The sequence below is a fragment of the Malania oleifera genome, chromosome 7 (assembly GCF_029873635.1).
Source record: "Malania oleifera isolate guangnan ecotype guangnan chromosome 7, ASM2987363v1, whole genome shotgun sequence".
Lineage (NCBI taxonomy): Eukaryota > Viridiplantae > Streptophyta > Magnoliopsida > Santalales > Ximeniaceae > Malania > Malania oleifera.
In genome coordinates, this window is record NC_080423.1 from 32,587,402 (window position 1) to 32,659,490 (window position 72,089).

The following is a 72,089-nucleotide window of genomic DNA, read 5'->3' on the forward strand; positions in this document are numbered from 1 at the left end:
TGATTTGGGTGTTTTGGTATGTATATGATTTTACGTTTCCCACTACTTAGGTTTCCATGTTGTAATTTTGATGTATCCTTGGTACCAACGAGTCCAGGTTGATCATGATTTGCTAGGTTTATCATATCTATTTTTATTATCATGGAAAAAAATGGCAAAATAAGCAGGTCGTTGCATATTCGGTCAACAACATCTACCACTATGCAACCCATCCTGTCACTGTGGGCTTTTCGAACACATACTTGAACAGGTCCATTTTAGAAATTAGCCAGGTTGAGTAATACAAGGTGTATTGTCTCAGCCTACTGACCACCCATACCAAAGCGCAACATGTTTTCTCCAAGTCCAAGTACTTAGACTCATACTCTGTGAACTTTTTTCTTAGGTAACAAATGACCCTTTCTTTCCTTCTTGACTCATCATGCTGGCCCAATACACAACCCATGGAATTCTCCGATATTGTTAGGCATAGAATCAATGGCCTTCCAGGCATCAGGGGTACTAATAACAGGGGGTTTAGGAGGTATTCCTTTATTTTCTCAAAAGCCTCTTGGTAGTCTTCATTCCAATTTTCTAGGTTATTCTTTCTTAACAACTTGAAGATAGGCTTACAGGTGGCAGTTAGTTGGGATATGAATCGAGCTGTGTAATTGAGCCTGCCCAGGAAACTCTGTACCTCCTTTTCAGTCTTAGGGTTAGGCATTTCTTGAATGGATTTGATTTTTTTGGGATCGACCTCAATCCCTTTCTCATTCACTATAAACCCCAATAATTTTCCTACAGTGGCACCAAAATACACTTTTCCGGGTTCAGGTTTAGCTGGCATATCTAGAGTAATTTCAATAGCTTCTCCAAGTTTACTGCATGGTTATCTCCAATATGTGACTTGAAGATCATGTCATCTACATACACCTCGATCTATTTGTGCATTAAGTCATGGAATAGAGTCACCATAGCTCTTTGGTAAGTAGCCCCAGCATTCTTTAGACCAAATGGCATGACGTTGTAACAAAAGTTCCCCTATAATGTGACAAAAGTGGTCTTTTCCTTGTCCTTTGGGGCCATCTTAATTTGGTTGTATTCCGAAAAACCATCCATGAACGAAAATAAAGCATGCCTTGCTGTATTGTCCACCAGCACATCAATGTGCGAAAGTGGGAAATTATCCTTAGGGCTAGCTTTATTTAAGTGCCAGTAGTCCACACAAACTCGTACTTTGCCATTCTTTTTCATTATCGGGACAACATTAGCCATCCATTTTGGATATTGGACTATCTCCAGAAACTCGGCCTCAAATTGTTTCTGCACCTTCTCTTTTATCTTAAGCAACATTTCTAGCTACATTCTCCTTAACTTTTTCTTCACCGGCTTAGAATCTAGGTAGAGGGGAATTTGGTGGGTTACCAAATCTGTGTCAAGACCCAGCATATCCTAATATCACCAAGAGAACACATCCCGATATTCTTTTAACAGCTCAATTATTTTACTCCTTTCCTCACCCCTCAACAACGCTCTAATTTTCACCTGTTTGGGTTCTTCCTCAGTTCCTAGGTTGATTACGATAGTGGGGTCACTACTGGTTAGTGTTGGCTTTTCATCGGACTTCAACATTCTCTCCATTTCAAGGGATAAATTCACCTCACCTTCTTCGGTTTCGATTTCATGAATTATGTTTTCAAAATTAATTTCAATTTCTTGGCCAAGGGCACTGGTGTCATTATATCCCCTATTCCTGCCTAAAGTCATAGCAAACAAATTTTGACAACTGAGCTCGGGATGCAAACAAACGTCAAGAAATGCATAATCCTTTTTTATTAAGTGACAAAATACTTGGGACTATAGTGTCCTCGGATTACAAAACAATAAAACTTTTAAAGGGAAAAACAAAATAAAAATCATTACATGAAGACACAAGGATAGTCAAAAGAACTCTAGTTCTGTAATTTCGCTCCTGGTTGAAGACGGCGAACCCACTTTTCTAAGGTTTCTAGGGAAGCCTCTGAGTCCATAACATATATACTCAGTTGCCTTATTTTTTTCTTGAGATCAGCTTGACTAATCTTCGTGAAGGTCTGATCTATGGGTGGGATGCTTGATCCCCACTCAATGTTGGCCTCGCCGGTGAGTCTCTCCCTTCTCTATGCCTCTTTCTCTACCTTCTTCTTTTTTCTATCTGCACAAGTGGGCCTATAACCCAAACCATATTTTTCCTTCACCTGTGGAACCATCAGCGGCCTTGGAATTCCTTGCAAGCACCTTCTTAGCCCCTGACCCGGATGATACCCCAGCCTCATCAGCTTCATAGCAACCATACGAGCTATAAAGGAAACCTGGGGTTATGGAATTGGAGATCTTTCAGTCATAGTTGCTACATTGATTATCTCAAAAGCCCAAAATGAATCTTCCAAGGCCTCCTCAGCTGCTTCAACATAGGGGGTGGAAGTGGGTTTGGTTACCATCAAGTCTATTTCCCCGTAGACATAAACCAATTTACCGTCCACAACAAATTTAACCCGCTGGTGCAAAGATGACAGAACTGCCCCAGTGTTATGCATCCACAGCCTTCCCAATAAACAACTATAAGATGGGGTGATGGCCATAACTTGAAATGTGATGTCAAAGGTGACGGGCCTAATCTATATAGGGATTTTAATGGATCACACTTATTCTCTACGAGTGCCATCAAAAGCTCGTACGGTCAGGTTGTTTTGTCTCATATAAGCAAGGTCAACAGGAAGCCTTTGCAGGGTCGTCATGGGCATGACATTCAAGGATGACTCGTTATCAATTAATACTCTTGTAATCATGTGGTCCCGAAATTTAGCCGAAACGTGCAGCGCTTGGTTATGTCCTGGTCCTTCTACTGGGATCTCCTCATCAGCGAATGTGATGTAATTGGTAGTTGTAAGACCACCAATCACATGATTGAATTTGTCAACGCTAATTTCTTGGGGACTATAGGCCTGGTTGAGGGCCTTTAACAGAGCTTCCCGGTGAGCTTCCAAGCTCAACAACAGCAATAAGATGGAGATATGTGTAGGCATCTTTTTAAGCTGGTCAACGATGCTATATTCGCTATGCTTGATTATTTTCAGGAATTCTTCTGCTTCCTAAGGTGGAACCATTTTCTTTATACTCCTATTCTATTCTTCTGACTTTCCAAACTACACTTTCTCTATGACCTCAGGCGTGTAGACCTTTCCACTCCTAGTAATCCCCCTTGTTTCTACTACTCTGCTAGTTTCGCCTTTAGCGCACATCTCACAACTATACCTCCACGGTATTGCTGCGGTACTGCGGTATAAAAAAGGTTGAGGGATAGAGATTACTATTTGAGAGGTGCCTTTGGGACCAGTGGAGCTCCTATGGTGGGGATAAATGGTCTGTTTGTGAATTTGGGATGGTTAGATTCCCCAATAGCTGAAACCTCATTTGTCTTGTGAACACAACCAACTTCAACTTGTTTTCTGTCAATCAAGCTGCTTAAGAAAGTCTGGAAAGTCCCACATTGCTGTATAGATCTGTTTACTAAATTTTGGCACACCCAGGGGGTGCCTTTAGGAAAAATGGCCTTTAGTCCTACAAGGCCTGCTGTTGTTAACTTGCCATACACTCAGTCCAGTTTCATTCGTTCCCATTCTATTTTTGACTTCCCCTAGCTCCTTCTTTAACCATTCCCACATTATCTCTTCTGTGATCCAGCAAGGGGTTTTCTTGAATCCTCGGTTGCTTTTCGTCTAATGCCAACCAACCAGTATCCCTCAGATCTTGCACTTTGTGCTTGAAGGCCCAACATTGGTCAATAGCATATCCCAAAGAATTAGCGTGGTATGCATAGCGTGCTTTGAGATTATACCAGTGCGGGGGAGGGTTGGTAGTAGGAATCCCGAGAACGATAGATATCATCCTTCTCTCCAACAGCTGAGGGAATAATTGGGCGTAAGGCAAGGGGATTGAATCCACCCTCCGAAAATTCCTTGGCGTATTCCTCGCATGTGTCTGCAGGTTCAGGCGCGCCAGTATGTTTGGTTGGACTGGCGTGGGCGACGGAGCCACAAACTGGGGCCTAACACTGGTATATGATGCTTGGTTTACTAGTTTCTTCGACTAGGTTGTCCTGTCATTTGGGTTTCTTCCTCTTTTTTATTATTGGTCCACTTCCTGCTTGGACAAGTCTCCGAGTTACTGTCTTTGACACATCCTGCTTTGATATCAGCCTCGATCCTTCCTCCAGTAGCCACTATATCCATAAATTCATGGGGAGTTGCTCCTCAAAGATGTCCCCAGTAGGGGTCTTTCAATGTACTTACGAATAGGGAAATAGCTTCCTGGTCACTTATCAGGGGGTCGACTTGAACTGCCACATCTCTCCATCAATAGGCGTATTCCCTAAAAGTCTTCGTAGACTTTTTTCTCCATTTCCAATAGGGCCATCCGATCAGGCGCCATCTCTATGTCGTGATGATACTAAGCTACAAAGGCGGTAGCCAAATCTCCCTATGTGCGGATCCGTGTTCTATCTTTATGGATATACCACCTGGCCACCGTGCCAGTTAAACTGCTCTAAAAATAGTGCATCATTAGCATGTGGCCATTGCCTGGAAGTACAACCGCAGGTGGGTTTGAGAACATTGGGTCTCGTTGAACTTTTCAAACTTGGGCAGATTGAACTTAGGTGGAAGCACCCACCTTGGGCACCAAGCATAGATCTGCAGGGTTGACAGAGTTGGACACATAAGTCCCTTCGATAGCTCTTAACTGCTCCTCGAGCTTGTCATAGCGGTAATCAGCTGCGAACTTGCCTACGCCCATACCTGTCATCATTACCGGAGGCATCCCAACTCCTGGTATTGGCGCTGCAAGGATAAAGGCGGCCATATTCGGCGATGGGCCCTCTAGGATAATGGGTGGTGGTTGAGATGACTACCCACGAACTAGTGTGAAGCCCAGAGGACGGATGGGATTTGTGTCTACTTCATTGTCCTACTCTTGAACTATTTTTTCCTTGTTCAGTAGCAAGTCCAGTATCCTTTTCAATTGGCCGCTCAACTCCTCCTGTCCTTGCTCTATACCCAGGACACGGCTATCCAACTTTTCTACTATAACTTTTGCCTTTCTTCGGGTGTTGTACGAATGGGTAGGCACCTCAATCTTGCCAATTCACAATCACTTCTCTTTTACCCCTAAACATGAAACCCACTCCTTTTAGGACAATGTGTGTATGAGTATGCAATGAATGTTTATGCAAGCAGGTAGCTAGAGTATGAACTAGTAAATGTAATTATGCATGTAACCTATGTGCTTTGACCAAGGTTCAAGAAAAAATCATCATCATTTCATTACAATATTTCATACAATTTTTGGTAAAAAATACAGGGAATTTTTGAATGGTCTAAACGGATGCCGGATTCTGATTCCTATACTTGCTCCTATTGACGCGACTCAAGCCTTCTCGAGCTAGCTCTGACCTTCCGGGTGTTGAACCATCTACTCTCTGTTTCAGTGCCCTATAGTACTTGGCCTGTTCTATAAACGATTCTGCCTTATCTAGAACCTAGCTAAAGGTCCTCCTCTGCCCATCCCACTGGTTGTCTAGCTTTGGTATGTGGAGGGTTTTTTCTTCAATCTCAGTCCTGGTACCTTCCAACATTTTATTCTTTCAGTCGAATGCAACTCAGAGCATCCATTTCTCCTTTCTCAGGGTCACTACCTCCTTTTTTGATAGCACGAGTTGAGTTTTCTCCCGTTTCAATTTGTTACAATAGAAAGTAACTAACACTCTCTCTTTTTCCTGACCGGCTGCCCTTCTGCTACTATGCTCATGGCTTATGACGGCTGCCTTTCTCCTTTTGACTATTCATTCGCTACTAGAACTTCAGTTTGAGTTGCAAAGGCTTCTAGTGCTTGCTTGACTTTTGGATTCACCCTATTGGCCAACCATGATTTGTAATTTTCTCGTGCGCCCGAGCTTGGGCTATTTGATTCCACCACGTGCACATGCTTCCATGCCATCGTGAATTCATGGACTTTCTTTTGACTATTGTCTGCTTCATATGTGAATTGAGCGCTTGCCAGTCCATGAGTCATACGCATGAACTGAGCTGCTCCCATTTTCCTTCGAACCATCAAGGGGGCGTACGCAACTCCTCCCCACGGGCTGAGTAGTGGGACCCACGATAGGCTTTCACATCGATATACCATGCTAGAACCATCCATCCATGGCACCTACCAAACTAATCCTGAGTCTGCTAACTCGAGCAACTTCTTATTCCATTTTGGCTTGCTACATTGTCCTTTCCATTGAGTTTCTTCAAATTCGACCAAAGGGATCCTGATTGTCGAGAAAATATTATGAAATCCTCCTAGATTAGGTGAAAGGTGGCTTACGATCCAAACGTACAACTGTGGTACACAACATCTTAACCGTTCTTGTCTCCTTGTTCTGCAATAGTTAAGGTATTGAAAGGTTTCCACCAAGATACCATGTACTGGATTGATCCCATCTCGTATCTGTACACCAAATGAGATGGTAGTCTAGTCGATCATGCCTAGCTTTCTCGAAAACACAATCAAACCATAGATGGCTAGAGCCATTGTATGTATATGAACTTCCTTCCCATTCTTCTCCCGCCATTATTTCTTTCAACGGACCCCAGGAGATGCTTCTGATTTCCACTCCTTCCCTTGAGAATGTCTTTTGAATTTTGATTTAGGTGGCAACAAACAATTCCTTGAAGAAGGATACGCTAGTATCTGGTATGTAAGTTTTGTACGTCATTGGCTACTTAACCAGATATAAAAGGGAAGCATATTCTTCGATGGTTGGTGTTAGGTCGATTCCATTCATCGTGAAGCAACAATATGGTGGATTCCAAAACTTGACCAATGCTTTGATAGTCTGGATATTCACTAATACATCTAACAAGAAATCGATATGCTCGTATATCTGGGAGAACTTTAAACAACAAGTGGGCAGCCATTCCTTCCAAATGATTTTTAGTTCATGGATCAAATTGTACCTTGTGCAGATGTTAACCCGGGTTGGTAACGCGATGAGGGACCCTTGATTTAGGCTGTCCCCCCACTTGATCTACTGATTTTCAGAATATAGTTGTACCGTGGATTCGGTCTCCTAATGTATTTCTATATTGTCCATGAAAAGCTCGGATCTCTTCTGGAACCTTGGTCAAACAGGGTGTATGCCTATATGCATGCAATATGTCAAAGATGTCATTAATCATTCAAAATCAATCATGTTCAAACAAAAATTCAAGCAAAGAAGGATGGAGCTCTTGTCTCGTCCCGTGGTAGGTATATACAGGGTTTTCTGAGGCTCTTTCCTAGGTAGGGGATTTCAGATGATTATGTGTGGTTAATCTTTATTCCCTAGAGACAAAAGTTCCCTAGATTGAAACTCCATCTTCCCTCACAGAGGTTCGGATGAAGCTCGCACTGAGGGGAATGGTTCGCGGGTCCCATCAAGCTCTACCATGAAACGACTGCTGTTATTACACTCCTATCTAATCCTAAAAGGGAAATCCCGGGTATAGAGCTATCAAAGTGTATGAGTTTATAAATTTCAGCCTACACCCTCTACCCCACATTCATCCATCCATTATTCATAATTAAACACATGCTTTATTCAAATAAATCATGGAAATAAGTAGTCACATGCTTATCATCTCATGCTTAATTAAGGCTTTCAAAATTAATCACATGCTTATTTGGTTAATAAAGCAATCACACGCCAACCCTAGCTTTTATTCACTTATACTTACTGTGATTATTCATGAGGTACCTGCAAATTATGAACAACATGTACGAAACAGGGAAGGAGTAATTAAGAAGGCTTGTTAGATTTGGATTTTGGGATAATCATCAACTTGACTCTCAAGTATCCCCAGTGGAGTCGCCAAGTTGTCATAACGTCCAAGACCTGCCAAACATGCACTGGTGGGTGCGGCTGCGAACTAGGAAAAATGGTGAATTTTGAAAATGATATTTTCATGGAAAATAATGTGTAATGGAGTCACTACTAACCTTTTTAAGTGTGATTAGAACACTTGATTACAACCCAATTAAAGGTAGAATTGGTCTGCGCTACTAGAGTCGGGCTCTGGAGTTCGGTTACATGAGGGGAAGGTGTTAGCACCCCTTACACGCTCGTTCTTACGAATGGAACCAGATTAATAAAAAATTATCCCTTAAACTAAACTTAGTAAGCCTTTGAGATTACTCCTTTCCAAAAATCGAAAAAATAATAAAAATACCATATAGGTATTCCCTCAGAATCAGGGCATATCACACTTCAAAGAGTTCATGCCTCCCTTTGAAATCATCGATATCAAAAAATTGAGAAAATAGGATACAAAATACACTCCCAGCTTTTTGAAATTTTGTAGGATTTTTTGAATATGAAAAGTAATACTCCGGGAGGTTTTTTGGACTCATTTTGGGATTTGAGTCCTCCAAAATATTTTTTACGGCCTTTTCTAAATTTTTTGTGATTGTAAAAACATTTTTATGATTTTTTTAATATTTTTCCCACTTATTTAAATAACATAAAGACAATTAAAGCAAAAAAATCATGAAAATATGTGTGAAAGTATTTTCAAAAAATTTTCCAAGTTTTTTGAATGATTTTTTTTTTTTTTGAAATTTTTTGTGATGTTTGTGGACTTTGTGAATTTATTTAATTAAAATATGAAACGAACCAAAAGACTAAATCAGTCCCATGCCAGTCAAAGGACCCAACCGGTTCAGTAAAGAACCGATCTAAGAGGGGTCGACCAGTTTTAGGCCCAGTCAAGGCCAACGAAGCAACACATGTTGCTTTCCATGTGGGTAAGAACCGGTCCAAAAGCGATCGAATAGTTTTAGGCCCAATCAAGGCCAACAAAGCAAAACATGTTGCCTTCCACGAGGGTGGTGTGTGTATGGAATGAGTGGATTCGTGTGTGTTAGTGTGTATTTTGTGCGTGCATGAGTGCGTGTTTTGATGTGTATTGTGTACGTGTATGAGTGTGTGTGCATGTGCATGGGTGGTGTGTGTGTGTGTGTGTGTGCATGTGAGTGGGTACGTGCATAAGTGGGTGTGTACACTAAGTGTGACCTTTAGTGTGTTAGTGGTGTGCAGGTGGGTGTGTGGGTTAGTGTGAACTTTATTGTGTGCAATAGTGTGTGCAGGTGGGAGTATCAGTGTGTGTGCAGGTGTGTGTCAGTGAGTGTAAATTAGTGTGTGTCAGTGGAGTACCCATTAATCACTACAAAAAGTGATCAATGAATAGTGTGTAATAGTGTAATAGTGTGTGTAATAATGTGTAATAGTGTGTAATAGTATAATAGTGTATCAAGGCAAGTAATAGTGTAATTGTGTGTAGTAGTGTGTGTGCAGGTGGGTGTGTAGCTTGTGCAGTGATGTGTTGTGGTGTGTCATTTAGTGTGTGTGCAGGTGTGTGTGCAGGTGTAAGAATAAATGTGATAGAATTATTATTAAACGACTTAAAATATTTTTGGGAATTTTTTCTAAAATTGTTTTGGTATTTTCCTGAATTTTTGAAGTTTTTTTTTATGGATTATTCGAGGTCTAAAAGAATTTATTCAAAATAAAAATAAAATAAAAGAAAATCCAGACAAAACTAGTTTGGGGAGGGGATAGGACTAGTCAAATGTTGATCGGTCCAAAAGGGACTAATTTAAGACCGGTCAAGGCCAACCGGCTCACGGTCGGGCCACGTGTCAATCCTTAGATGGTAGACCGTGGAGACCATGGATAAGCCACGTGGCGTGATCGTGATCGTGGGTATGGAGTCTTGATCAGAGGATCCTCGAATGGCCATGCTAGGCCGGGCGTATACGGAGAGGATGGACACCACTTGTTGCTTCTTGTGTGGTGGGCCAAGAGTCCATCATGACACCTGACATGGCCGATCCTGACCATTGATGGAGGTTGAGATCCAATGGTGATGGTGGGGTTTGTTAGCCACATGTCGAAGGACGATTAAGGTGAACAGGTGATGGGCATATTTGGGTCATGGCCGAATCTCGGCCTTCCATCGAAGGGTGATCAAATGGCTGATGAGGCAGGACTGATGGGCATTAATGAGAGAGTGGACAAAAACGCAACGCGTCAACCCGCACTGGTAGAAGGACAGACACGCATTCTAGCCATAGTTAATGCCTTTGACACCACTAAATTGCCAATGTTGATGGTGCGCAGAGATCAATCGACTGCAAGGGCGTGTCAGAGCCGATGACAAGGACAAATCTCGACCACCCTATGGGTCCAGATCGAATGACAATAGCTGAATGTGTCCAGATTGCTGACGTGGCCGCATGTGAGGTGTAGATGGGAGCATGTATCCAACGGTGGGCACAATAACACGTGTCTTAATCTTGTGGTTCCAGGGTTTTAGATACTTAAACCCAAATTTTGAGTTTGGTTTTTAGATACTTCCCTTTTCTCTCACTCTTCCCGTTCTCTCATTCTCCCTATTCTTTCCCCTCTCTACAACCCTCTCTGTTTTCTTTTCTCTGCAACTCTCTACTCTCTTCTCTTCGTTCCTCTCTGCTCTCTTCTCTCTCACCCTCTCTGTTTTCTTCTCTCTCACCCTCTCTATTTTCCCCTCTCAGATTGGTGAAGCCCCCATCCTCACCATTCCTTGGTTGTCAATGGGCCACTGAACACACAAGTGTGCACGAGGCTTACAGAGTTCGCTTGGATGATGACGAACGATTGGTGGGCCAAAGGTGTATTTGGGAAGATCCAGAAATCCAAAAAGCTAAGTCCCCTTATTCTCCCTTTTTTATTTTCTTGTCAATTTTTTACCTTTTGAAATCTAGTATGTGTGTGATTCAGATGGGGGGTGCGTGTGATGTCTATGATGATTTGAATTCTTTTTTTTTCAAATTTGGGTGTTTGTATGAGGACCTATTTGGATTAAGGTTTCAGGTGGGTTGGTGAGGTAGAAGATGAGTCAACTCGTCTTTGACTTGATAAGTGAGTGTCAAGGTTGACTCGCACCAGTCAACCCAGTAAGTGTGTGACTCAAACTAGGGTTGACTCATAGGAGTCAACCCAAGTGAGTTGAGTGAACTCGGGGGACCCCGAGTGAGCCACATGGGCTCTGTCACATGTCTAGGTCACGTGTGAACCCTAGGACTTATGGGAATGAGCTCGAGTGACTTGGGTTTGAGTTTGATTTCGAAGAATGGGCTTGAATTATAAAACGAGCCGGCCCACTTCAGATTTTCCTTTTCTAAAAACAAATAGGGCCCGAGTCAATTTTTAAAACAGGGTCGGTCCACCTCTTTTCTTTTAAAAAAAAATAGGGCTCGATTTCTTTTTGAAACAAGGCCGGCCCACTTCCCTTTTTTTAAAAAACAAAAAACAAGGCCTGAGTTCTCTTTAAACATGGCCAATCCGAATAATCTTGTAAAACACTGGTGGGTAGGCTTATTTTAAACTCGAGTTGGTAAACTGGTTTTAAGAAAAATAGGTGGGCTTAGGCTTCTTCAAGTGGTCATGCCTACTTATTTCTTTAAAACAGGGCCTGTTCACTTCTTTAAAACCAAAAGCTCGGGTTTATTTTTTTTAAAATGGGCTTGGGGGTAATTGACCTCGAGCTCAAAATTTATTAGGGTCCGAACCCGACTTCGGAATGAGTGGGAATCAAAGTAATTAAGCCCAAGTTCGGGTTCGGCTCTAGGTTGGAGAGGTGAATCAGTCCAGGGTCTTCTCGGGTTCAGGTTCAAACCTAAGACTTGGGATGAGAGTACATGCATTTTGACTAACTCACACATGATCATTGATAGCCACAGTAAGAAGGGTGGTTATGAATTTTACCCTTTTTCCTTATCTCCTCCGGTCTTCTTCTCTAGTTTGTATGTATCTGAAAGTTCATGAACTAGAGTCAGGTCCGAAGCTCTGCTTCTGATTTCGAATACCACTGGTCTCTTGCCCTAAATAAGAGTTGCACCGGGTGTATGGTGCACACAGAATAGTGCCTTCTGGACTTTGCTCCTACAGAGTCCTCTCTCTGGAACTCTCAATTTAGTAGAGCTTCCTTTCCTCTATTCTCTCTCTCTCTCTCTCTCTCTCTCTCTCTCTCTCTCTCTCTCTCTCTCTCTCTCTCTCTCTCTCTCTCTCTCTCTCAATTTTCGCAAAGTAATTATGTGCTCTCTGAGGTGTGTTGCTACAGTGTTGGGACTCCCTATTTATAGGGAGTCTAGGATGGCATTTGGTGCCAATTTCCTCAGCAATTCCCCTCTAACGGTTTGTGTTAGGGAAAAATTCCTTGCACGTGTGGTTCATTTTTCCTGATTTTGTGATTTTCTGGCTAACCAACTCTCATTCTCCTTTTCATGTGCAGGTGAAGGTCCAGGTGGCAATTCGGGACTTGTGGGCTTTTTGGGTGTTCCCAGGTGGCAGCTTGGGAGTGGAGGGTTCAAAATCAGCTTTTGCTTTTTGTATTCTGCATTTTTTATTTGTCTTTTATTTTTCTGTATTTTCCTTTCTTCTACTAACGGGTTTTATTATTTCCCCTTTGTGTAGGTGCATTGGGTAATCTAGATGGCAGCACAGGACTTACAAGCTTGGAATTTTCTTTGTTTTTTTGGTTTTCTTTATTTTTATTTTTTATTTGTGTTAGCTTTGGTGCAATCCCAAGAGGGGGGGTGAATTGGATATTTAAAGTTTATCACCTAGGTTAAACCAGATAAACAGTATTACTTAACCTAGGGTTTATTTATGCAAATGTAAACCTAATCATTCACAATATAACATACACGTGCAGTAAGTAAATTGCAAAAATGTAAATGAACACGCACGACATGCTATCGAGGTTCGGCCAACAGTGCCTACATCCCCGCCTCTAACTCGCAAGTCATAGGATTCCACTAATAGCTCACTTAAGGGTGGAGCGGCACCATTTACAACCAGGTCAAATTAACACAGGGCTGACCTCAACCTTAACCAGGTCAATTAGCGGGGCTGACCTCAACCTACACGCCTTAACAGGACGACGCACCTAGCTTTCCTAACCGGGTCTAAGTCAATCCGGGACTATTCCAGGGCTAGTCTCCCTCTTCAGGCCCATGCCTGGAAATACAACAAATGTGTATAAAATTTGTACACGGAAATATGCTTCTAGAAAAGCAGATGTGTGCACCAATACAGCTCAATCAATAAAGCAAGCACTAATGATATGTAGATATGCTCAGTGCTCTAATGTGTGCTGAACACTCAATCAAGTATGATAATCAATCAAGATCTAGAGTGTGTATCTAAGCAAGATTTGAAACTCAATATTCGAATATCACAAAATCAGATCAGGGTTTCAAATATGCTAAGCAAGATAGATCAAACAAACTCAATACGATATTTCAATGTCTAAAGCACAATGGAGTTGTTTGAAGGATTAGCTTTTCACAAAAGGATTTTTGCACACAAAATCTAGGTTTAGGTATCTTGCAACAACAATGCAAGAACTACAACCCTCAAAGTCTTCCCACACAAGATTTATCATATGAAATCCGTGGAAGAACTTTAGGCTATACTCTCAAATAAAATCAATCAAACTTTATACCAAAAGAGAGTATTGGCTAGAGAGATTACACACTGTAGCCTTATAGAAATACTCACAATGCTTAGAGAAATAAAGATTGAAGAGTATGTGAGTGTTGGCAAGAAGTTTTTGACTAATATAGGGTTTTGAGAATTGAGAGAGTTTTGCTCTAATCAAGTTTGCTAATCCTCACTGATAATGATAAATGAATGGGTATATATAGGCAAGGAGGTATTTTTGACCGTTGGGGACCTATTGGGCATTATTAAGAAAGTTTTAAATCATTTTAAAATAATTAACCCTGTTTAAAATATGTTTAACCGCGGTAAAAATAGGAGCAACCCAAGAGGTCCGGTTGACCAGAAATGGTTCGGTCGACCAGGACTTAAATGGCTCGGTCGACCAGGGGACTTTTGAACTGAAAAGCTCGATCGACCGGAATAAGCGATTTTTCAAATTAGCGCGGTTCGGTCGACCAGGAGATTTTGAACTAAATGGTTCGGTCGACCAGACCGTTGGGGCAGCTCCTGAGGACCCACGATCGACCAAGTAGTTGTAGTACAAAAGCTCTCGATCGACCAGATGGTCAATTGTTGACCCTGGAGGGTTTCGGTCGACCAGGGCCTTTTGAACTACAAGTTTCAATCGACCGAGTGGTCAACCTTTGACCCAAAGGAGCTTCAGTCGACCAGGGCCTTTTGAACTACCTTTGCTGGTCGACCGGGTGGTCAAACTTTGACCCAGGATGTCTCGGTCGACCAGGCCAAAATGAACTGGCTTGGTTGGTCGACCGAAAGTGCATCGTGTGTGCATTTCGGTCCCGTCTTGACACAATCAAACCCTATTTTAGTGCCTAAAAAATATATGTGAAAGTGTGAGTGTCCTAGGAGCACTTGGGGTCTAATTTTAAGACACTGAAAAAGTCCGGTGTCGGTCGACCGAAACCCTAAGGTCTTTCTATGGTCCGTGTAGGTACCTAATGTCCAACTAAGGTCGATTTGAGCATACCTACCTATCATGCATGATGCAAATTATTACAAGCCATATGAGTGTACAGTCCATAATAAAATTACATCCCATAATGAAGAAACTAAATAATAAATACAAATTCATTACAAGATTCTTCATTCATCGGCACGAACACCGCACGCCACCATGATAAGTCTTTTAGTCCTGAAGCGCGCACAAAGTGAACCTGCATGCAGTTCTCAGTGCAACCATTAGTACCAAGAGTATTTGTCATTATCAAAACAAGGCGTGACCAATTAGGTCAACAATTTGTTTTCATTTCCTTGTATTTTGTACGCTGATCTATGTACCCCCATGTTTCCTTTCCTGCAATTTTAATTTGTGCACCTTCCCTATATTTTCCAGTTGGCAGCTTGTATGTGTTATTTCCCTACACCTTATGTATTATTTGCCAGCGTGTGTCACTCTACACGTGCTCCCCCTTGAATGAAATTGTGATACAATGTAGCTTTTAATCTTAACTTTTGGGAGTTGACCAATCTCGACCAAACAAAACAAAACACGACTTTAATCTCCAAATAAAACTGTTTTTTTTTTTTTTTTAATTAAGACCCAATTTCAAAACAGGTGAAGATTTTGAAAGTTCAATTCAAAGTTTGAAAATTCCTGTACTCGTGAAAACATCAAGGACTCTACACTAATTTTTTGGATTTTGAGATTAAAATTTGAAAACTTGGAGAATAACACCTAGACTTGTTAGGAAGAACAATAATTCTAAAATTTAAGGACCTTAAACCCTAGCCTACAATGAATTTAGAAACTACGGGGCTCAACCAAGAAAAAATGGTTTTGAAATCAGCTACATTAAAGGTACTCAACTTAGAAGGACTCGACCTTCAAACTTCTAAGACTCAAACCCTAATACCTAGGGGGGGTACCTTTTGGAACTACAAGGTCCTATACGACAACCAAGATTAACTTTGCAACTAAAAGAGTTAATTAAAATTTCCATAAACATTTGGTAACAATTGGCTCAAAAACCTAAGACTTGGACTGAATATTTACAAGACTCGATTTGAAACCACATTTTTTATTTTTTATTTTGAAGACTCGGTCGACATTAGAAGGATTTGATTGCGGGATTAGGGTCTTAATTTCAAAACCCAGGGTTAGTCATGGCTCAAAGTCAACTCCTATTTTGTTAGGTTTCCTTTGGGAGACCTGGTTAAAATTAGGGTGTCGACAGTAACGATCAAATTAAAGAAAGATAAGGTTTCACGTGCATAAATCTTAAAGAAATAACCTATTTACGTGAAAGTGCATGTGTGTATAGCTTTTTTTTACTTAAATCCATCTTAGCCCATTGACAAATTTACAGCCAAACTTCTTAAGAATAAGCTGTTTTATTTACCATAATAAAAAGGAAAAAATGAAGAAAAAAATTGAAAAATAATTACATGCCCAATTTTATGTGAACAATATCTCAAAAGTTGTCAAATAAGAATTCATTTCTTAAGCAAGACGTGAAATCGAGCTAGTAATGATAATTCAATTTCATATATACCTAAAACTAAGTTATGGTTAGTCACGTCTTTACATTCCCATGCATGAAAGTGATTCATTAATAAACAGACTTTTCAAGAATTTGTGCGTCTTAATAAATAGACTGTTCATAAATTGGTAAGCATTTTACATTCTCATTTATGGAAGTGAAATTTGTTAATAAATAGACTTTCCAAAATTCATTTGGTTCTTAATAAATTGACTTTTTGTGAATCGATAAGTTAATTCTTATGCATGCAAGTGGAATTTGTTAATAAGCCGACTTTTCAAAAGTTGGTCAATCCTTAATAAATAGACTTTCATAATAAATTGACTTTTTGTAAGTTGATAAGTAAATTCTCATGCATTCAAGTGGAATTTGTTAATAAATTGACTTTTCAAAAGTTGGTGGATTCTTAGTAAACTAACCTTGCATAAATCGGTAAGCCTTTTAAGTTCTCATGCATGCAAGTGTAATTTGTCAATAAAAAAATCTTTTCTAAAGTCGATGAGCCCTTAATAAATAGACTCTTCATAAGTCAATTAGTCTTTAAGTTCTCATACATTCAAGTGCAATTTGTTAATAAATAGACTTTTCAAAAGTTGAAGAGTACATCATTAGTAAACTGAGTTTTCATAAGTCGGTAAATATTTTACGTTCCCATGCATGTAAGTAGAATTTGTCAATAAACAGACTTTCCAAAAGTCGGAGCGTACCTAATAATGTTAAAACCAAATTGCGCATGGTAGATGAAAATTGACATTATATAAGTTTATTACAAAAAAATTCATTTTCATGTTTAAGTGAACTTTAAAATTAAACTTCAAATCTATTATTTATAAAAACATATTAAATTAAATCAATCTTCATTCAATTGAGCAGTCAAATTTTAAAAGAATTTTATTTATTTAGAACATGTAATGAATTCAACATAAATTAAAATATTTTTAATTATTGTATCCCTAATATTATTTATTTTTATTCCTTTTTGAAGTGGTTATTCAATAATTTTAAAATTAAGAAATATTTGCTGCTTTGAAATTAACAAAATTATATTTCATACTATATATATACTTTTTTTCTAAACGTGCATATAAATATTAATTTCAACTAGCATATATGTGTATACCATTTAATTTATTTAATTACTTTTATAAAACAAAAAATTAATAATAAATTAAAAATAACCGGTTCTACTTAAATACAATTCTTTATATATTTTTAATGGTTTACCGTACATTTATATTTTCTTAAATAAAAAATATAATATTTTATAAAAAAAATTCCAAATCAAATCATTAATGTAGGTGCTATTTGTTATCTAAGAGTGTCTTACAAAAATATTAAGAAAAACAAAAAGAAAAAACACAAATATAAGCGGATGGGGGAAATATTATAATTTTGAACTCAATTGATTTTTGAAAGGTCAGTAGAGTTTTTTATTTTTTTTATTTTAAAAAAAATAACCTAAAAATATTAGAATCGACTTTTGGAAAGTTAGTTTTGACGTTGCAAAAAGAAAGAACCTAAACTTCTATTTTCTATTCCAATTGCTTCTCTTCTTACTCTCCCTTCACCTCTACTACTACTCGCATCTACTGGGCCAAAGCTTAGGACCTCTATACCAACTCTTACTACACCGGAATGTCATGTCATGTGAGTCTCACCTTCGTCGACAGAGAGTCAGTTTTGTTTAGAATCGATTCTATTTTTTTTTTTTAAAGTACACAGATTGCAGCAGGGTTGTGCGCAACTTCAATTTTGATGCTTTTAAATTTTTTTTTAAAAGTCGATTGAGTTTAAAATTGTAATATTTATTCATTCACTTATATAATTTTTTTCTTAATAATCCCGTAAAAAAATATCCAAAGGCTAAAGCCATGCCATCATTAAAGCAATTCAAAAAACCCAACTATTAAATCTTTCTTCAAGTTTTTCAAATATATGCAAAAGCTGATTTGGGGATCTTTTCTGCACAGGTCTGATAAAATTGGTCAACGGAGGTCAAACCAACCCCATTCACCAATTGATTACCAATCAAAAACTGCATACGTCATATCCTTCAGTACATTGAATTTACACTTAATTCCCAAGCATTGAATTCTGACCGTGACGAAGAACCTGTCATGCAAAAGAAAAATGAATACTTAAATAAAAAAACAATTAATTTTTAATTTATATAGTAATTTTATAAAATAAATGAAAAATAATAAATAGTTATGACCTTATTTTCTTGTGAACACAATTTTATTTTTTTAATTTTTAAAATAATTACAAATATATTACCTTATTTGTTTATTTTTAAAATTTATACAAAATTTAAAAATATTTTTTCATTACTTTTATAAAATTCTAAGTTTTATTTTACATATACAACAACAAAGTCAAGCCTTAGTCCCACTAAGTGGGGTCGACTATATGAATCATTTTCCATCAATTTATATAATCATGGACCATTTCTTTTGATAGATTCAAGAATATTAAATTTTTACTCATTATCTCCTCCCAAATTATTTTAGGTCTACCCCTACCCCTTTTACTATCCTCCACAGTAATTAAGTCACTTTTCATCACAGATGCACTATGTGGCCTACGTTGTAAGTGTCCATACCATCTAAATCATCCATTCCTTATTTTATCTTCTATAAAAGCTACACCTAACTTACCACAAATATGTTCATTCCTTAATTTATCTTTCAATGTTATACCACTCATCCATCTAAACATTTTTATCTCGGTAACTTTTACTTTTTGGATATTATGTTTTTTCGTCGCCCAACATTCCGATCCATATAGCATAACTAGTCTTATAGCTGTCATATAAAAGTTCTCTTTCAATTTTAAGGGTATTCTACGATCACAGAGCACACTTGAAGTACTTCTCCATTTTACTCAACCTGTTTTAACTCTATGCATTACATCATCTTTAATTTCTCCTTCAGCTTACATAATAGATTCAAGGTATCAGAATCTACAAGTGTTATTTATTTTTTCATCATCAAGTTTAACTTTGCCTCCAATATTTCTCTTATCATTACTAAAATTACATTTCATATATTCTTTCTTATTTCTACCTATCCTAAAGTCTTTAGATTCCAAAACTTCTCTCCATAATTCTAACTCAGCCTCTACTCTGTCATTAGTTTCGTCAATTAATACAATATTATCTGCAAATAACATACACTATGGAACTTTCTTTTGAATACTCTTAGTCAATTGGTCCATCACTAAAGCAACAAGATAAGGACTCAAAGTAGATCATTAATGTACACCTATGGTAATTAGAAATTTTTTAGTTTCTCCATCTATAGTCTTTACACTAGTCATTACTTCATCGTACATATCCTTAATGACATCGATATACCTACTACATATACCCTTTTTTTTTTTTTTCTAAAACTCACCATAGAACTTCCCTAGGTATCCTATCATATGTTTTTTCAAGGTCAATAAATATCATATGCAAGTCCCTCTTCTTTTCCCTAAACTTTTCCACTAATCTTTTTAAAAGATAAATAGCTTCTATGATAGATCTCTTTGGCATAAAACCAAATTGATTTTCTCAAATCTTCGTTTCTAACCTTAATCTTTGTTCAACTACCCTTTTTCCCATAGTTTCATCATATAACTCATAAGTTTAATTCCACGATAGTTATTACAATTTTGAATATCTCTTTTATTTTTGTATATAGGTATTAAAGTGTTTTTCCTCCATTCATCTGACATTTTCTTAGTTTTTATAATTGTATTGAATAAATTAGTTAACCAAATAATTCCATTAATAAATTAGTTAACCAAATAATTCCGTTATTACCTAAGCATTTCCATACTTCAGCTGGGATGTTATCTGGTCCCATAGCTTTCCTATTTTTCATCTTTTTTAGTACAAACTTAACATCTTTAACTCTAATTTTACGAATAAATCTTATATTTTTAGTTTTTTCCTCATTTGACAATTCTAAGTTTAAGTCTTCTATTTGGTTTTCATTAAACAACTTACTAAAGTAACTTTATTATCTTTTTTTAATGTCTTCGTCCTTAACCAAGACAATATCATCCTCACTTTTTATACATTTTACATTTCCTAAGTCATTGCTCTTCCTTTCTCTAGTTTTAGCAAGTTTAAATATATCTCTTTCCCCTTCTTGTGTACCTAATCTATCATACAAACTATTAAATGATCTATATTTAATTTTACTAACGGCCTTTCTATACCAATTTCTTTTTGTCTTTATGTTTTTTTGTACATCTTTATCCCACCACCAACTCTCTTTGCTATTCGAGAATCTTCACCTTGATTCACCTAAAATCTATTTTGCTATCTTTTTAATAGAGCTAGCTAATCTATTCTAAAGAGTATTTGTATCTATCCTTTCCTCTATGGTCATTTCACTATCTTTGATCATTTTATATTTAAATTTTATTATATTTTCTCTTTTTAGGTTCCACCATCTAGTTCTCTTACACTGGTTTATTTTATCATTTTTCTTCCATTTTTTAATACATATATCTAAAACTAAGACTCTATGTTGTATGGTTAGGCTTTCACCTGGAATAACTTTACAATCCTTGTATGATAAACGATCTACCCTCCTAGTTAAAAAAAAAAATTTATTTGACTTCTATTTTGTCAACTTTTAAAGGTTATTAAGTGTTCTTCTCTCTTTTTAAAGTAAGTATTCATTATACTAAAATCATATGGCATAGCAAAGTCTAAGATCATCACCATAGACTCATTTTTGTCTCCATATCCATATCCTTTATATGTCCTCTCATAATTTTTATTATCTCTTCCAATGTGTCCATTCAGATCTCCTCCTATAAATATTTTCTCAGTCCCTTGTATGCCTCGTATAATAGTATCCATATCTTCCTAAAATTGTCTCTTAAGATTTTCCTGCTAAGCTGACTTGAGAAGCATAAGCACTGATGATATTTAGTATCTCTTGTCCTAATACCATCTTGATTTTTATAATTCTATCCCCTACTTAGTTACATCCACAACGCTATCTTTTAAGTTTTTGTCTATAATAATGCCTACTCCATTCTTATGTTTTTCTTTTTTAGTGTACCAAAGTTTAAATCCTGATTTATTAATTTCTCTACCTTTCTCCTTCACCCACTTAGTTTCTTGAAGGCAAATTATATTAATTCTTTTTCTGACCATTGTATCCACAATTTTCATACTTTTACTCGTGTCCCTATATTCCAAGTTGCTAATATAATCCTAGTTTCCTGAACTAACGTCTTTACCTACCCATGTCCAAAATGATGTAGGAATCTTCGCACATTTGACATCGTACCCGGGTGCCAACACGGCACATCGCTTTGTAAAATGTACATATGAGAACATTAAATTTGGATCTTACACTTTAATCTGTCCGAATTATATATAGAGTTTTCGTCACAGAAAAATGATTTGGAAGTGAAATCTTAGCCTCCACAAGGTCCTCCACACACACTGCCCGAAACAAGGCAGGACTAGTAAGAGTAGGCTCGTGAAAAATTGGCCCCAATGTAGGAGTAGGCACGATCGGGTCCACTGAAGGTGAGGGATCGCTAGTCACGGGGCATCCCTCATTTGAGAGGAGCCCACATTATAATCTTCTTCTTCTTACTTGACCTCTACTTCTTCGCCTCCACCATCACCGCCTCGTATTGGTTAAAGTTCATGTCTGCAAGAGAGAAGAAGGGAAAATTGAGAAAACATAGCACGGCGCAAATATGAGCATGAACATCTTAAAACGAGAAAGGTAGCTACTCAGAGAGACGCGACTAAGTTCGTACTGCACAAGGATCCGTTCCTTGAGCAGTTCATTATGCGGGGCAATGCCCTGCCGACTACTATCTCGCAGATACTTAAGAATGGCCTACTCTGTCAGGGAAAGAGTAGGAGCGAAGTGCCGTAGACGAGCTGAAACAAAGAGAAAAGAAAGATTAGAGACAAACATACAGAAACCAACACAACCCGGGCACGCGCAGAAAAAATAAAAGATAGAGGAAGGAATATCACCATCAAGAGGAGTAGCCCAGACGTGGGAAGTGATAGTTTAGCTCCCCCGAGGCAAAGAAGAGTTGAAACTTCCACTTGTGAATGGAAGAACTACTGGGAGTAAACAGTTTATACTGAGGAAGGGAATTGAAGTAGTATAGATCCTTCTCTATGGAGTGTGTCCTCATTTGAAAAAAACTCCGAAATAGAGGCACAGTGGGCTGGTGACCTCATTTTAGGAGAAGGAAGTGACTCACTTGAAAAATGAGCAGCTCGAAAGCTATCCCAAGTATAGGAGTTCTGTCATGTAATATTAAGCCCAAGGGCTAGATCGTCTCCTCAGGGAATGCGTTTAATCTCAAATTTTACGTTCTTCCAATCGAAATTAAAAATGCATTGAACTCAGTTCAGATTCGGGTTTTTCAAGATGGTTCAATTTCACTTGTGACAAATTAAATGACACGCAATTTAAACCTTAAAATTAACATGCACTAAATAAAAGAAAACAAGAATAGAAACCCTACGTCTACTTAAGGAAACACTAGATCATACTAACTAAAAATGAAAACTTTAAACATGGAATTAAAATAACAATAATGAAAACCCTAGTCTACTTAAGGAAACACTGGGACACGCGTTAATTAAAAATGGCAACCTAGAACATGGAATTAAAAATACACAATGGAAACTAAATTAGACACATACTAAAAAAAAACCGAACCTACTAAAAATCAAACTTTTAGCATAATTAAGAGATCAAATCAAGACTCACAATTTAAATGCAAACATGAATTCAACGGAAATTTAAAAAACGTAAACAATAACGGAACACAATAAAAACACAACCTTTACTAATCATAGACCCTAACTAAATCGAATTTCGACAAAAAAAATATCTGAATTTAATTAAGAATGCTAAATTAAAATAACTATCAATTAAATAAACAAAGAGATTAATTTAACAATAATGAAATACTCAACATTACTCAACTTAAACAAAAAGAAAGAAAATTCCAATAACATTAAAAAAAAAAAGTAAAATTTCTTCAATATTCCAAGATTCAAAGAAAAGTAAATAAAAGAAAGAAAGAAAGGAAAAGAGAGAGAGAGAAACAAATCCACGGAGCCGTGAAGTTGCTGCTGTGCTGGAGAAGTTGCTGCTGCGCTTTGGTGGTCCTGCTATGGAGTCGGCTAGTGTTCTGCTGTGCTTGGGGACTGCTGAAGATGGTGGAGGAGGCTGGCCGTACTGCAAGAGGGCAGAGGAGGCCAAGAGAAATAGAGGAAAGGGGGAGAGTGAGGGAGGAAAGACAAAGGGAAGGAAGAGAGACAAGGGGAGAGAAGCAGAATTGAAAAGAACAAAAAAAACAAACTAAAGAAGAAGAAGAAGAAGAAGAAGGAGAAGGAGAAGAGGAGAATGGGGAGCCATGGGGGCTGCCTACGCAGGAAGAGAAAGAGAAGGGTTAAATAGGATAGGGGGGGAAAGCCCTAGACCCGAATAGGAAACCCGAATTGCTATATTTTTTCATTTTTTTCATTCTCTATTCATCGCAAATTTGACTCTTTTGGAGCCCGTATCTCACAAAACTGAAAACACGAAAGTTGTAGATAATCCTTTCCTCTTTCTCCATAAATTTGAATCGTCTCGATCGGAGCTCGAACGGAAAAGTTATGTATAAAAATACGAACAGGTGTTGGTTTTAGTTCCCGGGAATTTTCCTGCGACAAAAAATTACCAAAACTTCATAAATAGTGCAATAAAGTTCAAGAATGATGATTTTGTCACTTTATTAAAATATTGGAAAATTTTGAATATTTAATTAAAAATATAAACCATAAAGCTCGGGTTAAACGTCCAATTACGCAGTTTCGGTGCGTAATCAGGAAGGCAAATGATACCAATGATAGGTTTGAGTTGGGGACGAGCTGTGAGGGAGCTACGTTATAAAATCTAAGGACATCGAAGAAGAAAGGATGGAAGGGCAACCAAAGACCTACATCCATGAAGTCAATGTATAAAAAGATCTCATTGGGCCCCGGCTCTAGAGCAGACTCAGAGTCATTGGGAAACCTAGTGTGACTATCATCACGAATAGCAAACAGGCGATTAACATTGCGCATATCTTCCTTGGAAAGGTAACACCGAGCAGTCCGTACAGTAACATGAGGCTTAGATTGAAGCCCAAAGGACTCCATGAGAATCAAAATTGAAGGTAAGCACAACAAACAACTGACAACGCTACAGTTTGGATCAACAAAGCCTTTTCTATAGATTTTCTAATAAACCCAATCGAAGGAAAGGAAGAACATGAAGAACAATTACTAAGAACACCAAGAACAAGCGAAGAACAGAGAAAAACTTAACACACAAAAGCAAAGAAAGACACAGAGAAAGGCATAGGAAAAACGTACCTCGTAGAGAGCCTCTCGAGCGAGATAAGAGGCAAATAAGCAAATCAATGTCTTTTACAGAAGAAACCTTGCTCAAATCTCGAGAAACCGTGCATCCCAAGAAGGCGAGAAGGTATTAACTAGTTAATGTTTCCAAGGAAAAATGATAAGTACCCGTACGAGTACACTGCCCGAGAAAGATACACATATCATGCCAAACCCAGAGGCTGATGTGGACTCATCCCATCCAAAAGGGACATCTAGCTAGCGCGACCTCAAGTCCCAAGACATCCCAAATTTCCAGGTATGGCACAAACAACAAGAAATCTTTTATGCCCTACAGGTGTTATTATGGAAGACCTTGAAAACTTAAAAAACTTGGCACAACATGACAAAGAAAAGCTCGTGAGGCCATCACTAGCAAATGAGCACAGCTCATTAGGCAAATTTGGCCAACTGATGAGCAAAACTCGTGAGGTCATGCCCAAAAAATGAGCACAGCTCATTAAGCAAAATAGGCCCAGCTGACGAGCAAAAATCGTGAGGTCATACTCAACAAATGAGCACAGCTCATCTTGCAAAATTTGTAACGACCTGCTATTTATTTCCAGTTTTTTTTTTTTTTATATATATAGATACTGCAAAATTTATATTGATCTGATACCAAATTGTCAACCTAAGCAACAAGAAGCTAAATTCATATAACCATATTCAAAATATACAATACCAGAGTGCTAAAATATTCCCAAAATATACATGTATGACTGTTCCCCAAAATACCCTCAATTGGGCTAGGGCTATACAGAAATCCTCCAAAAAAATACTCACTCTCTACTGATAGGGCAGTACTGAAGCCCCTCTAACTGCGAGCCTGATCTGCTCGCCTACCTGGATCACCTGAAGAATGTTAAAGTAATGGGATGAGACGACACTTAGTAATACGAAATATGCTATTGCTAGTGTATGGCAAATGAGTTACAATACCATGAAAATATGTTCTATATATAGTCATGTATAAATGAATATGAGAATACAAGTACGAATAACATATAAAGCCACCACTTGTACCCATGTTGCTTGACATATTTGCTTTTATAGGTTTTCCATTCATAATACTTCTACTATACATAAGTACACCCAATGCTACTGTAAAACTGTATATACATATAATAACTGAAAACTTCCCTGTGGATAACTGTGTGTTATGATTTAACCCCATATGACAAGGTTGTACAGCTCATAGGCGGGATCTACCCTACCTGGCTGACCAGAATAAACCATTATACTCTATCAGTCTGATCAGCCCTCCTCAACCCATATCTGATGGGGAGTCTGTCCACTCATGGGCTCTGTACGATCGATTGTTATACCACGTATTATCTGAATAGGTGGTTGCACTCTATACTGTATGTAGCAACAGTACCATGCTTTGTAAACTATAATGGTCCAACAGGGTCTGATACTATATGATACATTTCTGTATATAACTATCTGTTTTACCATGATTCTGTAATAACTGTATTAACCATGACGTTGTGATAAACTGTATCTGTATCAACTGTATTTCTGTAATAAACTGTAAAACTATATGTCATGGTACTGTAAACTGTATAATCATGGTATTCTGTAATTGTTATAAAATATTTTCTCAGTCTATATATTCTGTAAAACATAACTCTGAAAAATACTGTAAAGCATGTTTCTGTACTATATCTATATTTTTAAGCCACGCAGTAATTTTAAAATATATTAATTATACTTGATAAACGGTATAAATTTCTGCTGTGAATAATAATCTAGTAGAATATATATAATTTTATATTGAAATCATACTCGAATAACCTAGCATAGCATATTTCCCTTACCTGATTCCTGTTAAAAACCTCTTACGGTAACGGGTCTTACACCCATTGGGTTCTCCACTCAACACCCTAAAAACCATATATCCCAGAACAAAACATCATTATTTCTACGTTTATTACATTTCCTACAACTGCTGGAAAATAAAATTTTGCTTAAAAGACCTTACCCTGAACCTAGGATGAAATCCAACTCAGTCCTAGCGACAATCCGCTTTGGCAAACTTGAAGAGAACTTCCCTAGAAGCGTCATGGTGGCCTTAAATCGTCGATTCAGTGGCTAACGGGGCCGAAATCGAAGAAAAATGGGAGAGGAACCGTAAATAGAGGGGAGAGAGAGAGAGAGAGAGAGTCTTCGCTAAAATTTCTGTGTAAAAACTGAGTTTAAGCACCATTTATACTGCAGGATTTGTCAACAAGCCATGTCACCTCGTCGGCGAGTCCTGTAGAAATTTCATCAACGAACCTGCACCCTCGTCAAAGAATTTCAGACTTCCAAAAATCCTTCTTGGTATCTTTTCGTCAACGAGACGGGACCTCATCCACGAGATCCTGAAGAACCCTCGTCGACGAAACCCTTGTGTTCATCGACGAGGCCTGGAAAATTTATTGGGTTATTTCCTCCAAAGTGCAACGTCGACGAATTCGACTGCCTCCTTCTGTTACTATTGCCATTTCTATCCCTCTTTATTATTTAAGTACCTTTATTCTTCAGGTCGTTACAAAATTGGCCTAGCTGACGAGCAAAACTCGTGATTCATGCCCAACAAATGAGCACAACTCATTACGCAAATATGGCCCAATTAACGAGCCAAGCATGTAAGGCCACAAGAAATGTCATGAAGAGCAACTCAGCAGGAAATGCCCCAAAGAGCAGCTCGATAAGAAATGCCCAAAATAGCAGCTCGGCAAAAATAGTTCGGCAAGAATGCCACAAGGAGTAGCTCGGCAAGAAATGCCATGAAGGGCAATTCGGCAAGAAATGCCATAAAGAGCAGCTCGGCAGAAACAGCTTGGCAAGAATGCCTCAAAGAGTAGCTCGGCAAGAATGCCACGAAGAGTATCTTGACAAGAAATTCCATGAAGAGCAGCTCGATAGAAACAGCTCGGCTAGAAATGTCATGAAGGGCGGCTCGACAAGAAATGCCATAAAGAGAAGCTCGGTAGAAATAGCTCGACAAGAATGCTCCGAAGAGCAGCTCGGCAAGAATGCCACGAAGAGCAGCTCGGTAAGAATGCCATGAAGAGCAGCTTGGACAGAATGCACGAAGAGCCTCTCGGTAAGAATTGCCATGAAGAGCGGCTTAGAAGAAATAGCTTGGCAAGAATGCCACAATGATCAGCTCAGTAGGAAATGCCACGAAGAGCGGCTCGATAGAAATAGCTCGACAAGAATGTTATGAAGACCGGCTTGGCTGAAATAGCTTGACAAGAATGCCACAAAGAGCAGGTCGGCAAGAAATGCTACGAAGGGTAGCTCGGTAAGAAATGCCATAAAGAGTGGCTCGACAATAGCAGCTCGGAAAAAATGCTACGAAGAACAGCTCAACAAGAAATTCCATGAAGATCGGTTCGGCAGAAATAGCTCGGCAAGAATGCCACAAAGTGCAGTTCGGCCAGAAATGCTAGGAAGAGCAGCTCGGCAAAAATAGTTTGACAAAAAAGCCACGAAGAGTAGCTCGGTAAGAAATGCCATGAAGAGCGGCTCGGCAGAAACAACTCGACAAGAATGCCATGAAGAGCAGCTCGAAAAGAAATGCTAAGAAAAGCAGTACGACATAAACAGATTAGCAAGAAATGCCACGAAGAACAGCTCGGCAAGAAATGCCACGAAGAGCATCTTGGCAGAAATAGTTCAGCAAGATTACCACGAGGAGCAGCTCGGAAAGAAATGCCATAAAAGGCAGCTCGGCAAGAAATGCCATGAAGAGTAGTTTGATAGAAATATCTCAGCAAAAGATGCCGCTAAATGCAGCTCGGCTGAAATATTTTTGGAAATAACAGCTCGGCAAGATTAGCTTAGCAAAGGCAGCTGGCTAGGGCAACTTGGCAAAAGGTTAGCATCGGCTCGGTAGGACCAACTCAGCCTAACATCAGCTCAGAAAAACTCACCTAGCTAAACCCCTCGTGTCATCGACTCAGCACAATGCAACTCAGCTCAACGGAGCCGACCAGGATTCCAACCGGCTCAGACTAGCTGACCAAAAAAAAGAGAGAGAAAAAGATAGAACACTAGTTCGAAATTTCAAGAACGAGTTTCGAAAATTCAAAACTAGGGGGGACAACTGACATACCTTAAACATATCATGGTTAAACATTCAATTTGCAACATTAAAGCATATCCACAATGTAACGACTTGCTTAACTTACCATACAATTAATCATATTTAAGAAAGTCAACCCGAACCTATGGGTAACGGGGATATACTTGACATACACAGTGAAAACCTAAGCAGCAGTAAATATAAATTGCATTTGCCAAACCATAAAGTACATAATACCAGAGTTAACTACAATCCATAATGATATTGTACTCATATACAATCTCCAACATATCTAAAAATATATCTAGGATCCCACAACAAAATCTCCTGATCCTAGTTCAAAACTTACCCTCCTAGCGGGTAGCACAACTAACTCAACGGTGGCCTCGATCCGCCGGTCTCTCTGGGTTTCCTGAAAATTATTTAAGATGGGGGTGAGACACTTCTCAGTAAGGGAAAATAAACTTAATACTGTTGTGTGGCAACATGAATATTTAATGTTATAATAGATATACAATACATTTTTCATACTAGGAAACATTAATCATATCATAATTGCATAAACATATACTTTCATATTTCTAATAAATCATACTGTTCATGAATTGTTTGATATAGCTAGTAATATTGAAATTTACCCAAGATGTATAGCTAGCTATTGTCATGTATTACCCCCCATGACGGGTTGTGCAGCCCAAAGGCAGGACCCGACATAGGCTGGCCAACCACTATCGAGTCAAAAATGTCTGTAAGTATGATGGGCCCACCACACCCTCGTCTGGACTGCTAAGTGGACGTCTACAACTCTACACTGAAAGTCACATCGACTATCCATCTCCCACCCCCTCTACTTGCAGGAGCGGTTAGCACAAGTCTGAAACATAATATTCTGATCTGTATAGCTACGGTACCGTGCTCCTGAAACTGAACTGAACTATCATCCGGGCTCTGATAATATATAATACATGATAATATATAGTTTAACGTAAATAGATTGATAGCATTTTCTGTAATATCATAAATACATACGACCTTGCGCCGATTACTTTCTCATATGCGGCCTTGTGGCGAACATTTCATAAATACGACCTTGCATCGAAATCATACATAATACACAGCCTTGTGCCGGCTAGCAATCATGGCCTTGTGCCGAACATTTCATAAATAATGATTTGATTAAACATGTTATTTATCATGTATTATAAAATCATAATGTACTACATTATTCCATAATTTCTAGAAACATACCTTATCTGTAAAATTGCCTTAATTTAATACTTTTCACGTAAAATAATATTCATGCCACACAATGCTAAATAAGACCATACATTCTATTCTAAAATCATATTTTCTGGCATTTTATACTAATACACACATTTCAATATAACAGTAGTATTTTCCCAAATAAATATTTTCTCAATAATACTCAAATATAATACATGCTTTCTGAACATAAATCTACTAAAAATTTAATAATATTTTCATGGAAAAGTGACTGCTTTAGTTTATTCCCTTACCTGATTTCTGAAAAGAAACCCCCTAAAATGTACTTGTCTTGCACTCGCAGGGTTCCCCGTTCAATACCCTGAAACCAACACCTCTCAGAACTAAATTTCAGTATTTCTTTGTGTACAACATTTCCTATAACTATGGAAAGACCAAATTTCAACTAAAAAGCCCCACCTTGAATCTGGGGTGAATTTCAAGGTAGTCCCACCGATGATCCATTCTAGCAGATTTGTAGATAACTTCTCCAGGAGTTTCATGGTAGCTTCAGATCGTCGAACTGGCAAGAATCCAGCCCAAAATCTTAGAGAGAAGGGAGGAGGGACGAATGGAGGAGAGAGAGGGAAGATGGTGCCTCTAAATTCAGCCAAAAAATGAAGTTTGGGCTATGTATACATTGGCCTTTGTCGACGAGCCACATCACTTTGTCGACGAGGTCAAGAAGGCAATTCATTGATGAACTCTCACCCCTCCTCAATGAAATTCAGAATCGCCAAAACCCCTCTTAGTATCTTCTCGTCAATGAGACACATCCCCGTCGACGAGACCCTCATGCGCTCTCATCGATGAATCTCCTGTGTTCGTCGACGAGGCTCTATTTAATTACCTTCTTTAATTCCTTTCTCCTTCTTCTTCCATTATTTAAATACCATAACTTTCTGGGTCACTGCACACAATAAAGGCCACCATCACTCAAGGACAGCTACCCTGAAGGGGTCAACCCCATATAAACCAAAGCAATCCACGCCTGTGCCACAGATAGCTATGTTCAGCCCCATAATGGCTACAGCAATTCACACCCGCACCATAACTCGTCAATAAATGGCCATACACCCTCAGGTCAACTTCTGCCACTATAAATAAGGACTTAGGCGAGAGGCCAAGGTAAGTCATTCTTAACCCACTCTACTGTTGCATTCAACCTCTTTGAAACCTTCCCTTATTTAGGCATCAGAGTGATCCCCCGGAGTACACCCTGGGTCCACCAAGCCTATTCTATTTACACCCTTTTTAGGTCATCGGAAGTCAAAGAGCAACGTCGCAGATCCCAACCATTTTTATCCCACAACATGTCCCAACATTGGTGATTCTAAATATTACCTTACACAATTATGAAAAACTAGAAAACAAGTTGTCCTTTTGTGATCACTTCAAAATCTAGAAATAAAAAATTGAAAAAAAAAAAATCTTACTTCTGTTGCTGCCAAGAGTCATATGACTTTTTTAAAATCGTCATTTGACCGTGACCACCTAAAAGGAATCAAGCAAGAATGACTTCGAGGACCTAAGGTGTACTCCGGGGGATCACTCTAATGCCTAAGTTAGGGATCAAGAGATTCAAATTGCAATAGTAAGTGAAGATGAGTTGGAATAAGGTGTTTACCTCCTTCTGAGAGCACCTTTATATAATGGTTGTAGACACCCCAATTTTTCTAGGGGTCTCAAATTACAAAAACAAAGGAAAAAAAAAGAATTTTTTATTTCATACAAACAAATACAAAAAAAAAATGTACAAGTACAAAAAAATATAAAAAATGCATAGAAAAGGAAATTACATTTTTTCATTGGAAATTTTTTTTAAAAAATGAATGAAAATGGGCTAAGTAGTCTTCAATTTGCAAATCATTTTTAAACACGCAATGTGAAAGATGTGTTAAAATAAAAAATAAGTGGTGATTGGGAGTTAGTTTTGCAATTGATTTTTTTTATTAAAGCAAATTCGTAATTTGATTGAGCAATTCAAACTTGCAAAAAAAATCCAAGAATAAATTAAGTGGTGATTAAGAGTTAGCTTTGGAATTGAAATTTTGATTAAAACAAATTGAAAATTTGTTTTAAATTTTGATTGATCAATCAAATTGAATTCAAATTACCTCTCCTAAAGCTTATAAATAGAGGCCTCAAAGAGAGTGAAGGAAGAAGAGAGTAGAAGAGGAGGAAAAAAAACAAATGTCGTGTTAAGAAAGAGAGAACGAGAAAAAAAACTGCCCTTTTCCTGAAAATTCAAGATTGGCAAGGCCTGCGCAGTTAGTTTTCCCTAGACAGTTGGATAGTGATTTCTTGTCCGATTAATTTGATATTTTAATAGGTGGTGCCTAACTCATCCTTCTTCACTTTAGATAGTCTGATTGTCATTTAGAGCTTTGAATACTTGATTTTTTGATTCGGACAACAGCCTCATTGCAGCAGTAGAGGTGCCTACACAGTTAGTTAGTTTGATCTAGATGATCGGGTGGTGATTTCTAATCCGATTGAGCTAAATTATTTACAGGTTGTATATGACTTAACCTTTTTAATTTTGATCGGTTAGATTGTTATTTTGAGCTTTTAAACTATGGTTTTGTGCCTTGGATATCAGCCTCCGACAGTAGCAGTTTTAGGATTTGAGGTGTTTGCACAATCAGGTTGATCCGAACAATGGGATGGTGATTTATCCTCCAATTAAGCTGCAATTTTTACAGGTTGTGCAAAACTAATCCCTATTAATTTTGATTGGTTAGATTGTTATTTCGAGATTTGAAACTTTTATTTTGTGGCTTGGATAGCAGTCCAATTTCAGCAATAGCTTCAACATTTGAGGCTTGCACAGTCGGCTTGATCTAGACGATCGGATGGTGAGTCCTTGTTCGATTGAGCTGTATTTTTTACAGGTTATTCATGATTCACCCTTACTAATTTTGATTGGTTAGATTTCTATTTTAAGTTTTATAACTTTTGTTTTTGGACTCAGACTACATGCCCATTGCAATAGCAGCTTCACGTAAGAAAAATTCTTTTAAAGTCCAATATTTTTTAGAATAAGTTTTAAAAATAAAAGGTAGGTCCTGAAGAGAGTGACATGTGTCATGGTGACACAAATCAATATGACGCTGTGGTAATGTCACCCTGCTACACTACTTCTAAAAGATAAAAAAATAAAAAAATAAAAAGAACAAAAATATGCCACGTGTTAATCATTGTAGCCTAGGTGTATATACGTGTGCCCCGCAGCGGATATACAATGTAGAGTCAGAGGGAGTGATTGAATCTTTTTGCGTATTAAAAAATTCTCTCTGCAAAACAATAGTCTTGGCAAGATGGCAACCAATTATATCACAATATACAAAATATAAATGATGCACAAGACAATAAAATAAAGAATAGGGAGAGAAAATCAACACCGGAATTTTTACATGGTTCGGCTCCAAGCCTACGTCCACACCTTAGCACTAAGTCGAGGATTCCACAATCCACTATCAATGCTCCTTCCCCTGCAGAGCAAGCCTTGCAACTCGGGTACACAACCCTACACTTGGAAACAAATCCCTACTTGCTCACAAAGAGCCTTTACCAAGCAGTTCACCAACAACTTTGCATTCATATTTATACTTAGTATGGCTTGATATGTAAAGATAAGTTAATCTAGAACCACTAACGGGTTGTTATCATCAAAACAAGATAATTAAACTTTCGTAGCCTCTTAAACTTACCTTCTCCTCCTTTTTTATGATGGCAAACCATTGGTGTTCTCCTATAGGGTATATTTTAAAGCTCATCCTCAATTTATGCATATTCTCAGAAAATACTTGTAACGACCCAAAGAATAATAGTATTTAAATAATAAAGAAAAGGGTCAATGGGAAACGATAGCAGAAGGAGGTAGCAGCGTTCATCGATGACGTTGCAATTTGGCTGTAATAACCCAAGAATTTTTTTCCACGCCTTGTCGACGAACTCAAGGGTTTCGTCGACGAGAGTTCTTCAGGATCTCGTCGACGAGGTCCCGTATCGTCGATGAGAAGATACCAAGAGAGGATTGTTGGGAAGTCTGAAATTTGTCAACAATGGTGCAGGTTTGTTGACGAACTTTCTACAAGACTCGTCGATGATGTGACGTGGCTCGTAGATGAATCCCGCAGTATAAATAGTGCAAAACCTTAATTAAACGCAGAAAATTCAGTGTTGTTTTCCCTCTTTCTCTCTCCTACAGTTCCTCTCCCTTCTCTCTTCGATTTCAGCCCTGTCAGTCGCCAGATCGATGATCTAAGGCCACCACGACGCTCCTGGAAAAGTTCTCTCCAAGTTTACCAGGGCAGATCGTCGGTGGGGTTGAGTTGAATTTCTCCCCAAGTTCAGGGTAAGGTCTTTTGCTCAAAATTAGGCTTTTCAGTAGTTGTAGGAAATGAAGTAGACAAAAAAGTAATACTGCTTTATTATGGTGAATGTTGTTTTCAGGGAGTTGAGTAGGAAACCTTGCGGGTGTAAGACCGATATTCAGTAGAGACTTTCCAGTAGTCAGGTAAGGGAAACATGCTATGCTAGGAAACTTCATTATGACTTCAGTACAAAATATAGGTTGTTATCAAGTATTGTTCAAATTATTTATATACGGTTTTGAGAGCCTGATTATAATAATATTTATTAATATGGCTTGAGTTGATTAGAGTACAGTATCGTATTTATACAAACTATGAATACCATGTTTACAGTTTATGAATAGAAATATCATGATATTTACATGCTTATAGAATAAAGGACTTTCAGTATACAGTATACAGTATACTTAGAAAAATGTATTTCTAGTAATTTCAGAATAATTAGTTTTTTAGTACCATAACGCTCCGATATTCAATTATACAAATAACAGTTCAGTTATACAAAAATCAGATTTTCAGTCAGTTAATTTAGAATTTCAGATAAACTCTATGGGGTTATGGTTATTTCAAAAATCATGATAAAAATAGTATGTTAAAGATATCAGCTACTTATATAGTATCAAACCCTAATGGATCAGATTCAGCAGAGCACGGGTACCGTAGCTATATACATATCCAGTTCAGAGTGCAACCACTTTACTAAGATAGTAAGTGATATTGAGGTCGATCATGCTCACGTCGGGATAGGCTCCCCATCAGATATGGGTTGTGGGGGCCGATTAGACTGTCGGAGTTCAGTTGGCTTACCCTGGTCGGCCAGCCAGGATAGGTCCCGTCTTCGGGCCGCATAACCCTATCATGAGGGATTAAATCATGACATACAGCCATCCAGGGAAATTTTCTCAGATATTATAAGTATAAGTAGATTTCCAAAAATAGTAGTAGTATTATGAAAAGTAAGTTTATATAGTTTTAATATATGTTATTTATACTAGCATTTACAATTTCAGTTATCCATGATATTTTTTTTAAATCAGATTATTTATACAGAAATGTAACTCAATTGCCACACTCTAGTAACAACATGTTTCGTCTTACTAAGCGTCGTCTCACCCTAGTATTGAATTATTTTTTTCAGGTGAACTAGCTAGGCGAGCGAATTAGGTTCGCAGGTAGAGGGGCTGTTAGACTGCCCTGTTGTGGGTGAGTAGTATTTTTGGGTAGTATTTTTGTATGCCTTGACTTCAATAGGGAATAGTTTGAGGAGAACAGTGATATATGTATAATTTATGGGATATTTTGACACTCTGGTATTGTATTTTATGTTGTTATGTTTATGTATGTGGCTTTCCACTATTTAGGTTAATGTTTGATATTAAAATAGGGGAAAAGATTTTATTTTTATTAGCAGGTCGTTACAAGACTAACATTTGCTCCCCCTTACTATATGCATAAAGGTAAAAATATTTAACTATATTTTTCATATCTATTAGAACTTTAAACATGCATACCATAAAATAGAAAGTTCATGTAAGATAAAACAAACAAGCAATTAGAACTTTCATATTATCTTTGAATTACCACATGCATTCTACCCCAGATGCATTTTCCATGCATTTCACTTCTTCCCCTCACATAACATCACACAACATTCTCTCAACAAAAAGGATACCAAACTATCATCCCCTTTGATCATCATCAAAAAGAGAGGAAAAAAATAATTTTACCAAAAAATGATTTCTCCCCCATAATCTAAGATATCATGGTGGTGAGGTGAGTGTGTGCTAGATACACATGCCAAAAAAAATTTTGCTAAACCATAACACTTGAAAAACCAAGAATGACTTTCTTGCAAAAACTTGAATGATGATTTCTATGAGTTATACCATATGATGTAGATCAATCATTCAATGCAAATTTTCCAAAAGTTGTTATGATTAACTTACATTAAAGCTCAAGTCAATGTATGGGATATGTTTTGCAATGCTTTTAAGAAATCTATTATATATCCAAGTAAGAGCATATATCATCAAAACACATCATAGCATGCTTTTGAAAAAAAAAACTCAAAACCTTAGAAATTCACAAGAGAAAACAAGGTTTTTCCAATTATCAAACTTAGAGCACATGCTATTTCATCCCATAAAGTAATAGCCAATATTTCCAAAGGAGGTTAGCCAATTTTCAAGATAAAAACAATTAAAGCATTGTATTGGTTTTAATCAAATGAACTCATCAATATTGGCATGATTAAAAAAAAATCAGCAAAATGATTTAATACAAATTAAAATGCAAAATCTGAAATTTTCACATTTTGAGCTCAATCCATAAAATAAGTGTTTTTAAGTTATCATAAATGATGATTTACTTGGTCAACACTTATTCATTTCACCTAGGTGTGGTTTAAATCTACCTAAACCTAATTCTTAATCCTAGGTCCTAAGGAAACAATTCAAAGAGTTCATGTATTTCCTTTTGGTACTCATTCCTCCTTGGGTCCCAAGGGGTTGGTTTTCTTTACAACCTATTCCATTTTTCTTTCTTTGCCTCTAACTCCTCTAAATGGGAAAAGTATCTAATATGACCCTTTCTTTCACAATATAGACAAATCTTGTTTTCATGTGAGGGTTTTAACATAATTGCATTATTTTTGCTTGTTGAGGCATAATGATGTGATTTATAAGAGGTTTTAAAATTTTTTTTTTGTAAGAATCATTTTTCTTAGTTCCCAAAGAATTATTGGATTTTTCTTTCCCTCTTGTGGCTATACCATGATTTTCATTTTTCTTTTTCAAGATAGCATTTTCCTTCAAAACATTTTCAATTTGATTTTTCAAAATTTTCACTCCTCTTGAAAAGATCCATGGTCTTTTTGAACATTTTCTAAAAACTCCTCATTTTCCTTTTTTAGAGAAATATTTTCCTCTTTTAGGTGGAACAATGGCAAGATTCTTTTTCTTTGCATTTTGACAATTTATCTTCCAAGCGTTTGATTTTGACTTCTAAAGTTTCATTTTCTTCTTTCAATGAGGATTACCTTAGTTTAACCATAGCAAGCTCTTTCTCAACATTTTTGTTTCTTCTTTTTTCTAAGACTAATTCATCATACAATTTAACACAAGTTTCGGCTATTTCATCATAAGAAGGAGTATCATCATCATCTTCCGAACTTGTTCCTTCTTCTTCATGTTCATTGGTCATGAAGCATTGATGTGCTTCTTTCTCATTTTTGCTTATTTCTTTATTCCTGAAGTGTTGTTTATCTACAAGGGATTTCCTCAAGTCTCTTACGAGTGATTTCATATCATCCTTACTATCTTCATCATTTTCAAGAACTTCTTTCCAATTTGGACTAGATGACATAAAAGTAATGGATTTATCCTTTCTAGGCTTTTTAGGATCTAAAGTCGTATTTTTCTTAAGTTCATAAGTCATAAGTGACCCAATAAGCTCATCAAGTGCGACTTTGGTTAAACCTTTTGCCTCCTCAATGGTGGTGGATTTTACATGCCATGACTCAGGTAAATATCGAAGAACTTTTTGAACATTATCCTCCATAGAATAAGTTCTACCAAGTGCTTTTAGTTCATTTGTGATATGTGTGAACCCAGTGAACATGGATGTGATGGATTCTCCCTCATCCATTTTAAACATTCCATAGTCATTGACTAACATGTAAATTTTGGACTTCTTAACTTGTGAAGTACCTTTATATGTGACTTCAAGTTTTTCCCATATTTCTTTACTAGTATCACAACCACAAACAGGATTGTACTCATCATCACTTAAAGCACAATAAAGAAAGTTTTTAGTTTGAAAGTTAAGCTCAACTAACCTTAGTTCGGTTTCTGACAACTCCTTAGGTTGTTTTGGTTCACCTTTGGCCCTTTTGAATTCATAATCTCCCTTTGAGATGACCCACCACATGTTGAAATCATGTGCTCTGATGAATGTAGTCATTCAATTTTTCCAAGCTAGGTAGTTTGAACAGTTAAGCAATGGCAGTCTTGCCACGGATTGTCCTTGGGAGGAGGTACTCACCAAATACTCTATTTGATCTTTACTGTAACGACCTTAATCTCTTAACATAAAATGTAACATAATAAATAAATGGTCAACCCGAATCTGTGGGTAACGGGGACACTTGTCAATCACAGTGGAAACCTAAGCAACAGCAAATATAAAATCCCAACCATCCAACCATAAAACATAATACTAGAGTTTACTACAACATCATAATACTGTATTTATTTACATTCTCATAAACATCAAAATACCTCTAGGATCAAAGACAAAATAATTCTGACCCTAGTTCAACTTACCCTCCTAGCGGGGTATTATCACTGACTCAACGGCGCCTACGACCTGTCGGTCACTCAGGGGCTCTTGAAAAATTTATTAATGTTGGGGGTGAGACACATCTCAGTAAGGAAAAATAAACTAAATACAGCTGTGTAGCAACATGAACATTTAATGCAATTATACATATACAATACATTTCATATTTTTGTAAATGTTCATCATATCATACTGAATAATCACATACTTTCATATTTTCTAATTAGTCATATCATACATAAAACTTTTGTTATAACTGATAATACTAAAAACGTACCCAAGATGAATAACTAGCTGATGTCATGTATTACCCCCCATGACGGGTTATGCAGCCCGAAGGCGGGACCCAACAATGGTTGGCCGGCCACTGCCGAGTCAAATATGTCTGTAAGTACGATGGGCCCACCGTACCCTGGTCCGGACTACCAGGTGGGCGTCTACAACTCTACACTGAAAGCCACATCGACTATCCATCTCCCACCCCCTTGTGGGGTGGTTAGCACAAGTTTGAACATAGATATCTGATTTATATAGCTGCAGTACCGACCTCCTAAAACTGAACTAAACTAATGTCCGGGTTCTGATAACATATAGTACATGATTATAAAGCATCTTTCATAATTACGGCCTTGTGCCGAATATTTCATAATTATGACCTCGTACCGAACATATCATAATTACGGCCTCGTACCGAACGTATCATAATTACGGCCTTGTGCCGCACATATCATAGTTACGGCTTCATGCCGAATATATCATAATTACAGCCTCATGCTGAACATATCATAATTATCGTTCTGAAATTAAATCAATTACCATGCATTTCAAAATCATCATTATATATTGTACTCTTTCATAATTTCACAAAACATATTTCATTTGTATCATCGTCATATCATGATATTCTTCCATGGAAAATAATATTCACGCCACACTTTTGCTGTATAAAACCATACATTATATTCTAAAAATCATAATTTCTGGCATCTCATACATACATATATATATATATATATATATATATACGTTTTATCACATTAGCAATATTTTTCTCAAACATATATTTATTCCATAATATTCAAATATTGTAAATACTTTCAGGAAATCAAGTTACCCATAAATAATAATAATTTGTGTGAAAAGTAACTGCTTTAGTTTATTTCCTTACCTGACTACTGAGAAAGCCCATAAAATATCCTGCTAACCCCCGTAGGATTTCCTGATCAATACCTTGAAACTGAAAATTCTTAGTATTAAACCTCAGTATTTCCACGTGTACATCATTTCTTATAACGACCGTAAGGTCAAATTTGGCTTAAAAAGTCTTACCTCAACTTAGGGATGATTTCCAACTTGCTTTCACCAATGATCCGCTCCGACAGATTTGGAGAGAACTTCCCAAGGAGCGTCGTGGTGACTTTGGAATGTTGAACCGGTGTAAATCCGGCCTAAAATCGATGAGAGAAAGAGAGAGAGAGAGAGAGAGAGAGAGAGAGAGAGAGAGAGAGAGAGAGAGAGAGAGAGAGAGAGAGAGAGAGAGAACCGAAGAGGAGAGAGAGAGAAGAGAGTTAGCTTACTTGTGAAGTTAAAACTCAGATTTTTGATATTTATAAAATAAGGAATTCGTCGGCGAGCCACGTCATTCGTCGACGAATCCTTTAATAATTTCATCGACGAAATTCAGTCCTCGTTGACAAAATTCAGTTGACTCAAAACCTCTCTCGATATTTCCTCGTCGAAAAAATTCAGTCTTCCTCGACGAATTCTCTTAAACCCTCGTCGACGAAGTCCTGATGATTCCCCTCGGTTATTCCTTCAAAAGTGCAATGTCGTCGCCAAATGCTTTCGACTTCCTCCTTCTATTACTGTTTCCATTTCCCTTCCTCTTTATTATTTAAATCCCATTATTATTCAGGTTGTCACATTTACGCTCTAGATTTTACACCGTTAAATGCAAGCATCTGTCTCTAATGCCACTTGTTAATCATCATAGCCCGAGAATATATACGTGTGCTTTGCAGCGGATATACAATGTAGAGTTAGAGAGGGGGTGATGGACACTTTTTGTGTATTAAAAGATTCTCTCTACAAAACAATAGTTTTGGCAAGATGGCAAGAAATTATATCACAATGTACAAAATATAAATCATGCACAAGACAATAAAATAAAGAGTAGGGAGAAAAAATCAACACCGGGATTTTTACGTGGTTTGGCTCCAAGCCTACGTCCATGCCTTAGCACCAAGCCAAGGATTCCACAATCCAATATCAACACTCCTTCCCTAGTGGAGCAAGCCTTAGTACTTGGGTACACAACCATACACTTGGGAACAAATCCCTTCTTACTCACAGAGAGCCTTTATCAAGTGGTTCACCAAGAACCCTCACAATGGTTCACAAAGAACCTTACACGAAGTAGAAGATTACAATGAGAATGCTCTTTGAATGAGCAAATATTAAATACAAAGCAAACCTCACGTTTCTCTCTCAAGAATTGTACCAGACAAGATTGGAGAACAAAAGAGACGAGCACTTGTGAATATGAACCAAGATGTAATGTGCTAGGTTTTGGAATCAAGGATATTTTTCACTATAAGCTTGTATAAATCATCAAAACCATTTTTAAACAAGTCTAAGGACTTGTATTTATAGGCAAAGTGGGCTACTAGCTGTTTTATGGCCATTGAAAATTTAAAAAAATAAAAAACTATGCAAACTAGTCGTTTATAGTCGTTGGGGATCGACGGTTTTCCTGAAACCATCAAAGTAATCAACATGAAAGTTGTGGGATTTTTTCTTAACTTTCCATAGACACCAAGATCGCTCTTTTTTGATTTTATAGAAAAATTTATGCCCTAAAAACCGAAATGTGTTCAGGAAATTTGATAGGTGCATAACTGAGGTTTTAAACTATAGAGACCCAGAAAATTAATTTATGGAAAATGATAAAGAAAAGAAGAAAGGGAACAAAATTTAAAAAGGGAAACAATAGTCTTCATCAAAAAATCCCCTACTTTTGTTGACGAAGGTCCTTCAGTAGTTCGTCGACGAAGTTCAGGCGTTGTCGACGAAGAGATCCCGAATGATAGGAATTTTAGAATTTGGGTTCGTCAACGGAGTTCTTTTTTCATCGACGAATGTTCTTCAGTAGTTCATCAATGAATACGTCATCTCGTCAATGAGGGTGGCCGAGTATAAATTGAATCTTTTGTTTCTTATTCATTAAGCAACCCCAAATCTTCATTTTCTCTCTTTAAAAACGATGTTCCTCACCTTCACTCTTCAATTTCTTGCTGTTTGTCGCCTAATTCGACGATCGGAAGCTGCTATGAGGATCTAAGGGAAATTCTCTACAAGTCTAGAGGAGTGGATTTTCGAACGGAGTTTTTCCACGCTTTACCCCAAAGTTGAGGTAAGGGTAGAAATGAGCCGTTTGGAAAGTATGTAACGACCCGAAAATATATACCATGTTTTTTCATTTTTTTAAATATATACATATATATACTGTAAATTGCCTTACTCCGATACCTCTGTAATGACTACTGGAAAATACCTATGCAACGGAAAACACAAAACTGTACAACCATATCCACAATACCAAAATCCAGTATCTCCCCAAAATATACATACATAATTACACATCATCCCAGCACCTTCTACCCAAAAACTCCTAAATGCTACTAAAAAGTACAACCCCTTGATAACACTTACCCTACAGACAGAGTAGTGTAGAGGACCTCTTTACCTGCGAGCCTGATCTACTCGTCTAGTTGGATCACCTGAAAAATATTAAATTACTAGGATGAGACAACTCTCAGTAAGAAGAAATATGTTATTACTAGTGTGTGGCAACTGAGTTTACATAAATATTATACTGATAAATATCTGAAATTGAGTTAACTGGTAAAACAACATACAGTACAACACACACCTATATAGTTTAAAATACAACTGTGTTAATTGAACCTTCTATTTATTCATACTACTAATATTATAATATACATGTCATTTTCTGTAAATCTGTATACGTATAAATAACTGTGATAATACCCTCAAAAATTGTATGTCATGATTCAACCCCTCATAATAGGGTTGTGTGGCCCGTAGGTAGGACTTAACTCTGGTTGGCCTACCAGGTTAGTCAATCTAAAACTCTACCAATCATTAGTCCGACCAGCTGCAATCCCTCCGAGCACGGTAACTGATATCTATCTTGTCAAACTAGCCACCTCAACCCAGACTTCTAGAGAGCCTGCAATCCCTCCAGGCACGGTTAACGGTATCTCACACACTATATGAGATACGTGGTTGCACTCTAATCTGAAATAGCTACGGTACCGTGCTCTACTGACTGAATATAAACTAAACTGATTCATCAAGGTCTAATACTATATAATACTAATATATATATATATATATATATATATATATATATATAAAATTATCTATCTATTTCATCATGATTCCAAAATAACCATAACATTATAACTAATCTGAATATACTGTAATGTCTGAGCTGAAAAATCTGTGATATCTTATCTGAATTATGTATACTGTAATATAGGAGTGTTATGGTTTTTCTGAAATTCTGGAAATCATGGTATTCTGTAGTCACTGTAAAATATATCCGTTTGTATATACACTATAAGTCATATTACTATAAAATCTGGTAAAGCATATTGCTGTGCGTAAATACTGTAAATCATAATAGTCTGAAAACTATATAAATTTTGTACTAATATGGTATTGTCTCATGCCACACAACTACATATATAAATATCCCATACTCTGAAAATTGTACTTTCTGATATACTAATAATTTATGAACTTAATGATAATTTGAAAAACATATAGGTTACTGGTAAACATTCTAAAATTCCTAACATAGCATATTTCCCTTATCTATCTGACTGGGAGGCTTGCCTCCAATTCAACCCTCACGCCCTCGACATACCAACCTCAAAATCCTGTAATTACATATATATATATATATATATATATATATATATATAAATTCTCCAATGAAACGCTGAATTTCTTCAAAAATCATCATACTCACATTTCCTAAATCTGCCTATTCGTAATTTCCTAAACTATAATTTACCTGGGTTCTAGGAAAAATAACCGCTGAGATCCTTAACCCATGCCTATAGGGTCCCACAAACACCCTAACCGTGAAATCATAACACCCTAATTTTACTCCACAAAACACCAGTATATTCTCATACAACACAAAATATGGGCTCAGATAAACCTAGTAATACTAGAAATACCCAAATAATCTACTTACCCTAAAACTGGGATGGTGCCCAAACTTCTCAAATCAACAATTTGCTTCAAATAGGTTATAGAGAATCTCCCCAGGATCACCGTGGTAGCTTCTGATCATCGAACTGGGGAGAAACGGAGTTGGAAATCTAGAGAGAATGAGAGAGCATCGAATTTTAGATATAGAAAAAGGGAGAGATTTTTCATGCTGAATTCCTGATTCTGCGTATTTATAGGTGTCTTGACATGTGGCTTCGTCGACGAAGTAAAGAAGGTGATTCGTCGATGAAGGTAAAAAATTCTTCAATGAACCTATGGGTCTGAAGAACCCCCTCTTGGTATCTTTCCATTGACGAACCCTGAACTTTGTCCACGAATCTTAGAGGGAGTTCGTTGACGAAGTTAGGACATTCATCGACGAGCCTTACTTTACCTCCTTTAAATTTATCCTTCTTCTCTATTATTTAATTATTAAAATTTTCGGGTCTTTACATTCTCCCCTCCTTATAAAATTTCTTCCTCGAAATTTGCTGTCTATTAAACACCATCCTTTGAGAAAAATTGGCTACTTAGTTTATTACTTACCCTCACTTATGGCGGAGGAATACCATGGTTGGTTCTGGGAGATTACATATATATATACAAAAAGAAAACTTTCCCAAAACCAAAAACACTCTCCTATAATATAAATTACAACTATACATTCATCACTCTGTACTGAATAAAATTAAATTGTCGTTATCTGGACAATACAGACTATTACCGCATCCCACTAAACAGGTGTGGGTATTTCTGTTATATCTCCTCCTTTGACTCACACAAAGCCTCCTCTATGGCATGATTCCTCCCCAGAACTTTCACCAACTGAATTTTCTTGGTACGCAATTCGTGTTTCTTCCTGTCTAAGATCTATACCGGTGCATCCTCATATGCCAGTAAATCTTTAAGCTCTATTTTTGCATAACTAATCACATGAGAAGGATCTGGGACATATTTCCTCAACATGGAAACATGAAATACGCCATGAATTCTAGATAGAGCTGGTGGGGGAGCTAGCTTGTAGGCAACTGATCCTACTCTCTCAAGTATCTCGAATGGACCAATGTACCTAGAGCTCAGCTTACCTTTCCTCCAAAATCTCACAGCTCCCTTCAACAGTGCTACTTTCAAAAATACCTGATCTCCAACATCAAACTCCAATTCTTGGCAGCGCATATGAGCATAACTTTTCTTCCAAATCTGAGCTACACTAATTCTATCTTTAATTAGTCGGACTTTATCGTATGCCTGCTACACCAACTCTGGTCCCAGAACTCGCCTCTCACCCATTTCATCCCAATACAAAGGTGAACGACACCTTCTATCATACAATGCTTGTAAGGTGTCATGCCGATGCTGGCCTAATAGCTGTTATTATAGGCAAACTTAATCCGCGGCATATATTGGGTCAAACTACCCCCAAAATCCAACATGCATGCTCGCAGCATATCCTCAAGTATTTGGATTATTCTCTCTATTTGTCCATCAGTTTGAGGATGATATGTCGTGCTAAATGATAATTGAGACCCCAAAGCCTCTTGCAAGCTCCTCCAGAACTGTGATGTAAAACATAGGTCACAGTCTGAAACTATAGATACCGAAACTCCATCGGGTCAAACTATCTCTTGAATGTAGATTTCTGCTAGTCTGTTTATAGGGTAGATAACTTTAATAGTAAGGAAGTGGGTTGTCTTCGTTAGTCGGTCGATAACAACCCAAATGACATTCTAACCATGCAGCACTGATGGTAGCCCAGTAGCGAAGTCCATAGATATATGGCCCCACTTCCACTCAGGGATGTGGAGTTGCAGCAACTATCCTATCGACTTCTAGTGCTCAACCTTTACCTACTGGCACATCAAACACTGTTGCACAAATTCAGCTATCTCCCTCTTCATACCACTCCACCAAAAAGACCCTCGAAGATCCCGATACATCTTAGTACTGCTAGGATGAACCGTATATAGGGATCTATGTGCCTCCTCCAAGATAGCTCTCCTAATCTCAGCATCTGTAGGAACACACAGTTTGGTATGGAACCGTAAGGCTCCATCATCTGATATACTGAACTCCTCCCCCTATCTGTTTTGCACATTCTCTATCAACTCCATTAACCTTATGTATTTCTTCTAGGCTACTTTAATCCTTTCATATAGCATAGGCTACAACACCAGGTTGGAAATAAATGTCTAATGCTCTCCCTCTACTAATTTTATCTTGAGCCTCTCCAAGTCTATCTAAATCGAATGCTGAATCTCCACTGCTGACATCACTGCTCCTGCTATTTTCCTGCTTAGTGCATCAGCCACCACGTTTGCTTTCCCTAGATGACAGTTGATAGTACAATCATAATCCTTGATGAGCTCCAACCATCTTCTCGGTCGCATATTCAAATCTTTCTGGGTGAAGAAATACTTTAAGCTTTTATGATTAGTGAAGATCTCACATTTCCCACCATAAAGATAATGCCTCCAGATTTTCAGAGCATACACCACTGCAGCTAACACTAGATCATGCATAGGGTATTTCTTTTCATACCCTTTAAGCTGTCTAGATGTGTAGGCGATGACTTTTCCGCGCTGCATCAACACACACCCGAGTCCTTTCCGGGGCACGTCACTGTATATCACAAAACCATCTTCCCCTGATGGGATAGACAATACCGGTGCAATGACTAGCCGCTGCTTCAAATCCTAGAAGCTCTGTTCACACTCATCGGTCCAATCAAATTTCACGTTCTTTCTCATGAGTCGTGTTAGTGGACCTGATAATCTGGAGAAGTCATCTGTGAAACGCCGATAGTACCCTGTCAGACCTAGGAAGCTTCTGACCTCCTGAACATTCACTGGTCTCACCCAACTCATTACTGCTTCTATTTTACTCAGATCAACTGATATATCGTCCCTAGAGATAACATGCCCAAGGAAAGTAACCTGCCTTAACAAGAATTCACATTTCTTGAATTTTGCATACATTTTCTTTTCCCTCAATACCTACAAAACTAGTCTCAAATGACCCTTATGCTCCTCAAGACTCTTCAAGTAGACTAGTATATCATCAATGAACACCACAATAAACTGGTCTAAGTACTACTGGAACACCCGATTCATTAAATCCATAAACACTGCGAGTGCATTAGTCAACCCGAACAACATCACCTAAGTACTACTGGAACACCCGATTCATTAAATCCATAAACACTGCGGGTGCATTAGTCAACCCGAACAACATCACCAAAAACTCGCAATGCCCGTACCTAGTTCGAAATGCTATTTTTGATACGTTTTCTATCTTTATTTACACCTAGTGATAGCCTAACTAAAGGTCAATTTTCGAGTAGATATGGGTTCCCTGGAGTTGGTCAAATAAATTATCAATTCTAAGAAGAGGATATTTATTCTTGACCGTTAGTTTATTTATTTCCCTATAATCTATGCACATCCTCATGGTCCCATCTTTCTTTTTTACAAACAGAACTGGGGCTCCCTAAGGTGACATACTGGGCCTGATAAACCTTTTATCCAGCAACTCTTGCAACTAATCTTTCAATTCATTCAATTCGGCTGGAGTCATTATGTACGGCACTTTAGATATTGGTGCCGACCCTGGTAACAGATCCACGGTGAATTTGATCTCTCGATCTAGTGTTAAACCAAGTAATTCCTCTGGAAAAATATCTAGAAATTCTCTAACCACTAGAATATCAGTCGGTTTTAATTCTCCCTTCGGCAACTCTTTTATGTAAGCTGCATATCCTTGCAATCCACCCTGAATCAGTCTCCTCGCCTAAATAGCTGACACTAGTTATGGCGAGGCACGCACATGTGAACCCACAAATATATATTCTTGCTCATCTGAGGGGTCTGAAAATCACTTCTGTCACGCCCAGAACCCGGAAATGGGACCCAGGGGTGAAAATGTAATCTAGCCTGTCTGTGTATCCAATAAAACATCCAAAAATACAGTACAAAGGATGAAGGTCCGACCCTGTAGGGTCCCTAGGCACCCTAAACACATCCAAACACAACAGAACATACGCAGCGGAAAAGCTCATTCTATATATATATATGCAGTGTCATACTAGAGTTTATACAAGAGCAGAAACATGCTCTAACATACAACGTACAAACGGGTGCCCAAATACATCCCAACATGGCAACCCACCAAAATATAGTCCTATCACTTACCCAAGCGCTAACCGCAGTACACCGGCCACTATGCTTCCTACACTAGGATACTAGTTTCGGTTACTCGAAGGACCTGTAAAAATGTACGTATAGTAGGGGTGAGACACCTCTCAGTAAGGAAGAACACAGCTTATATCGGTGTGTAGCATTTGAGTGTTATCATGATGCAACATACATGCAGTTAAATGTAGTTCCAGTACTAATTCTACACAGTGCATACACGCACACATACACATGATCAGCAATCCCGGTGTCATAACACCCATCGGCTCGAAGCCGGCCCGCGACATACGGTGTTGGCCCGTAACCAACCAGCGAACACGGTGCCACCGGCACATGGCTAGTCTTCGACTCCCATGGCATCGTACCGGCGGTAACTGGTGGATCCACACCCTTCCATCTAATCTACCGGAATAGGCTCATGCCGTCGGATATAGAGCCGGACCTCTACCAATCTATGGCCAGTGATTTCATATGCCCTCGGATATAAAGCCGGACACTCTCAGTCCCTGGAACAATTCAGAACCCCATTTCTACTAGCATTTAAACAAATCACACACACACATGCATGCTCATATAACCAAACAAACCACACCCATTTGGTAATCTAAAATCATGGTTTTTCAAATAATACAGTTTAAAAAAAGTCAAGGCACGGCCATCCCTATAACACAATATAAATCAACATATATGTTTGGTTTTCAACAAAACCAGGGATGCAACCCGTCACCCCCTTTTTTCCAAAGCTGTAATCATGAAAAACCCATAGTTTTCCCCATTCGATCCCCCCAAATGAGTAACCAAACCACACACAGGACCGTGAACCACAGTTCCACCGAGTCCAATTTAAAAAATAATCGAAATAAATACAATTCCCGTTACCTTTCCCCGAATAGTAATTCCCGAACTCTAAGGCTCTTAAACAACGAACAGAGTTCCAAAACCAACAAATCACAGTAAAGAATAAACTCACAACATTGTTCTCTACTAAACTACTGGATCATAATTGAAAACCGAGCCTTACCTCGATTTTTAGCCGAAACCCAAAAATCTCCGAAACGGGATTCTGATCCATAGAACTTGTAGAGAATCCTTCCACGATCCTCATGGTAACTTCAGATTTATAATCCTAGCGACAAACAGCAAAGAAAACTAGAGAGAGAGAGAGAGAGAGAGAGAGAGAGAGAAGATATTTGAGTTTCTTAGTTGAGAAGTAATGAAAACTTCTATTTATAGCCCTTTGACGCAGCCACTTCTCATCGACGAGGCTCTATAGTCTTCTTGTCGATAAGACAAAGACCTCGTCGACGAGTCTGGGATCTCCGGTTTTTCGAAACCCCTCGACTTCTCCTTGTTGACGAGCCTTTGAACTTCGTCAACGAAAGATACAAGGTCTTCATCGACGAAGCCTATTCAAATACCAAATTTACCCCTCTCTTATTTATTTAAACCCATTTATCATGGTTCGAGTTCTTACAATCTCCCCTCCTTACAAAAATTTTGTCCCTAAAATTTGCCATCTCTCATTTACAAACTCATACATAATACCGAACACATACATGCAACTCTAACAAGAAACTGGCGACTACTATAGCGCAGTCCCACCATACACATATATACACACCCTCACTTATGATGGAGGAATACCGTGGTTACAACATAAACTGTCTCAGGAGTTCACAAAATACATACACACTCCCGACGACTAACCATCTATCCCAACCCAAAGTAGGATAAAGTACAAGTACTCAAAACAATTGCAGATACTTCAAGCGTACTTCCGTTTCTAGTTCCCAAGAAGCTTCCTCAACCTCGTGGTTCTGCACAATACCTTCACCTATAGTATCTCCTTAGTACGAAACTTGTAAACTTTACGGTCCAGAACCTGAACATGTATCTCTTCATATGCTAAAGTATCCCTAATTTCCAACTCATCATAGCTGATAACATGTGATGGATCCAGCACGTACCTTCTCAACATGGACACGTGAAACACATAATGGACCCTCGAGAGTGCTGGGGGTAGTGCAATCATGTAGGCTACCTGACCCACTCGCTCAAGAACCTCGAATGGTCCGATATACCTCGGGCTCAGCTTACGATTCCTCCCAAATCTCATTACCCCTTTCATCGGAGCGATACGCAGAAATACCTTACCCCCCAACTCAAACTCTAAATCACGGCGGCGAACATCCGCATAACTTTTCTGTCGACTCTGAGCTGATCTAATCCTCTCCCTAATCAAACCCACCTTCTCAGATGCCTGCTGCACAAGTTCAGGTCCTAACACCTGACGTTCACCAACCTCATCCCAACACAAGGGAGATCAACACTTTCAACCATACAAAGCCTCAAATGGTGCCATCCCGATACTAGCCTGGAAACTGTTATTATAAGCAAACTCTACTAGTGGCATAAACTATATCCCGCTACCGCCAAAGTCTAACACATAAGCTTGTAACATATCTTCCAAGATCTATATCGTCCTCTCTGACTGTCCATTAGTCTGGGAGTGAAACATTGTACTGAAAGTAAGCTTCATCCCCAATGCCTCCTACAAACTCATCCAAAATCGAGAAGTAAACCTCGAATCTTGATCTGACACAATGGACACCGGTACTCCGTGCATTCTCACAATCTCATGCACGTATATATCTGCCAACCTGCTCAAAGGATAGCCAACCTTCATCAGTATGAAATGAGTAGATTTCGTCAATATATCCACAATCACCCAAATATCATTCTGTCCGTGAAGTGCTGGCGGCAATCCGGTCACAAAATCCATGGAAATATGCTCCCATTTCCACACTGGAATAGGCAAAGGCTGTAACGGCCTTGCCGGCCTTTGATGTTTAACTTTTACCTACTGACATGTCAGACACTGCTCCACAAACTAAGCAATCTGCCTCCACAAACTAAGCAAGTCTCGATACATCTTCGTACTACCAAGATGTACCGTAAGTAAAGAACAATGCGTTTCCTATAAAATCGTCCTTCTGATCTCATCGTTGTTTGGAACACACAGTCTGGTCCCAAACCTCAACATACCTCTGTCAAAGATGTTAAAATCTACAGCCAAACCCTGCTGCACTTTCTCCACAATCTCAGCTAACTCCGCATCATTAGCCTGCGTGGATTTAATATGCTCAAACAAGGTCGGCTGAATCACCAAGCTAGCAATGAAAGCCTGATGACCACCGGACACCAAATCCACACCAAGGCTTTCCAGATCCCATCTGACATGATGCTGAGCTACAACTGCAAATACTGCTGCATGTTCCAACTTCTGACTCAACGCATCAGCCACCATGTTAGCCTTCCCCAGGTGATAACTGATCGTGCAATCGTAGTCCTTAATCAACTCAAGCCACCGTCTCTGCCTCATATTTAACTCCTTCTGCATCAAAAAATACTTGAGGCTCTTATGATCAGTGAAGATTTCACACTACACTCCATACAAATAATGTCACCAGATCTTCAGTGCATATACAACAGCAGCAAACTCCAAATCATGCGTAGGGTAATTCTTCTCATACTCTTTCAGTTGCCAAGAAGCATACGCTACAACCTTACCCTATTGCATAAGCACACATCCCAAACTCTTCAAAGACGCGTCGCAATAAATCACAAACCCACCATCCCCCCAAGGAATGGTCAATATCGGACTAGTAACCAGTCTGTGCGTCAAGTCATGAAAGCACTGCTCATAATCACTGGTCCACTCAAATTGGACTCCCTTCCTAGTCAATCGAGTCAGAGGTCCAGACAGCTTAGAGAAACCTTCCACAAACCGACGATAGTAACCCGCCAATCCTAGAAAACTCCAAACCTTTTGCACATTCTTCGGCCTCACCCAGTCGACCACAGCTTCAATCTTGCTAGGATCAACTGATATACCATCACCAGTCTCCACATGGCCTAAGAATGCAATCTGACTCAACCAGAAGTCACACTTCTTCAATTTAGCATACAACTTCTTCTTTAGCAGAATCTGTAATACTAACCCCAAATGGTTCTCGTGCTCTTTCGAACTCCTTAAGTATAGCAGAATGTCGTCAATGAACACCACCACTAACCGATCTAGGTATTCATGGAAAACTCTGTTCATCAAATCCATAAACACCGCTGGAGCATTCGTCAACCCAAAAGGCATGACCAAAAACTCGTAGTGGCCATATCTGGTTCGGAAAGTCATCTTCACTACATCCTCAGATCTAACCCTCACTTGATGATATCCTGACCGTAAATCGATCTTCAAAAAGACCCGCGTTCCCTGCAATTGGTCAAAGAGATTATCGATACGAGGTAAAGGATAGCGATTCTTCACAGTTACCTTGTTAATCTCACGGTACTCAATGCACATCCACATCGACCCATCCTTTTTCTTCACAAACAGAACTGGAGCTCCCCAAGGTGAAACACTAGGTCGAATGAATCCCCTGTCCAGTAATTCCTGCAACTGCTCATTCAACTCTCGAAGTTCTTCTGGAGCCATTCGATACAAATCTTTAGAGATTGGTGCCTTACCAGGTAGCAACGCTATGGCAAACTCCACCTCATGATCCGGAGGTAAACCGGGCAAATCATTTGAAAACACATCCGGGAACTCACTGACTACTCGAATATCCTTGAGTCTCAATTCATCCCGCAATGGCTCCTTCACACAAACTAGGTACCTCTGACACCCGACCAAGAGTAGCCTCCTTGCCTGCAATGTTAATAGAATTTGTGGCGCTGAACACACACATGATCCCACGAACTCGCACTCCTACTCCCAGGAAGTCTAAGCACTACTACCTTCCTACGACAGTCGATCACAGCATACTGGAGGACAACCATTCCATCCCTAGAATAACATCGAACCCCGACCTGTTGTATACCACAAGATTAGCCGGTAGTAGCTTCCCTTGAATTACCACTGGGCAGCCTACCAACATCTTCTTATAGAAAGACACACTCTCAAATAGCTGGAAGGTGGCACGCTGCCTATCCATGCAGTGCAGGATCTCCAAGATCCTTTCAGTTTCCTTCACCCAATCCTCTCCTATCATCGGGTCAGGTCCTCTAGAGAACGTCGAAGGATGCATGCGTGTGAACCTCTCAATGGTGCACCCCGCAGCAGTAGGAGAGCGTTCGCATCTCCTCACACTCCGTTCGATCTCCCGTAACACCTGCCTCGTCAAACCTTGAGGCACAGAGGGAGACTCATCACTCATAGACTCCTCGGAGCCACTTCCTAGGTCATTATCCTTGGACTCCATTCTGCAGCACAATAGGAATCTATCAGTATCCCTATAACACATACAATTAACACAATGATCTACACTAATCATGTTAACTTCTCCTGCCAGGTCTAGGTTTATGCTATCACACCAACACGAAAGTCAATGGTCTGCCCTGCTTTTACTGAAATCGTCATTCTAGGAAAAACACGAAATACTGCCGACAAAACCCGGTCTAGCAACTGAACAACCCTCAACCAACTCTACCCATATCCAATATCCTATACTCTGCTATGCACTCACTGTTAAGCCTAACCAAGTCTACAAGACCTAACAACCTAGTTAGCTCTAACACCAAGCTATCACGCCCCAAACCCGGAAATGGGACCTAGGGGTGAAAATGTAATCTAGCATGTCCTTGTATCCAATAAAACATCCAAAGACACAGTACAAAGGGTGAGGGTCCGACCCCGTGGGGTCCCCGGGCACCCTAAACACATCCAAACACAATAGAATATACGCAGCGGAAAAGGTCATTCTATATATATATATATATATATATATATATATATATATATATATGCAGTACCATTCTAAAGTCTATACAAGAGCAGAAACAGGCTCTATAATACAACATAAAAATGGATGCCCAAATACATCCCAACATGGCAACCCACCAAAATACAGTCCCAGCATTTACCCAAGCGCTAACCGCAATACACCAGCCACTATGCTTCCTACGCCAGGACGCTAGTTCCGGTTACTCAAAGGACCTGTAAAAATGTACATACAATAGGGGTGAGACACCTCTCAGTAAGGAAGAACATAGGTTATATCGATGCGTGGCATTTGAGTGTTATCATGATTCAATATACACGCAGTTAAATGTAGTTCCAGTGTTAATTCTACACAGTGCATACACACACACATACACATGATCAGCAATCTCAGTGTCATCACACCCATCAGCCCAAAGCCGGCCTCGCGACATACGATGTTGGCCCGTAACCATATCTTTTCTATCTCCCACATCTAGTTCTCAGCAACTGCAGGATTAGTTGCTCCTGAAAATACTGGAGGGTTCATCTTCGTAAATTTCTCTATCATGCAGCCCTGCGCTGTAGATAGACCTTCCTGCTTCCTAGAGCTCCGGGCAATCTCAGCCATGACCTGCTGAGCTATGCTACATAATATAGCATCTAAATCCCCTCCTACCACGCCAAAAGGTCCTACTCCATCATATCCACTAGCGTAGATGCTACTACCTCTTGGGTCCATCCCGTAATAATACCAAATTATTTTGAGAATCCAAAACCTTACAATTCTACTCTAACTAAAATACCATATACCTCCTATCACTAATTTAGGGTCTAGCTCTACCATATGAAAGTAGAAATCGATGATAGTTTACTATGGTTTTCCTGAAATCGTCACCCCAAGAAAATCATAGAAACCACCTCAAAATTCTTGTTCCCAAACTGCAGAATAGAACCCTAAATTCTCATTCTAATTTCCCAACATTAACTCACTGATATTCTGTTATATTTTTCTCCAAATTCCATTCCTATATTCTGGTATTGTTTTCTGTTGTACTCTAGAGTCTACAGAACCTAGCAACCTAGGCTCTGATACCAAATTGTAACGACCCGAAAATCTATACCATTTTTTTATTTTTTTTAAATATATATATATATATATATATATATATATATATATACAGTAAATTACCTAACTCTGATAACCCTATAATGACTACTGTAAAATATCTATGCAACGGAAAATATAAAACTGTACAACCATATCCACAATACTAGAATTCAATATCTCCCCAAAATATACATACATAATTACACATCATCCCAGCACCTTCTACCCAAAAACTCCTAAATGTTACTAAAAAATACAACCCCCTGATAACACTTACCCTACAGACAGGGTAGTGTAGACGACCTCTTTACCTGCGAGCCTGATCTGCTTGTCAAGCTGGATCACTTGAAAAATTTTAAATTACTAGGATAAGGCAACTCTCAGTAAGAAGAAATATGCTATTGCTCGTGTGTAGCAACTGAGTTTACATAAATATTATACTGATAAATATCTGAAACCAAGTTAGCTGGTAAAACAACATATAGTACAACGCACACCTATATAGTTTAAAATACAACTGTGTTAACTGAAATTTTGATTTATTCATACTGCTAATATTATAATATATCTACTATTTTCTGTAAATCTTTATACATATAAATAACTGTGATAATACCTTGGAAAATTGTATGTCATGATTTAACCCCTCATGACAGGGTTGTGCAGCCTGTAGGTGGGACTTAACTCTGGTTGGCCTACCAAGTAAGTCAATCTAAAACTCTACCAATCATCAGTCCGACCAGTTGCAATCCCTCCAAGCACGGTAACTGATCTCTACCTGATCAAACTGGCCACCTAAACTGAGAATTATGGGGAGCCTGCAATCCCTTCAGGCATGGTTGAAGGTATCCCACACACTATTTGAGATATGTGATTGCACTTTGATCCAAAATAGCTACGATACCGTGCTCTGCAGACTTAATATAAACTGAACTGATTCATCAGGGTATGATACTATGTAATACTAATATATATATATATATATATATATATATATATATTATATATACATATACATATAATTATCTTACTATTTTATCATGATTCTAAAATAACCATAACACTATAACTGATCTGAATATATTGTAATGTCTGAGCTAAAAAGTCTATAATATCTGAATTATATAAACTATAATATATAAGTGTTATGGTTTTTCCGAAATTCTGGAAATCATGGTATTCTCTAGTCACTATAAAATATATTTGTCTGTATATACACTATAAGTCATATTACTATAAAATCTGGTAAAGCATATTGCTGTGCAAAAATTTTGTAAATCATAATAGTCTGAAAACTGTATAAATTCTGTACTAATCTGGTAATATCTCATGCCACACAACTACATATATAAATATCCCATACTCTAAAAATTGTACTTTCTGCTATACTAATAATTTATGAACCGAATGATAATTTGAAAAACATATAGGTTACTGGTAAACATTCTAAAATTCCCAACATAGCATATTTCCCTTACCTATCTAACTGGGAGGCCTGCCTCCAATTCAACCCTCACGCCCTCGGCATACCAACCTTAAAGTCCTATAATTACATATATACAAATTCCCTAGTAAAACACTGAATTTCCCAAAAAATCATCATACTCACATTTCCTAAATCTGCCTATTCGTAATTTCTTAAGCTATAATTTACTCGGGTTCTTGGAAAAATAACCATTAAGGTCCTCAACCCATGCTTGCAGGGTCCCACAAGCACCCTAACCCTGAAATCATAACACCCTAATTTTACTCCACAAAACACCGGTATATTCTCATGCAACAGAAAATTTGGGCTAAGATAAACTTGGTAATATTGGAAATACCAAAATAATCTACTTACCCTAATATTGGAATGGTGTCCAAACTTCTCAAATCAACATTTTGCTTCGGTTAGGTTGTAGAGAATCTCCCCAGGATCACCTTAGTAGCTTCTGATCATCAAACCGAGGAGAAACGGAGCTGGAAATCTAGAGACAAGGAGAGAGCACCAAAATTTAGAGAGAGAAAAATATGGGAGAGAGAGATTTTTCACGTTGAATTCCCGATTCTGTGTATTTATAAATGTCTTGACACGTGGCTTTGTCAACGAAGGGAAGAAGGTGATTCGTAGACGAAGGTAAAAGAATTCATCGACGAACCTATGGGTCTGAAGAACCCCCTCACGATATCTTTCTGTCGACGAACCCTGAACTTCATCCACGAATCTTAGAGGAAGTTTATCGATGAAGTTAGGACATTCGTCAATGAGCCCTGCTTTACCTCCTTTAAATTTATCCTTCTTCTCTAATATTTAATTGTTAAAATTTATGGGTCTTTACATAGTATATGATTGTTTAATAGGGGTGTATGAGCTTGGGAAGGTTTAATAGTTGTGGATCTAGGATTTAAGTTGATAAACTAGGGTTTTTGAATCAGGGTTCGGGTGAGCATCACAGGAATCATTTCGGGATCCTTGCTGGCGTAGTTTCTAGAAACCAGGTAAAGGGAATAGATTAAGCCAGTAGTTTTTTTATGAATTTACCGGTTTAAATGGAAAATATATGAGTATATAAATGTATATGATTATTATGTGAGTTTTTAAAAGAAATGCCAACCATTTGAATTATGATTTTGAGCCTAGGGTTGTGTAGATATTATTTGTGAAAATGAAATATGTAAAGTATTGGATTTTATGGATAATTGTGAAGGATAATAAATGTGTATTTTCAGTAATTTGAACGATGAACATGGGTTGGCTTTTGTTATTTTAAATGATATGATTATGGGTATTATTTAAATGGTGTGGCATGAGTAAAATGAAAGTACATTGATGAATTATGATATATTTATGAGATGTTGGTAATACTGAAATGTGATGAGAATATATATTGCATGTGTATTGTTAATCAGAGTAGGATATGAATGTTAAATTGCAATGTATGATTTGAGAACTCTGGTGGACCATGGTAAGGCACAGTACTATTACATATGATTTTGGCAGAGATTAGTGCACCCACACGTCTTAGAGGGAGTGGGTACGAGGTAGTCGATTGTGCTGTGTAGGGTAGAGATTCCCCATAGAGTCTATACTAGTGTGGGAAAGCCAATCAGACTTACAAACTGAAGAGGTTGTTTTTGTAATTTAGCTCTAGTGAGCCGACCAGGGTTAAGTTCAGCCTTCGAGCCGCACAACCTGTCATGGGGGGGGGAGCATGACAGTGATTATCCATCCGGTAGTGAGTTTTAAATGTATAATTGTTTAATTTAACCAATGAATTATATGACATGAGATTCACGTGATGTGAACTATGGGAATGAATTATATGACATGAGATTCACGTGATGTGAACTATACATGAGATTCATGTAATGTGAACTATATACGAGATTCGCATGATGTGAACTATGAAAATATGATATGAGATTCACGTAATGTGAACTGTGAAAATGAACTATATTATATGAAATACTAAGAACATGAAAAGATGAATATTACAGAGATAACAGATACAGAATAAAGTATAAATGTATTGTATATTGTAGTATTATATTTATTTGGGGCAAAGTATACACTCCGCCCAAGAGCTTGCTGAGAAAGGCAAGTGTTCTGATAGGTATCAAATGTAGCCATACCAGGTTGCATAACGTATTAGGGTAGAGGGAAGCTACTTGTATGGGCGGGTAATCTTCCTTATTCTTGGGAATTTCTGCCAAGTAAACATTTGTGTGAATGTGTGAGTACGAGATAAACTATCCACCTAAGGGCTTACTAAGTAAGGTAAGTGCCCTGATATGCTTCAGTTGTAGCTATGGGTTGCATAAGGTATCAGAGCAAAGGGGTGCTACTTGTATGAGCGGGTAATCACCCCAATCCTTAGGAACTCTCGTTTTATTAAAATACACTGCATATATATGAGTAGGGATAGAGAATGTTTTCATAACTGTGCTACTTTTATGAATGATGATATATATTTGTACACAAACCTCATAATAGCCACACACTGGTACTAATCTATTCCAACTTGCTGAGATGTGTCTTACCTGATATGGAATTTTATATTTTTTAGGACCTTCCTATGATCAAACTTAGTGAGCTTGGGCAGGTGTAGCATTTTTGAAAGAGAGCACAGGTATAAACTTTGGTTATAATTTTTGGGGTTGTAATATATTTATTTTTTCAAAGTTATAAATATTTGTGAATACTGGTTGTTTGGAGAATACCTTTTGAGATTGTATATAGATGTAGAAACTCTAGTATATTTTTTAGGAGTTGTTATTATTTCCGCTGCCATGATTGAGATTATGATATTAGATATAGGTAAATGGAACACATGGCACTCGGGCCCAACTTGGCGGGTTCGGGCGTCATAATGTGGTATTAGAGATATATTTCAAATAATACTCCGGACCCTAGTTTTGAGTTCGAGACATTACATAAACCCAACCAAAAAGTCTTTTAATCACTTAAAACATTCTTGGACAATATATAAAATATATAAAGTCTAATGAAGATTAAAACTTGTCCAAGTGAGGTTTTCCTCAAATATAAGATAACTTGATTTATGAAAACACAATTTGAAAAATCATTTGATATCTTATATACTTAGAATGTCCTTTTACAAAAATATACTTAACTTTCTTAAAGCTTTAGGACATTAACCATGCTTTGACAAAATTGGGACCAAGTATAAAAATGTTCTTAAAACTAAGATGTTAAAAACTTGTCCCTTTGAAAACATATTTTGAGTTTAGGATTATTTTTGACAAACTCTTTGAATTTAACTTTGAAAACCATGAATGTGAGTCTGTGACTTTAATGCAATCCAATAAACTCAAGTGTCCTAGTGAAATAACCTGGGGAATTTTTTAGCTCCTCGTTAACGAACACAAGGGATTCGTCGACGAGGGAATAAAAGGAGATCATCGACAAGGACAGGATTGGTCGACGGGAAATACCGGGCGAGGTTTGGGGATTCTAAATTTCATCGACAAAGAGAGAGGGCTCATCGATGAGTTGTCTTTATGACCTCGTTGACGAGATGACGTGGCTCGTCGATGAAAGCCACAGTTTAAATAGGCCTAAAATCCATTTTTAGCCGAAATTTTCTACGCAGAATCTCTCTCTCTCTCTCTCTCTCTCTCTCTCTCTCTCTCTCTCTCTCTCTCTCATCCTTTGGTTTCTCCTCCTTCTCTTTAAGTTTTTGGGCCGGATTTTTGCTGGTTCAACGATCTGAAGCCACCACGATGCTCCTGAAAAAGTTCTTTGCAAGTTTGCCGGAGCAGATCGTCGGTGGGGCTAAGTTGGAAACCATCTCAAATCTAGGATAAGACTTTCTATTCAGTATTTGGTTATTTGACAGTTGTAGAAAGTGTAGTATGCGTAAAAATACTGAACTTTAGTTCTGGGGAATGTTGTTTTCAGGGTATTGAATGGGGAACCCTGTGGGTGAAGGAGTATTTCTCTTACGGGCTTTTCAGGACTCAGGTAAGGGGATAAATTAAACTAGTATTTTATGAAAAGTATGTGTAATATTGTAGCATTTGATTTCAAGGAAATAAATATATTTATATATGGTTTATATTTGAGAAATACTATTGAAAATGATGGTATGTTAGATATATGAAAAATCTATTTCGTGTGGCATGAGTAGAAATTATAATGAAAAACTGTTTTTTGGGAATGTGTTAATGATACGAATTTTTATAAAGGAAAATCGGAACATGGGCCAAGATTTTGATATATTTTCCGGCGTACAGGCCAAGCCATGTGTATGATTTGCCAGCGTATGGGCTAAACTATGGATGTGATTTGCCGGCATACGAGCCGTGCTATGTATATGATTTGCAGGCATACGGGTCGAGTCATAGATTTGATTTTCCAACGTATGAGCTGAGCTATGTATATGAGTTGCAAGCATACAGGCCGAGCTATGGATGTGATTTTCCGGTGTACGGGATGAACTATGGTAAAATGTGAAATACCGGCGTACGGGCCGATGATTTTCATGATATACGTATATATGCAAAATGATACGATTGATTTGATAATTAATGATATGAAATATCCAAGTATCACAGTTTCAGTATATGTTATATGAATACAGAACCTGGTTGGTTTGGTCTAGGCTAGCACTTGCACGGTATTGTTGCTATGTGTCCATGGTCATCATGATCATGATATTTGTGTTAACATCGCTATATGGAATGGTGTGAGATTAGATGGTCGATGTGGTTTTTAAGAAGTGTGTGTGCGCCCCTAGTGTACGGACTAGATTTGGCAGAACCATCAGACTTACAGACTGTACTTTTAACTTAGCAATGGTCGGCCAACCATTGTCAGGTCTCGCTTTCGGGTCACACAATCCAGTCATGTGGGGGTAATAGATGACAACAGCCAGCTAACCTACCAAGATTGTTTTCATATTATGTTATACGAGATGAATTATATTTATGAAAATTATGTATGTTCTGCAATGATTTGAAAATATGTGTTTCCTAGATATGATACAGACAGTTATACTGATATGTTTACGTATGATTTTATATAAAACACAGAAATACACATGTTGCCGCACAATAGTACTAGTTTATTTCCCTTACTGAGAGGTGTCTCACCCCGAATTTCATAAACATTTCAAGAGCCCCTGATAGGAGAGCAGGTAAAGTCCCACTAATCTAGTACGGTTGATCTACCCTTCCAAAAGGGTAAGTGTTTTGACAGGATCGGATGTATTTTGTGGGATAGCCCTAAGATATCTTTTGGGTTGTGTACTGTGTGTATATAAATATAGTAGTTGTAATAACTTTGGTATTGTGGTGTATGATATAAGGAGATGTGTATGATTCTATGTTTCCTACTGCTTAGGCTTTTGCATTGTGTTTCTAATGTATCCCTGGTACCCATGGGTTCAGGTGAATTATGATTTGCTGAGTTTTGTGATATTGATTTTATTATGGGAAAAAAAAAAAGAGGAAATTAAGCAGGTCTTCACACCTAGTATACATATGCAATGCTCAACTCTTACTCAGAAATCATGCAAGAGACACACTCACAAGAGTTACAACATAGACTACCTCAAACACTCCCCAAATACATATAAGACTATGCTAAGCTTCCTTTGGTCATGCTTGGGTCCTTCCAAGTACGTATCCATTTGATTTTTCCTTCTTGACATCTACTTAGTCCAATCTTTGCCTTCGATCCAGTACTTCATGTACGAGTACATGTACTAAACATAATCTACAACGATAGAAAAATACTTGAACAATATATAGGTTAATATTATCAAAATACTTTAAACAATGATGGTGTAGCCACCAAGGCTATAAAGTCCTATATTTTTTAGAATAAATTTTAAAAATAAAAGGTAGGTCCCAAAGAGAGTAACACATGTCATGGTGACCCATATCAACGTGACGTTGTGCTAACGTCACCCTGCTACACTACTTCTAAAAAATAAAAAAATAAAAAATAAAAAGAATTAAAAAAATGCCACGAGTCACCTTTGTGAGTGGACACCTAGACCCGATTCACCATTTTATTTATTTATTTATTTATTTATTTATTTTATTATATATATTATTTTATTTAATATTTTTAATTAATTTTAAATTTTAGAAATTAGAGAAAAAAAAAAACAAAAAAGTCATAAAAAATCAGGGAAATGGTGAAATTTTTTTGAAAAAAAACAATTTTTGAAGTTAGGAAAAATATTTTAAGTTATTTTGATTCGGAATAAAAAAATGGAAAGTAAAATATAAAAAAAAAATAAAGAAAACTCTTTAAAAATCTTAGAAATTTTTAGAAAAATATTTGAAAAATTCTAGAAAATTTTTACAAGGATTTTAAAAATATGGGAATATTTTTTAAAAAGATTTTTTTACAATTTTCTTGATTTTTCGTATGGGTGCGTCCTGATAATTTGAAAAATGATAAAGAGGTATTTCAGATCTCACCTATATCAATTCTGAGGGGAGATTTATCTGACAAGATCTTTTGGAAGTCTTATTAAACATTCCTAAATCAAACCATGATTTTCATTTTCCTTGTTCAATTTATTTTATTTGTTTATTTTTTTATTTTAAATGAATTAATTAAAGACTATCAAATTCAATTTAGGGATAATTCATAATTAATTAGGTACCGTTCGTAAAACGGGTGCGTTGGGGGTGCTAGTACCTTTCCCTTACATAACCGAACTCATGATCCCGATTCTAGTAAAATCCGTAGTGAAACCCTGCTGCACTTTCTCCACAATCTCAACTAACTCCGCATCATTAGCCTGCGTGGATTTAATACGCTCAAACCAGGTCGGCTGAATCACCAAGCTAGCAATGAAAGCCTGATGACCACCGGACGCCAAATCCACACCAAGGCTTTCCAGATCCTGTCTTACATGATGCTGAGCTACAACTGCAAATACTGCTGCATGTTCCAGCTTCCGACTCAACGCATCAGCCACCATGTTAGCCTTCCCCAGGTGATAACTGATCGTGCAATCGTAGTCCTTAATCAACTCAAGCCACCGTCTCTGCCTCATATTTAACTCCTTCTGCGTCAAAAAATACCTGAGGCTCTTATGATCAGTGAAGATTTCACACTGCACTCCATACAAATAATGTCACCAGATCTTCAGTGCATATACAACAGCAGCCAACTCTAGATCATGCGTAAGGTAATTCTTCTCATACTCTTTCAGTTGCCAAGAAGCATACGCTACAACCTTACCCTATTGCATAAGCACACATCCCAAACTCTTCAAAGACGCGTCGCAATAAATCACAAACCCACCATCCCCCCAAGGAATGGTCAATACCGGAGCAGTAACCAGCCGGTGCGTCAACTCCTGAAAGCACTGCTCACAATCACTGGTCCACTCAAATTGGACTCCCTTCCTGGTCAATCGAGTCAGAGGTCCAGACAGCTTAGAGAAACCTTCCACAAACCGATGATAGTAACCCGCCAATCCTAGAAAACTCCAAACCTTTTGCACATTCTTCGGCCTCACCCAGTCGACCACAGCTTCAATCTTGCTAGGATCAACTGATATACCATCACCATTCTCCACATGGCCTAAGAATGCAATCTGACTCAACCAGAATTCACACTTCTTCAATTTAGCATACAACTTCTTCTCCCGCAGAATCTGTAATACTAACCCCAAATGGTTCTCGTGCTCTTCCGAACTCCTTGAGTATAGCAGAATGTCGTCAATGAACACCACCACTAACCAATCTAGGTACTCATGGAAAACTCTGTTCATCAAATCCATAAACACCGCTTGGGGTTAGTATACCCAAAAGGCATGACCAAAAACTCGTAGTGGCCATATCTGGTTCGGAAAGTCGTCTTCACTACATCCTCAGATCTAATCCTCACTTGATGATATCCTGACCGTAAATTGATCTTCAAAAAGACCCGCTTTCCTTGCAATTGGTCAAAGAGATCATCGATACGAGGTAAAGGATAGCGATTCTTCACAGTTACCTTGTTAATCTCACGGTAATCAATGCACATCCGCATCGACCCCGTCCTTTTTCTTCACAACTGAACTGGAGCTCCTCAGGGCAAAACACTAGATTGAATGAATCCTCTGTCCAGTAATTCCTACAACTGCTCATTCAACTCTCGAATTTCTGCTGGAGTCATTCGGTATAGACCTTTAGAGATCAATGCCTTACCAGGTAGCAACGCTATAGCAAACTCCACCTTACGATCTAAAGGTAAACCGGGAAAATCATCTGAAAACACATCCGAGAACCCGCTGACTACCTAAATATCCTCGAGTCTCAATTCATCCCGCGACGGTTCCTTCACACAAGCTAGGTACCCCTGACACCCATCCAAGAGTAGCCTCCTCGCTTACAATGCTGATAGAATCCATGACGCTGCAGATGATCCCACGAACTCATACTCCTGCTCCCTAGGAGGTCTGAGCACTACTACCTTCCTACGACAGTCGATCACAGCATACTGGAGGACAACCAATCAATCCCCAAAATAACATCAAACCCCGAGATGTCGTATACCACAAGATTCGCCGGTAGCAGCTTCCCTTGAATTACTATTAGGCAGTCTACCAACATCTTCCTACAGAAAGACACACTCCCAGATAGCTAGAAGGTGGCTCACTGCCGATCCATGCAGTGCAAGACCTCCAAGATCCTTTCAGTTTCCTCAACCCAATCCTCTCCTATCACCGGGTCAGGTCCTCCAAAGAACGTTGGAGGATGCATGTGTGTGAACCTCTCAATGGTGCACCCCACAGCAGTAAGAGAGCACTCGCATCTCCACACACTCTACTCGATCTCCCGTAACACCTACCTCATCAAATCTTAAGGCGTAGAGGGAGACTCATCACTCGCAGTCTCCTCGGAGCCACTTTCTAGGTCATTATCCTTAGGCTCCATTCTGCATCACAATAGGAATATATCAGTATCCTTATAACACATACAATTAACACAATGATCTACACTAATTGGGTTAACTTTTCCTGCCAGGTCTAGGTCTGTCCTATCACACCAACACGAAAGTCATCAATGGTCTGCCCTATTTTACTGAAATTATCATTCTAGGAAAAACACGGAATACCGCCGACAAAACTCGATCTAGCAACTGAACAACCCTGAACCAACTCTACCCATATCCAACATCCTATACTCTGGTATGTATTCAGTGCTAAGCCTAACCAAGTCTACAAGACCTAACAACCTGGTTAGCTTTGATACCATGTTGTTGCACCCCGAACCCGGAAATAGGACCTAGGGGTGAAAATGTAATCTAGCATGTCCCTGTATCCAATAAAACATCCAAAGATACAGTACAAAGGATGAGGGTCTGACCCCGTGGGGTCCCCAAGCACCCTAAACATATCCAAACACAACAGAATATACGCAGATAAAAAGGTCATTCTATATATATATGCAGTACCATACCAGAGTCTATACAAGAGCATAAATAGGCTCTAACATACAACGTACAAATAGGTGCCCAAATACATCCCAATATGGCAACCCACCAAAATACATTCCTAGCACTTACCCAAGCGCTAACCGCAGTACACCGATCACTATGCTTCCTACACCAGCACGCTAGTTCCGGTTACTCGAAGAACCTGTAAAAATATACGTACAGTAGGGGTGAGACACCTCTCAGTAAGGAAGTACACAAGTTATATCAGTGTGTGGCATTTGAGTGTTATCATGATGCAACAAACACGCAGTTAAATGTAGTTCCAATACTAATTCTACACAGTGCATACATGCACACATACATATGATCAGCAATCCCAGTATCGTCACACCCATCGGCTCGAAGCCGGCCCGCGACATACGGCTTTGGCCCATAGCCAACCCGCGAACACGGCACCACCGGCACATGGCTAGTCCCCAACTCCCATGGCATCGTACTGACACAAACTGGTGGATCCACACACTTCGGCTTGATCTGCTGGAATAGGCTCACTCCCTCGGATATAGAGATGAACCTCTGTCAATCTATGGCCAATGATTTCATATGCCCTCGGATATAGAGTCGGACACTCTCAGTCCCTTGAACAATTCGGAACCCCGTTCCTACAGCATTTAAACAAATCACACCCATTTGGTAATCTAAAATCATGGTTTTCCAAACAATACATTTTAAAACAAGTCAAGGCACGACCATCCCTATAACACAACATAAATCAACATATACGTTTGGTTTTCAACAAAACCAGGGATGTAGCCCGTCGCCCCCTTTTTCTCAAAATCGTAATCATGAAAAAACCCATAGTTTTTCCCGTTAGATCCCCCCAAATGAGTAACCAAAACACATACAGGACCATGAACCATAGTTCCACCGAGTCCGATTTCAAAAATAACCGATATAAACATAATTCCCCTTACCTTTCTCCCGAATAGCAATTCCCGAACTCTAAGGCTCCTAAACAGCGAACCGAGTTCCAAAACCTACAAATCACAGTACAGAATATACTCACAACACTATTCTCTACTAAACTACCTGATCAGAATTGAAAATTGAGCCTTACCTCGATTTTTAGCCAAAACCTAAAAATCTCCGAAATGAGATTCTGATCCGTAGAACTTGTAGAGAATCCTTCCACGATGCTCGTGGTAACTTCAAATTTATGATCTTAGCGACGAATAGTGAAGAAAACTAGAGAAATAGAGAGTAGGGAGAGTTCTAGAGAAAGAAAGAGAAGATATTTGAGTTTCTTAGTTGAGAAGTAATGGCAACTTCTATTTATAGCCCTTTGACCCGACCACTTCTCGTCGACAAATTGTGTCCTTGTTGACGAGGTTCTATAGTCTTCTCATCGATGATACAAGGACCTCGTCGACGAGTCTGGGATCTCTGATTTTTTGAAACCCCTCGGCGTCTCCTCGTTGACAAGCCTCTGAACTTCGTCAACGAGAGATACAAGGCCTTCATCAACGAACTCTGGCTTCGTCAACAAAGCCTGTTCAAATACCAATTTTACCCCTCTCTTATTTATTTAAACCCATTTATCACGGTTCGGGTTCTTACAACTTCTTTCTGATGGCAATCAATGCTGGCGTGATTAGCTATTAGCCAATCCATACCCAATATTACATCAAACCCTTGCATATCTAATATCACGAGATCAGCTGGTAGTAAGCACTTTCCCCTGAATGGTCAGTGGAAAATTCCTAAGTACCTTCCTACACCTTACAGTAGATTTAGTCGGCATGGCCAATGACAATTCAATATCTAATAGTTATGTTTTTACCCCGAATTGTTTAACATACCTTGACGATACAAAGGAATGAGTGACACCTGTGTCAAATAAAACAATAACTTTATATGGTAAAACAATAAGGATACCTGTCATGACGTCTCCAGCAACCTCAGTATCTCCCAGCGTCAATGCATAAACCCTCGCTGGTGTTGTGTTCCTCTGTTGGCCTTCACGGAGTGCCTGATAACCACCCCAAAACAGTCTGTGAGATGGTGCATGAGTCAGTAGTCCCTAGCATGACCAAGCCCTATGACCAAGTGTCCCACAACGATAGCAGACATTTTCTCCCATCCTACGTTCACCTGGATGCCTCCGGCCACATCTAGGGCAAATAGGAAAAGTCGGCCCACCCTAAAAACTGTTGCGTCCCATCACCTACCTCTGGCCTCCTCTAAACCTGTCTCCTATGCATAGGCCACAACTGGAACCCATCTAAAAACCCGGTTGCGTGGGCCTCTTCCTTTAGCTTGGTACTCCCACATCTGCCTGTTCACTCTCCTCTGCTACCATGGCTCTATCAACCAGCTCAGTAAAATCTTGCATCTTCAGTACTGCCACTTGCTTATATATGTCTCGCCTCAAGCCCCTCTCGAACATCCTGACTTTCTTAACTTCATCTGGTACTATATATGGAGCGAATCATGAGAGCTCAATGAATTTCGCCGCGTACTGTTAAACTGTCAACGATCCTTGGGTCAAACTCAGAAACTCCTGTGCTTTAACCTCTCTAACTGTGGTAGGATAGTATCTATCAAAGAATATGACTCTGAATCAGACCCAAGTCATCGGCACTGGGATGGGTCTCTACTCCTCTAGCTTTTTCATAGCCGCCCACCATCTCTCGGCCTCTCCTACCAACTTATATGTGGCATAAAGGACCCTTTGCTCATCGGTGCAGTGGAGCACAGTCAATATCTTTTCTATATCCTGCATCCAGTTCTTAGCAACTGCAGGATCAGCTGCTCCTGAAAATGTTGGAGGGTTCATCTTCGTAAATTTCTCTATCGTGCAGCCCTGCGCTGTAGATGGACCTCCCTGCACCCTAGAGCTCCGGGCAATCTCATCCCTGACCTGCTGAGTTATGCTACGTAACATAGCATCTGAATCCCCTCCTGTCGTGCCAAAAGGTCCTACTCCATCATCTTCGCTAGTGTAGACGCTACTACCTCCTAGGTCCATCCTACAATAATACCAAATTATTTTGAGAATCTGAAACCTTACAATTCTACTCTAACTAAAATACCTTATACCTCCTATCACTAATTTAGGGTCTAGCCCTATCATATGAAAATAGAAATTGACGATAGTTTACTATGGTTTTCCTGAAATCATCACCCAAAGAAAATCACAGAAACCACCCCAAAATTCTTGCTCCCAAACTGCAGAACAAAACCCTAAATTCTCATCCTAATTTCCCAACATTAACTCACTGATATTCTATTATATTTTTCCCCAAATTCCATTCCTATATTCTGGTATTGTTTTTCGTTGTACTCTAGAGTCTGTAGAACCTAGCAACCTAGGCTCTGATACCAAACTGTAACGACCCGAAAATCTATACCGTTTTTTTTCTTTTTTTAAATATATATTTATATACTATAAATTACCTTACTCTGATACCCCTATAATGACTACTGGAAAATACCTATGCAGCGAAAAACACAAAATTGTACAACCATATCTACAATACCAGAATTCAGTATCTCCCCAAAATATACATACATAATTACACATCATCCCAGCACCTTCTACCCAAAAACTCCTAAATGCTACTAAAAAATACAACCCCCTAATAACACTTACCCTACAGACAGGGTAGTGTAGACGACCTCTTTACTTGCGAGCCTGATCTGCTCGTCAAGCTGGATCACTTGAAAAATTTTAAATTACTAGGATGAGACAACTCTCAGTAAGAAGAAATATGTTATTACTAGTGTGTAGCAACTCAGTTTACATAAATATTATACTGATAAATATCTGAAACTGAGTTAGCTGGTAAAGCAACATACAGTACAACACACACCTATATAGTTTAAAATACAACTGTGTTAACTAAACTTTCTATTTATTCATACTGCTAATATTATAATATATCTACTGTTTTCTATAAATCTTTATACATATAAATAACTATGATAATACCCTGGAAAACTATATGTCATGATTAACCCCTCATGATAGGGTTGTGCAACCTGTAGGCGAGACATAACTCTGGTTGGCCAACCAAGTAAGTCAATTTGAAACTCTACCAATCATCAGTCCGACCTGTTGCAATCCTTGTAGGCATGGTAACCGATCTCTACCTCGTCAAACTGGCCACCTAAACCCAGACTTCTAGGGAGCTTGCAATCCCTTCAGGCATGGTTGACGGTATCCCATACACTATCTGAGATATGTGGTTGCACTCTAATCCAAAATAGCTACGATACCGTGCTCTGTTGACTGAATATAAACTGAACTGATTCATCAAGGTTTGATACTATATAATACTAATATATATATATATATATATATATATTATATACATATACATATAATTATCTTACTGTTTCATCATGATTCCAAAATAACCATAACACTATAATTGATCTCAATATACTGTAATGTCTGAGCTGAAAAATCTGTAATATCGGAATTATATATACTGTAATATATAAGTGATATGGTTTTTCTGAAATTCTGGAGATCATGGTATTCTGTAGTTACTGTAAAATATATCTGTCTGTATATACACTATAAGTCATATTACTATAAAATCTGGTAAAGCATATTTTTGTGCATAAATATTGTAAATCATAATAGTTTGAAAACTCTATAAATTCTGTACTAATCTGGTAATATCTCATGCCACACAACTACATATATAAATATCCCATACTCTGAAAATTGTACTTTCTGATATACTAATAATTTATGAACGGAATGATAATTTGAAAAACATATAGGTTACTGGTAAACATTCTAAAATTCCTAACATAGCATATTTCCCTTACCTATCTAACTGGGAGGCCTGCCTCCAATTCAATCCTCACGCCCTCGGTGTACCAACCTTAAAATCCTATAATTACATATATACAAATTCCCTAGTAAAACACTGAATTTCCCAAAAAATCATCATACTCACATTTCCTAAATCTGCCTATTCGTAATTTCTTAATATATAATTTACTCGGGTTCTTGGAAAAATAACTGTTAAGGTCCTCAACCTATGCTTGCAGGGTCCCACAAACACTCTAACCCTGAAATCATAACACCCTAATTTTACTCCACAAAACACCGGTATATTCTCATGCAACAGAAAATCTAGGCTCAGATAAACCTGGTAATACTGGAAATACCAAAATAATATACTTACCCTAATATTGGAATGGTGTCCAAACTTCTCAAATCAACATTTTGCTTCGTTAGGTTGTAGAGAATCTCCCCAGGATCACCATAGTAGCTTCTGATCATCAAACCGGGGAGAAACGGAGCTGGAAATCTCAAGACAAGGAGAGAGCACCAAAATTTAGAGAGAGAAAATATGGGAGAGAGAGATTTTTCACGTTGAATTCCCGATTCTGTGTATTTATAGGTGTCTTGACACGTGGCTTTGTCAACGAAGGGAAGAAGGTGATTCGTCGACGAAGGTAAAGAATTCGTCGACGAACCTATGGGTCTGAAGAACCCCCTCACGATATCTTTCCGTTGATGAACCCTGAACTTCGTCCATGAATCTTAGAGGAAGTTTATCAATGAAGTCAGGACATTCATCAACGAGCCCTGCTTTACCTCCTTTAAATTTATCCTTCTTCTCTAGTATTTAATTGTTAAAATTTATGGGTCTTTACATAGTATATGATTGTTCAATAGGGGTGTATGAGCTTGGGAAGGTTTAATAGTTGTGGATCTAGGATTTAAGTTGATAAACTAGGGTTTTTGAATCAGGGGTCGGGTGAGCACCGCAGGAATCATTTTGGGATCCTTGCTGGCATAGTTTCTGAAACCAGGTAAAGGGAATAGATTAAGCTAGTAGTTTTTTATGAATTTTTTGGTTTAAATGGAAAATATATGAGTATATAAATGTATATGATTATTATGTGAGTTTTTAAAAGAAATGCCAACCATTTGAATTATGATTTTGAGCCTAGGATTGTGTAGATATTATTTGGGAAAATGAAATATGGAAAGTAATGGATTTTCTGGATAATTGTGAAGGATAATAAATGTGTATTTTCAATAATTTGAACGATGAACATGGGTTGGCTTTTGTTATTTTAAATGGTATGATTATGGGTATTATTTAAATGGTGTGGCATGAGTAAAATGAAAGTACATTGATGAATTATGATATATTTATGAGATGTTGCAAATACTGAAATGTGATGAGAATATATATTGCATGTGTATTGTTAATCAGAGTAGGATATGAATGTTAAATTGCAAT